Source organism: Boleophthalmus pectinirostris, unplaced genomic scaffold (assembly GCF_026225935.1).
Source record: "Boleophthalmus pectinirostris isolate CB_2022bp ecotype Guang Dong unplaced genomic scaffold, ASM2622593v1 HiC_scaffold_2826, whole genome shotgun sequence".
NCBI lineage: Eukaryota > Metazoa > Chordata > Actinopteri > Gobiiformes > Gobiidae > Boleophthalmus > Boleophthalmus pectinirostris.
In genome coordinates, this window is record NW_026571291.1 from 280,954 (window position 1) to 353,042 (window position 72,089).

The 72,089-nt window shown below is 41.7% G+C and overlaps 3 protein-coding genes across 3 annotated transcripts in view; 1 reads left to right on the plus strand and 2 right to left on the minus strand.

Annotated features, from left to right (window-relative positions):
• The window catches only part of snx4 (sorting nexin 4), a 42,879-nt gene extending 18,957 nt beyond the window's left edge, over positions 1–23,922 (minus strand). Inside the window, exons 1-11 of the mRNA XM_055159996.1 lie at positions 23,821–23,922; positions 22,081–22,205; positions 20,930–21,068; positions 19,850–19,999; positions 16,995–17,042; positions 16,445–16,500; positions 16,048–16,120; positions 9,837–9,898; positions 9,671–9,736; positions 9,125–9,214; positions 8,161–8,260 (exon numbers count right to left, since the gene is read on the minus strand). Of these exons, the coding sequence (XP_055015971.1) occupies positions 8,161–8,260; positions 9,125–9,214; positions 9,671–9,736; positions 9,837–9,898; positions 16,048–16,120; positions 16,445–16,500; positions 16,995–17,042; positions 19,850–19,999; positions 20,930–21,068; positions 22,081–22,205; positions 23,821–23,922 (1,011 nt within the window). The remainder of the gene's footprint in view (positions 1–8,160; positions 8,261–9,124; positions 9,215–9,670; positions 9,737–9,836; positions 9,899–16,047; positions 16,121–16,444; positions 16,501–16,994; positions 17,043–19,849; positions 20,000–20,929; positions 21,069–22,080; positions 22,206–23,820) is intronic.
• Positions 23,923–26,379: 2,457 nt separating this feature from the next.
• Positions 26,380–55,821, minus strand: pnpla3 (patatin-like phospholipase domain containing 3). The gene is made up of 9 exons (XM_055159997.1): positions 55,507–55,821; positions 50,958–51,190; positions 49,537–49,602; positions 43,684–43,893; positions 35,702–35,762; positions 33,808–33,990; positions 31,754–31,886; positions 30,690–30,791; positions 26,380–29,361 (listed from the first exon to the last, which is right to left on the minus strand). The coding sequence occupies exons 1-9, from the start codon at positions 55,691–55,693 to the stop codon at positions 29,127–29,129; spliced, it is 1,410 nt and encodes a 469-aa protein (XP_055015972.1). The 5' UTR covers positions 55,694–55,821; the 3' UTR covers positions 26,380–29,126.
• A 10,422-nt stretch (positions 55,822–66,243) lies between these two features.
• sult4a1 (sulfotransferase family 4A, member 1) overlaps positions 66,244–72,089 on the plus strand; it is a 17,602-nt gene continuing 11,756 nt past the window's right edge. The window contains exons 1-5 of the mRNA XM_020931458.2: positions 66,244–66,412; positions 66,977–67,107; positions 69,263–69,343; positions 69,432–69,558; positions 70,320–70,414. Coding sequence (XP_020787117.1) covers positions 66,244–66,412; positions 66,977–67,107; positions 69,263–69,343; positions 69,432–69,558; positions 70,320–70,414 — 603 coding nt within the window. The remainder of the gene's footprint in view (positions 66,413–66,976; positions 67,108–69,262; positions 69,344–69,431; positions 69,559–70,319; positions 70,415–72,089) is intronic.

Below are 72,089 nucleotides of genomic sequence, written 5' to 3' on the forward strand. Positions count from 1 at the left end.
CCTCTGACACTGTCTCCCTCAAGCCCCTTACATCAGAACACTCCATTATTTTATGGTAGTTACACAATGCACTAACGTTATAAAATTATATTGTTTTATATGGAAGAGATCTTTGGACTTATACTGACTGACCAAAACTGTCTTCACTTGTGACACACTAAGCTTCTCTGGCAGGTGAGAACAGTTTTATTTGAATTCTTAAACGTATGGCACTTTCAGTCATCTGTGGACATTAATGTTAACGTACATATTTTATGTGACAGTGTTCAGCACATCTCAAAGTGAGTTCTTTCTATTTTGTGTTAAAGTCTAGAATATCATTTTTGATTTGAATATTCAGTCACTGATATTTTTCCTCTCGGGTGTTCTGTACCTGGATCAGTTTTAATGCTGACGTATTTATTCTAAATTTAAAGTGCACTGTGTAACTTGTCTGCTGGAGGGTCCGTCACCTGCTTGTCTCCATTTTTCCAACTAACATAAATTTAATCCTAAATTAAAGGACATCTTAAAAAGTTAAAAAATCTACCAATGAGGCTTTAACAGATCTGTAGAGAGGTGAGCTGCTCACTAATGCACGTTTTAAAACGTATTTGTGAGTAAAACTTACAACTGTAATGAAATAAAAGCTGCAGGTTTGAATCTGATCCAGGCACTGCCCAGAGGATCGTTGTAGTTATGACGGAGCTCGATGGATTTATGTGGGTTGATGTAAACGAAAACTTTTTTTGAAAATTATGCTGAGTGCACAATGTTATTTTGGAAAACGGAGGGAGGGAAATATTCATTTCTCAACACTCGGCTCTGTGTAAACACAGCCTAAGTGTGTTTTAGAGAAATAAGCAGTCTGACCTGTCATATCCACTTTAAACATAACGCTGTTTCAGTCTCATGTGTGATTCTGCTGTGTGTCTGTAGGTGGCGCTGTAAAAACTCCAAATGGCTAAAGCCGAGACCAACTCCAGTGCACCTCAGAGCAGGTTTGTGTTTACAACAGAAGGCAGTAATGTCTCTTTTCTTCCTCATTATATGCAAATGTTACACTATTTTAAAACTAGGAGTATGTGGCCTAATTACCCTAAAGTGTAAAGTGCTCCAAAAATGTCTGTTTTCACCTCCCCCCATCACTGCCCCCAGCTCTGTACTTAATTATAATTATTCAAACATTCAGACACCATGTCATAAGTTTAAACACGTCACGTAGTCAATTTTCAATAAAAACACACTGCTCCAGTGAAATGCTCCTCTGAAGTTCAGTTTTTTGTTTCAGTTATTGATACTTTGCACCTGTTACTCAAGTTAGACTTTAATCTGAGTTTTATTTAAAACAATCTGACCATGAACAACTGACTTATCTGAACTGCAACAGGTGATCTGATCTGTGCTGTTAAACAAGTCCCTCTCAGAAAACGTTACAATCATGAACTAGCATTAGCATTAGCACTAGCGTTAGCATTAGCCAACAGTTTTTCAGTGAGTCACTCTCATCTTTTAGTTGAAAATCAAACTCCTAAACACAGGGCTGGACATCTGAACTCATGTTTTATGTCACTTTTAAAGAGAATCGTGTGACCAAATCATGTGTTTTTAGGGTTTAAATTTGCCACTTGACATCTGAAATAACTCTCCCTCCAATAGCAACCCCGACCTGTACAACCCCAGAGCCGCTCAGGTTTACAGGCCAGAGACATAGAATATGCAATAATAAGATCAGTTACTATCAGTTGTTTAAGTTAGTTACATTAAGTGTAATTTCAACCATCACAGCGTCACAGTCCAATGCCCCATCACCAAATCTTCAACCCAACAAACTCCACAAAGAATAAACATTCTTCATGAACAATTTATCCACAACGATCAAGAGAAGAAAGACTAAACGGAAACAATAAGCACACATTAGTCACACAAGAAACTAAACTCATGAAGAAAACAGGTGGCTTGTTGTTCCCTTTAAGTTTTGTTCTTTCTTCTCTTGATAGTTGTGGATAAATTGTTCATGAACAATGTTTATTCTTTGTGGAGTTTGTTGGTTAAACATTTGGTGATGGGACAGATTTATGAAGCTGCTGGAGAATACGACACACACACATTTTGTGTTGTTTACCAACATCGCAGCACTTCTAGCTGCTGTGATAAAGATCTATAGGCTGTGGCTTTGGAGCTGATGGAGGGAAACATGGAGCATTTGGGGGTCACAGGAAAAGGCGAGATGTGACTCCTGCAGGAGGCTGTATTTAAGACAACAGTAAATCTCTTTATGTGCACCACAACAGAAATTAAATCATATCAAGTTACACAGTCCTGACATGCTGCCTGAAGCTCACACACATCAGGACCAAAGGAGAGATATAAACTAGAGCCATATTAACAAACACAGATTAACCACCAGCACATTACTGACAGTTCCACAACTCACCGATGGGCACTGAGCACTGACACATTCACACATGATTGCACCACATCAAAACAAGCCTCTTTTTTCAGTTATGCAAAAATCAACAGAGCAAGCGAAAGGTCTTAATTTTTGTCTTTTTTGTTGGGAATCACCAAAATGTTTAAAATCTCTTAGATTCTGCATAATATGTCTCATGTAATTCATTTATATGCACTGGCCTAAGTACACTCTGTATTAGTTAAACTTTCTTGGATCTGCAGCTCACTGTCCTCTTCTTTTGTTCAGTTCCAGGAAAGAAAAACAGAACATGGAGTGTCCTCTTTCTTCTCCACCGAAACAGTCCAAGTGTTTTGAGCTTCATCAGTCAATCAGTGAATTCCTAAACCTTGGTGAAGATAAGAAAGAACAGCTGCTTCATAACATCAGTGAGTTACAGAAAATATTACAACAAGGACGAGAACTTGATGACAGGTCAAATACTGGGAACTTCATTTCGATAGCCATTTTAGCGACTGGAGCAGCGTTATCTGTGATCTCTGCCCAGATAACAGAAGGACTGAATGTGGCTATATTGGCCCTAGGAGCTACTGCCAGTATCATAGGAGCTGTTGGCAGTTACGGAGTAAATTCAATCTACAAAATAGAAAGCGAGAAGACAAGACAGAAATGGCTGGTAGAAGAAGGAGAGTTCAAACGGACAGTGACGCAACTGAAGAAAGATCTGAACAATGTGAGGAAAATCTGTGAGAAGCTGAGAAAAGAAGAGGAAGATGGAAATGAGAGAGAACACCTGTTTGATCTGGAACTTCAAATCCAAAAGTTCAAAGGTCAAATGAGCTCACTCCAAATGCTGTGTGATATCGGGGAGGCGTCCATAGACCAGATGCAGACAACTCTGAATGAACTTGACAATATCAGAACTGTTTTTGAACGTACTCGGACAAGACTGAATGATAATAAAAATACTGATCAGGTTCCAAAGTAAGAAACAAAACTGTTATGTTCTGTAAATCTTTGTCAAAAATCTGTAAAATAAAATAAAGAAAAAACTGAATTATTAAAATAATAAAAATTTGTTTATTTGGCACTTTGGCATACAGTGAATTGTGAGTCAAATCCAGACTGATATCTGTATTATTTAGAGTCTGGCCTTCTGGAGCAGACCCTGAAGCCGCCACCATTAAGAGTTTCAACCAAAGCCAGCCAACAATTTTGTACGCCAAATTAAGCTGCCAACTAATACAATTTGGCTGAGCCAGCTAGAATTATGTGCATCAAATAATAATTCTATCCATCTCATAGAGAGGTACATGAAAAATAACCAACAAACAAAATCAATCACAGTGCACAGCCAAGCGCAAAGTTTACAGAGCAGAATCTGAGCTGCAACACAACGTAACACACCGCCACAACCCGATCCAACAACATCAGCAAAACTACAATAAGAGGCTACGATCACAACATAAACACATCATAAACACATCAGGGCCGCTCTTACAACACACTATAAAACACTGGAGCAGCTCCGTCGCACTTACAAGCTCATTTATGCATTTATACAGCTGTGAGGCTCCGTCCTCAGATTTGCCAAACTAATGAAAACAAGCCTCTTACTTTCTCCAGAGGACTGAAGCGGAGTGCATCCTCTATCTGCTGTGCTTGGTTCTGCATTATTGTCCAATATGAAGAGATCAATCTAAGTCCCCGTCCAGTCAGGTCTGTGACACAAGGTCCGGGAGCCGAATGCACGAGCTGGTTTCTAAAACTAGCCTTAATCCCACTTCCCACTTAAATATGAACGTTACACCAGTCCATATTAGCAGCAGAGCACCAGGTGGATTCATGCCCTTTGTGCGCTATGCCCAGGTCAAACTTTTCTGCCCAGAAACGAGCAGCGAGCAGCAGCGAGCGAGTGCCCCGGGAGTGGGAGCCACGGGTTCTGGCTGCGGGTCTGTCCGCTGTTTTGAGTACCCTAGCTAGCTGCCATTAGCCAGTGTGTGAATCAAAATAAGAGCCGTAGGATATGTCCATACTGATGCTGCATATTGAGATCTTGTAATCAGTAGAATATAGACGATAGACTATAGGCATGAAATGACAACTTCAGCAATTTGTAGCCATGAACATTTTGGTGGCTGCAACAGCCATTTAGGCTTTGGCTGAGCTGGCAAGCCAGAGAATAATATAAACAGCCGGCCATTATTCTCAAAAAAACAGCTTCATGGTCTTCCATTCAGATTTGTTTATTCAGTGATGCAAGTGTAACAAAGAAGCTCATTGGCCACCCACTATTTGAATGCTTTTCAGTCCCTGTGATATTTTTCCCCCTTTCTTTTCCACCCGTAAGCAGCCATATTTGTTTTGAACACTTTGAAGTCTCAAAGCGAGTCACTTTATTCTAGACAGGAAACACCTGGCGTGAGATTCCTTGTTATTAGCTAGTTTTTTTTTAGCTTCACCACAGTCTTTGTGCTTTGAGATTGAAAATCTTTTGCGATTCTCCTCGTGTCTGTATTTTTTATCTTTTAAGACAATAAATCCTGTGTAGTGTGGCAGGGTTAAAGAGCTGTGGACTTGGGGAGCTTGCCCCTCCCTCTGACCCTGTCCCCCTCAGGCCCCTTCTCTGACCCCTGAGAGGAGGTTGAGGACCCCCCAGTTTTCTGACTGTTGTGTGCCCCTTTGATTAAGCAATGAGAAGTAATTTAGCAAGTTTCCTTACACCAGAATGCAATTATTATTATTTTATGGCAGTTATGCAATGAACCAATGTTATAAAACGATATTGTTTCATATGGAGCAGAGCTGTGGACTTTTATTGGCTGATATCATGAGACAGAAGATTGAAGCTTGCTTTGCTCATGTCCATTGTGTTAAACTCTAGAAGATTATTTTAATTTTAATCTTCACTCACAGATGTTTTTCCTCTCAGCTGTTCTCTATCTAGACACATTTTTAATTCTGAAATTCTCTTTATTCTAAACTAAAGTGCATTTGAGAGATTCACATATTTGTATAATGCCTCTTTTGTTTGGTGGTGAGGGACAGAATGTATAATATCACGACTCTCTTTGAACATACTCTGAAAAAACTAAACTATTAATATTCTGTATATAAAATTCTGAAATTTGGCACAAAAAATAGAACATGTTGGGACATTTAAAAAATGATATTGTAGCCCCAAACAGGAAGTCTACCATACTGGATCAAACAATGACAAAATGACAAAAGCACACAGCAGCCAGGACATCAGGACATCTCACACAGTTCTCATCACGCTTTTAATCTGGCCAGTGACACTAAACCCACATGCAATTAAAGATTAAATACCTTATACCAAATATAAAATACATTTTGAACATGAATTTGGGTATGGTCATGGTGAAAAAATTCATAGCAGACATGAATTTATGAAAAGAATCACTGGAGGCTTATTGGTGATGAGGCACAAAGCGACAAAATCACAGGAGTCAGAATTTGTCTCACTGGATTGAATGGAGTAGTAACATAATATACACTGATTTTGGTAGCAGTGAAGTAGGCGGGAATGAGTTAGGCTTTCCTCTATTATTTGACACCAGTCTTTTGCTATCTGTGCTATTTATTTAGAATTTATGATTATAATTTACAATTTCGGCTCTTTGTTCTAATATATTGTGATTTATGAGCTCCTGTGTCCAAATCATTTCTCTTGTGTTTTTATTTTCGTATTCTGCTCATGAATGATATGAGTTTTGTTTTGTAAATCTTTGTTGTAAAATAAAAGTAAATCAGCAGAATCAGAAAATGGAAATTGTAAATAAAAGTAAATAAGTAAAGTAATAAAAATAAGTAATAAAAATTGGTTTATTACTCTATTACTCTGCTCTATATCTACTTGGACTTCAGACTTTGAGGAGCACGCTGGTATGAAGTGATATGTTTTCTTTTATTTTTTCTCCTCGTAAGCGACCATATTTGCGTGTTCCTGATTGGCTCATCCACCTGTCAATCATTTGAAAATCTGCGCATTTGAAAAAACGAGGAGATTCACCGGTGACCAGACTCACAACGTCAGCAATTATTGGGGAAGCGTTTAAATTCATTTTGTACTTTTGTCACAAAATGTACCCCCAGCCTGATGTCACTGCCAAGTTCCTTTATTCGTGTATTAAACGCCCTCCCTGTTTCCTCGATGTGTGATTTATTGCAGGACACGCAGGGTATTTCGTGTATGACATTACATTTATCCTCTGGTTCCAATTCCTGTTTAAATCAGCTGACCAGACACGTCACAGCAAAATCACGAGACTCTGAGGAAGACGCTAGTGAGCAGTCGAAACTGTCAGGTATGAAAACAAACTCTTGGTCTGAAAAAAAGAACCTAATAACATAAATTATCGGAAGACCAAATGAACCTCATTGGACTACTGATATCACCTCGTCCCAGATTCATTCACGCTGGACCAAGGCGGCGGCTTTGTTAATGCGTTCGTTCCAATAAACAGCGATAGTCAATACAAATTCTGTCATTCTATATGTATGACCTGCAGTTAAGTCTGTAACAATAATCAATAAATCAATTAATCATACGATAACTTTTAATGAGCTTGATAACTTTTCCGGCCGCGATAAATTCTATTTGCAGCTTGTTTGTTTTCCTCGCTCTCAGAGACTGACTGTTAGAAGCTTCTGTCTCTCTCTGACTCCTCTCGTTTAACAATCGTAATGACGCTTGAACCAACGTGCGCTGTGTTTATCAGCACAGCGGATGCGCGTGCAGCCTGAGTGCAGAAAACGTCGCTGTCTGTGCGACGAACATGGAGCCGCAACACAAGCGCCGCCGTCAGAGTGACAAAACGGTTCATCGTAGTGTGACAAAACAGGTCACGATGCCGAATCAGCACTGGTGAGCGGGACATGTCTTAGCGGTCCACAGAACTAGCCTCGCCCCCAGGAGAACCCAAAATCCACTGAAATCCCACAAAACACCGACAGGATACCAGACAGAACAGAGTCTCCCTCATAGAGAAATAGGATCATGTGTCGCGGGTTAAAACGAACATTTCAATGACCAAAATGACGAGGCCACAGCAGCAGCCACAGAGAGACGAGACACAATATTCCAGTGTAAATCAGAGACTAAAATCACTTTTAAGGACAATTTTGTTATAGAGACTTAATAATCAATTGTATTTATTGTTTTGGTTGTGTTTGGTTCAACAATGTTTTATTCAAGTGGATTTTTGTGAACAAGTCGTCGCTGTAAACCAGACACATTAGACTGTGTTAACAAGTCTGTTTTATTTAGGCCTGTTGTTTGTGTTTGTCTTACACTTCCTGTGTTAAATGTTCTTTAGAAAGTCAAGTTTATTGATCATTGAGAAGATGTATTTGCATTTTTATTCCATGTTCATTATATTAGTTGAAATTGGTCTCAAAATGTCAATATTATTGTTTATCGCAATAAATTCTTGGTCAATTAATGGTCCAACAAAATCTGTTATCGTTATAGGCCTAGCCGCAGTATCGTGACGCCGGGAACATCGGTGCCTTTCAGTTAGAGGTATCGCTTTTCCGCTGGGAAAAATTAGCCACTGGGGAAAAGCAATAAGTTTTGAAAATAGAAGCATCGATGTTTCCCGGGGGAACATGTGGCAAGCGGTTTTCCCATGTCCATTTATAAACACAGTCTGTGTCTGGACCTGGACGAGTGAGGATCACACACACACACACACACAACACACACACACACACACACACACACACACACACTGTTGTTCATTTACCCCTGTGGCCAGCTCCTCTCTCTGCTGCCTCTTGGTGATCAGGTCCTGGGTGGACACCTCCAGCTCAAACTGTGTCAGCTCATGTTTCCTGCACACGGCTCTGAAAAACACAACACCTGCTTCAACACTGTTGCCATAGTAACAAAAGAGGGAGTATTATACTTCTGTGGGCTATTAATTGAAACACATGAACACATGTTTACATCATCATGTTCCTTTTATTGTTTTCAAAATGCTCTATTCACTCAAAACAACAGATTAACATGCTTTATAAGTTTGCAAACACAAACAAACACATTTTTAAACATGCATAGATGACTCGAAAAACATCTTCAGACGGGTTTTTGATACCTGGAGAGGTTTAGTCCTGGTTTAGACCTGGTTTAGTCCTGGTTTAGTCCTGGTTTAGACCTGGTTTAGACCTGGTTTAGTCCTGGGTTAGTCCTAATTAAGACCTGGTTTAGACCTGGTTTAGTTCTGATTTAGACCTGATTTAGACCTGGTTTAGACCTGGTTTAGTCCTGGGTTAGTCCTAATTTAGACCTGGTTTAGACCTGGTTTAGTCCTGGTTTAGACCTGGTTTAGTCCTGGTTTAGACCTGGTTTAGACCTGGTTTAGTCCTGGGTTAGTCCTAATTTAGACCTGGTTTAGACCTGGTTTAGTTCTGATTTAGACCTGGTTTAGACCTCTTTTAGTCCTGGTTTAGTCCTGGTTTAGACCTGGTTTAGTTCTGATTTAGACCTGATTTAGACCTGGTTTAGATCGGCTTTCATCCAGGTTTTTGATGCCTGGAGAGGTTTAGTCCTGGTTTATTCCTGATTTAGACCTGGTTTAGTCCTAGTATAGTCCTGTCATCTCTGGTTTAGTTCTGGTTTAGTCCTGGTTCAGTTCTGGTCTGGTTCTGGTCTAGTTCTGGTCTGGTTCTGGTCTGGTTCTGTTGTCGTGGTTCTGTTGCCGTGGTTACCTGAGGGCCTCGGCGTAGGACAGATATTCTTTGAGTTGGTCGGCGTAGTGCTCCTCCTCCTCCAGGATGTCGTCAATCGAAGCTGCAAACCTGAAAACACAAAACTTTATTAAACCAAAATTTATACAAACACCAAAAACAAAACACAAAAAAGTTTAAAAGTCCTTTAAGTCCATTTAGTCCAAGTTACTGACTGGTTTAGACCTGACTCCTGTTTAGTCCTTAGTCTGTTATTCTGTTTTAGTCCTGGTTTAGTCCTGGTTTATCAGTCCTGGTTTAGTCCTCTTTTAGCTGGTTTATCCCTCCTGTTTAGACTGGTTTAGTCTGGTTTAGTTTTAGTCCTGGTTTAGTCCTGTTTTAGCCCTGTTTTAGTTTAGTCCTAGTTTTAGTTTACCTGTTTTAGTTTAGTCCTGGTTTACCTGGTTTAGTCCTGGTTTAGTCCTGGTTTACTGGTTTAGTCCTGTTTAGTCCTGGTTTAGGTCCTGGTTTAGTCCTGGTTTAGACCTGGTTTAGTCCTGGTTTAGTCCTGTTTGTTTACTCACTCACGCGTCCATGTGGTGTCCTGCGCTCTGAAGTCCGTCTCCCATCTCTCTCTCGATGGCGCTCCACTCGCTGAAAACACAAAAACATCCTGAATTTTAAAAAAACAAAACTCTTTCTTCATTTATCCAACCACAACATCTGGGAGGGCATCTGACACATTTACACAAACCTGAAGACTCGTCCGTAGTTCCCGTGCACTTTGTAAACTCCGTAGAGCCGATCTGCCACTCTCTGAAAAGAAAGAAAGGAGAAAGTAATCTAAAGGTGCACTGCGGAACCTTTCTGATCCACGGTCGGGTCGTCAAAAGTATCGAAAATCAGAACGGAAAGAAAAGAAAGAGTGTTTTTTATTATGATGAGTATCACGTTTATCATCGAAACTTTGAAGGACAAACAAAAGCAAACAAAGCAACAACAAAAAAAAACTCTCACACTCAAAAAAGAACCAGCCTTTGCTACTGAAATTTAAGACATTTGTAAAAAAAAATAAGACTTGGACAACATCATTTAAGACGTTTTAAGGTCTTAATTTAGGAACATGAAATTTAAGACCTTTTTTAGACTTTTAAGACCCAACGGCTGCCCTGAGAAAGCGTCAAAACTGTCTTTTCGTGGACCGTGTACGAGCAAGTATTTGTATCTCTGCTGTTTCCTGTTGGTCTGTGGTTTGTTTAAACTGTTTTCCTCAACAGCGTCACATGACCGACTCACGAACCCAGAGAATCAGGAAAGAACGAGTCACAGTGACGTGTCCAATAGAGACTTTGCACCGTCACGTGTCGCCGTGGCAACAGTACCGCACACTATGTCACTGACTTCAGCAGCGTCGGAGAAACATGGGCAGGTTTTGTTGTGTATTTGGTTGTTCTAGACGCTCTGAAAGGAATAAAACGATTCGTTTCTTCACTGTTCCTCTGGAATTGACTCATCAGGATCAAACAAGGGAATTATTGAAAAAAAAAGACGTGAATTATGTCGAGAAACATAAACCACGAAGAGATTTCCTGTGACAAGACACACTCACGTCACTTTCATCAAGGTATTTGTTATTTAAATAGTTTCATAGTTTATTTAATGAGAGAAGCACATTTACTGAACTAAAATGTAAAAAGAAAACATTTGCAGTGTGAGTGGCAGTAGAAACTGTATGTTCCAGCACATATAAACATGTCACTCGTCGTAGGACCATGTTTTTTTTATTGTCTTGTTTATCCACAACTTTGTCTTCTTGAATTAATCTCTTTTTGTGAGTGGATCTTTTCTAACGTTCACGAGGATCTTTTTCATGGTCCGATTCTTTTCGAGGTTTCGTCTCACAGACTCTTTCGACTCGTGCGTCGTGTTGATCACAGGAGCTCAGTGTGGGTTGTCTCTTTCCAAACGCTCTTAAAGGACGATCGTTTTGACTGTTGACCGTGACACCCTCATCAGAAAAATGTCCAACATGAGAAAAGTGGAGCCGAGTGCAGGATTTTACAACAAAAAATGGACTTATTCCTGTTTACAGACAAGTTCATGTTAAAACATTGTGTTGAAATTGAATTTTTCTTAAAGTTGCAGGTTGTTCATAATTATATATATTATAATAAGAAAGAGTTCATCAATTAAAAAAGATTTCTGTAATAGATTTGCGTTTCTCTGCACAAATATTTGAACTTATTGTTATTTTTGGGGTTTATATGACATGAGTTTTCTGATCCGGACACTTTGGGATCAAAGTCGGTTGGATACGACCCCCGGACCAAAATGAGTTTGACACCCCTGCTTTAGTCCAGCGATCGGTCAGTGGTGTCCTTAGTCGTCCAACACTTTTATTTGTCACTTGTCATTTTATTTGGGAGAGAAATCATGAGTTTAGATCTGCTTAATAGTTTTTTGTTTTAACTTTCATGCAGGGTCATATACATGATCAGATCATAATAGTTTTGAATGTTGTGGCCACGCCCCTTTTTAATTGGCTAATTGATTGTGAGGACACGTCTTTAGTCGAGCAAGAACGTTTTTGTGGACCTATACTAGTACATTTAAGCTTTTGTAGTTTGTTGAATATTTAGTTTAACTCTTACCCCATGAAGACGACATTTGACGACCCTCCCTTGTTTCCTTAATGACGTCTTTTGACGCCTCTGCTGTATCACTAAAGACGTGATTTGACGACCATTACAAATGGCTCGGTTTTTCACATGGTCCCGGTCAAGCAGAAGTAAACAGCAAGGCAAAAAATTCAAGTTAATGCATCTGACATAAAAATGTATTCAACAGATACATATGTACTCTAGTTTATCAAACTGTTGACCTTTTTTCTGTATCATTTTTGGTTCTAAAGTTACATACATTTTAAACAGATCATGTTTAACAAAATTTTGTTCCCAAATTTCACAGACCTGCAAATCATGTAAATAAATGGATGTATTTCATCATATCTTGTGTTATTCCATCTTTGAACTGTTGATGAAGGACATGATTTAAAAAAAAAAAAAAAAGTATTTAAAATGAAAAAAATTTGCTTGGAAGGACTGACATATTTTATAGAGATAGTTTCCTATTATTAAAGTATTCGGAAGAAAAAAGCGACAAATGATGTAAAATCCTGCACCTTCTACTTGTTTGAACAATTTTCCCTCCGTTACTTTTCCCTCCGTTACCATGACCTTTCTTAATAAAAAATCTCATGAGTCAAAAAGTAAGAGGTTTTTCAACCTAATCTTGTACCATATGGTAGAAAACTATATGAAGCAAATATTCAAACCAGTTTGTTAAGGATATGTAAGTGAGAACCAAGAGTTATCACTGTTTGGATTTATTGCCCAAAAAAGTGCTGCATATTTCATTCCCTCCGTTACCGACATGAATTTTTTACATTTTTGAACGGCCAGGTCGCATTCAGCTGACCTACACGTTATCAACAAGCCACAAATGTACACAAACATTCTTCTCGTCATACGAAAATATTTAATGAACTCCGTGTCACTGAAGCGAAGCACATCGCAATCCAACCACTCTTGACTACGTCTCCACATCCACACGTTCCTTTCAACGCACAACAAGTAAGTTGTACATGTTCTGGCTCCGGTACAAGAGGAACTTTAAAATCTATTAAACTTTTTTTTTTTTTTTAAATAGAAATAATGTGGAATAATCACATACGAAAATATGTTTCCAAATACTATTCATAAAAAGATCCAGATCTTGGCAGGAGAACTCTCTTTGTGTGGTGTCGGTCATATTGTGAGGTTGGTCGTCTGCACAGAGAAAAGCACGTGGAGACGACAGACGCTTCAAACACCACAAAAATACATATTTAACCTTTAAAAACACTTTCAAATAAATCTGTGATATACTGGAATTCATATGTAACTAAGGCAACTATGGAATCACCTGACCTGACCTGATCACATGACAGCACCTGGCAACACCTGGCGTCACCTGGCAACACGTTCCACATTCTATTTCTACTTTATGACATCATAAAGCTTCACTTGTTCATTTATATAAGTGTAGCACAAGTTCCAGTGTAAAATCACTTCTATTCAGACTTCGACCGAGACACAGAGACTCACCACAGACAAACATGCCCAAAGACTGGTGCGATTACACTAGTGAGGACGACGAACTCCTGTACAGCCAGGAGTTCAACCTGATGGAGGCGTTGGGATTAACACCTACCAACCCACATCAGGCCTCTGGACCAGCAGAACAGGTGGTCCACACCTTTCAAAATCCTCAAGAGTTTCTAACTCTTGAGGAGTTAGAACGGGAGCAGCTTGGACCTCAACACCACCAGAGGTCCAAGGAGGACGAGGAGAAGGGCATGGCTTTAGTCATGTCTCGACTCCAGGCTGCCTCAGCTGCTCAGGCCAGAGCCAGAGAAGATCTGTTCATCCAACCAGATGAACTGAACAACCAGCCTCAGTCCCGAGATATTGAGGGACTGGAGAAACAGGTCGCTGACCTGACAGCGCTGTTGCAGCAACACGAAGACGATTCCTGCAGAAAATCAGCAGAGTGGAAAACGGAAAAGCAGAGACTCCAGCAGGACTCTGCTGATCTGAATTCTAAACTCCAGGAAAAAGTCTTTGGAAAATACTGCTCTGAGAGAACGCAACTCTCACCTGGAGCGTATTGTGGCCCAACTTGAAAAAGACAGGTCATCTCTGGAGCTCAGACACCAAAAGGAGGCTGAGCTGAAGGCCCAGAAGCTCCAGGAACTCGAGAACATGCAGACACAGGTCCAAAACATTGTGCAGACCCGTGAGAAGCTGCAGGACTGCCTGAGGAGGTCTCAGGAAGAGCACTCCATCCTCAAAAAAAGGTACGGGGCTCTGAAGAAGGATCTGATGCAGGAGGTGGAACAAAGGAGAAAAAACAACATTGCTGAGCTCCAGAAAGAAAATGCCACCATTCTGAAGTCCTGCCAAGAGCTAAGCTTAAGAGCGCTCCCTGCTGGAGAAGAAGTGCAGTGGACTAGAGGAGCTACTCAGGACCTCAGAGAAAGAGTGCTCCCTGCTAGAGACAAAGACCACTGCACTCCAACAGCAGGTCGAGCAGGACAAACTGAACAGAGACGACCTGCTCAATGAAAAGGCCGCCCTGTTGAGGACCTGCGATGAGCTAAAATTACAGCTCTCGGTGCAGGTCGAGACATGTGATGCGGTGCAGCTAAAACTGAGGAGGTGTGAGGAAAAGAACTTCCTGCTCATTGCAAATAACTGTGCTCTAGAGCAGGAAGTGAAAGAGGAAAAACATGGCAGAGCACAGTTAGAAAATGAGAAGGCCACCATGTTGAACACCAGTAAAGACCTCGAGGCAGAGCGCTCCCTGCTGGTGGACAGGTGCGGCGCACTGGACCACGCCCTGGCTACAACTCAGGAAGAGCTCTCCCTGCTGACTGTAAAGAACAGGGCTCTACACCAGCAGGTAGAGCAGGAACATCACATGAAGACTGCTTTAGAGGAAGAGAGAAAATAGCTCTGGTAAACACCCGTGAGAAGCTGAACACAGAGCTCTCCCTACTGCTCCAAAGATTCAGCGCCTTGGAGGAAAAGCAGAGGAGCACAGAAAGACAGCGCTCCCTGCTGGAGGAGGTGAGCACGGCGCTGGAGCAGGAGCTGGAGATGGAACGGAAGAAGAGAAAGAGGAGGTGGTACAGGAGGCTCCTGGGCATGTAGAGCCTCTCTCACCCCCCTCACTGTTCTGCACTTGAACAATAAAACATAACAAAAAAAAAACTTCATGTTGTATTTGTCTTTCTAAACTGTAGTAATAGTAATAGTAATAATATTAGTAAACAGACAGATGTATTGCATATATATTTTCAAACACATTCCCTTTTCCACATTTTGATTTAGGAATTTTTACATGTGCATTGATAAATACATGTATGTGGCTTGTAATCCTTTAGTCCACAGGTGTCAAACATAAGGCCCGGGGGCCAGATCTGGCCCCCCAAGACCTTTAATGTGGCCCTTGGCTGATTTTCTACAAAAATATTTGAATTATATTTTCTATTAAAATCTTGTTAATTTTCTGTGGTGTTTATCACAGCAGCGTCTCCAGTGTCTCTGTACGTGGCCCCTCCCACCAGAGCAGCACAAATGAAGACTTGTCTCTTTCCAAACGCTCTTAAAGGACGATCGTTTTGACTGTTGACCGTGACACCCTCATCAGAAAAATGTCCAACATGAGAAAAGTGGAGCCGAGTGCAGGATTTTTACAAGAAAAAATGACTTATTCCTGTTTACAAACAAGTTCATGTTAAAACATTGTGTTGAAATTGAATTTTTCTTAAAGTTTCAGGTTGTTCATAATATTATAATATTATAATAAGAAAGAGTTCATCAATTAAAAAAAGATTTCTGTAATAGATTTGTGTTTCTCTGCACAAATATTTGAACTTATTGTTATTTTTGGGGTTTATATGACATGAGTTTTCTGATCCGGACACTTTGGGATCAAAGTCGGTTGGATACGGACCCCCGGACAAAATGAGTTTGACTCTCCTGGTCTAGAAAAACCAAATACACAACAAAACCTGCCCATGTTTCTCAGACGCTGCTGAAGTCAATGACATAGCGTGCCCGGTGTCATGGGGGCCTAGGTACTGTTGCCATGGCGACACGTGGCGGTGCAAAGCCTCTATAAGGACGAGACTCGAGCTCCTACATCAGAGGATCAGAGTTTTCAGGAGTCACACAGTCCCCATCACATCTGGACCAACATGAACTCATGGAGCTGGAGGCACCAGATCGTTCAGACTCTGGAGATGTTTTCCATCGGATTAGTGTGAATAAACACTGCATCTGCTATGAAAACAACTCACATACACACTAGTGTGAACGGGGCCTTAGTGAACTACTGAACAAACCCAAGGAGACACTTACGGCTCGCGCTCGGAGCAGCTGAGACGTGTGGGACTGGAGCTCGTCGCTGTAGTGCTTCATCTCCACAAAACGCCTAAAAACAGAAACAAATGTAGAGAAAGAATCACTGCTGATACTTCACATCACGCTGGGGGTGTTCTACATTTATCTACGTGGTGAAATGTTCAGCTGTTACCACGGTGACGCACTGCATACATTAACAACATGTTCAACAGCACAGATCAGATCACCTGCTCTAGTTCAGATACGTCAGGTCTTTCTGTTCAGGTTGTGTTAAAACAAAACTCAGATTAAACTTGAGTGACAGAGTTTCAGACAGAGCAGTGCCTCCAGTTAGCAGTAGTCAACAGTTGATGACACAGTATCAGCAGCTTTAATGTCCTGTGATGTGACTCACTTGTCGGGGTTCCTGACCCTGAAGGTGGCGCTGAGAGCTCGGAGTCTGGAGTCGGCCTGGACACACACACGAGTGTCTGAGGGTCAGAACTCATTTAAACTGTTTCTGTGATCAGGGACGGGGATATTTTGGTTCCAGGATCATATCGGCCGATATTGATACTCAATACCAATATTTTTGTGCTCTGTTTTTTTTGAACAGACTAATAACAGACTAATGAGTAAAAATGTAAATAAAAGAGAGTTATATGGCTGTATGTGACACAAAAATGTGACTAATTATTTCATTTTCAGATGAAAACATTCTGTTATTATTTTTACAAAAGTGAAAAGTGAATTTCTGATCCATTAATTTAACTTAAAATACATTTTACAGTATATTAATTTTATAGTATATTTATCAGTATTGGCAAATATCGGTTATTGGCCACAGCAACAGATCGAATATCTGATATCAGCTCAAAAATAAATAAATAAATAAATAAATAATTTAAAAGATCTTATATCTGTCCGTCCCTAAATATAAATTGATAGAGTTAATGTGGACGTGCCTTGGCCTGAAATCCAGTGTCGTACACGGCCTCCTTCCACCCGACCTCCTGGAAAAACAAAACACATCAAATATACACAAAATATACAACATAAGATATACAACATACACAAAACACATCAAATATATAAAATACACAAAATATACAAAATACACAACATAAACAACATATACAACATACACTAAAATATACAAAATACACATTCAAATGTTTTGGTTTGTTATTTTTTTGTTTTATTCTGTGGCCTTAAAGCTGCACTGTGTCACTTTCTGCTGGAGGGTCCGTCACCTGTTTGTTTCTATGGAGACGTCACTGCTCTGTCTGGAATGTTCCACAGTGTGACTTTAAACAGCTCTACCTGGTCTAAACCAGGACTAAACCAGGTCTAAACCAGGTCTAAACCAGGACTAAACCAGGACTAAACCAGGACTAAACCAGGTCTAAACCACAACTAAACCAGGTCTAAACCAGGACTAAACCAGGACTAAACCAGGTCTAAACCAGGACTAAACCAGGTCTAAACCAGGACTAAACCAGGTCTAAACCAGGTCTAAACCAGGTCTAAACCACAACTAAACCAGGTCTAAACCAGGACCAGGACTAAACCAGGACTAAACCAGGACTAAACCAGGTCTAAACCAGGACTAAACCAGGTCTAAACCAGGTCTAAACCAGGACTAAACCAGGTCTAAACCAGGACTAAACCAGGTCTAAACTAGGTCTAAACCAGGTCTAAACCAGGTCTAAACCAGGTCTAAACCAGGACTAACCCAGGTCTAACCCAGGACTAAACCAGGACTAAACCAGGACTAACCCAGGTCTAAACCAGGACTAAACCAGGTCTAAACCAGGACTAACCCAGGACTAAACCAGGTCTAAACCAGGTCTAAACCAGGACTAACCCAGGACTAAACCAGGACTAAACCAGGTCTAAACCAGGACTAAACCAGGACTAACCCAGGACTAACCCAGGACTAAACCAGGTCTAACCCAGGTCTAAACCAGGACTAAACCAGGACTAAACCAGGACTAAACCAGGTCTAAACCAGGACTAAACCAGGACTAAACCAGGTCTAAACCAGGACTAAATCAAGTGCAGTTTTGTGAACAAGTCCTGGCCGTAAACCAGACACATTAGACTTGTCCTGTGTTAAGTCTGTTTCATTTAGGCCTGTTGTTTTTGTTTGTCTTGCAGTTCCTGTGTTAAATGTTCTTTAGAAAGTAAAGTTTAAAGTCTGTGCTGGCTTCACTCTCTGGTCGAGCCCCAAGCTCCTTACCTCCCTGATACTTTTAATGCATCACACCCAACTTTTTTTTTTAATGCATCACAAGTCAACCAGGGATGAATGTGGGTTCATGTGTGTGAATTGTGTGAGTATGTGTGCAGGCTTGTGTGTATGTGGATGTGCGTGCACATTCCTGTGCAGGCAGGTGTGTGCATGCATGTGTGCGTGTGAATGTATGCACATGTACATATATATCAGGGAGGGGGAGCATTCAGACCGGGAGGTGGTTCATTGGGGGGTGGGCCGGCCTGGTCGATGGGCGACCACATGCGGAGCCCTGGGGGTGGCCCCCGCACCCGCCTTGGGGGGCATGAGTGTGGCTTGGCCTGCTCCCACTTCAGTGGGGATCTGAGGCAAAATGCCAACACACACTTAAACAAATTTTCAATACTCAAATTAAATAGCAATAATACAGGTCAACATTAAATCATCCGCATAGCCTGTCTATCCCCCCGGCACACACACATACACACACACATACACACACACACACGCATATACACACACACAACACACAGACACACACACACACACAGACACGCATATACACACACACACACACACACACATACACACACACACGCACGCATATACACACACACACACACATACACACGCGTATGCACACACATACACACACACATACACACACACACACGCACGCATATACACACACACACGCACAGACACACACACACACACAGACACGCATATACACACACACACACACACAACACATACACACACACACGCACGCATATACACACACACACACACACAGACACGCATATACACACACACAGACACGCATATACACACACACACACACACACAGACAGCATATACACACACACAGACACGCATATACACATACACACACACACAGACACGCATACACACACACAGACACGCACACACACACACACACACAGACACGCACACACACACAGACACACACATAAGGTTCACACTGTCACCAACCCCTGTCATCTTTGTTCCTATTTGTATGTAATGTTCAGTCGTAATGTCTGTCTTGTATCTTGTATGTCGTTTGGTTCCTATTTGTTGTAATCTATGTAGTTTGCAAATAAAAATTATTATTAAAAAAAAAAAAAAAAAAAAAAAAAAAAAAAAGAAAGTAAAGTTTATTGATCATTGAGAGGATGTATTTGCATTTTTATTCCATGGTCGTTATAAAAGTTGAAATTGGTCTCAAAATGTCAATATTATCGTTTATCGCAATAAATTCTTGGTCAATGAATCGTCCAGCAAAATCTGTTATTCTCACATTACTTGGAGACAGGAACATTATTTTACAACAACAAATAGTAAAAAAAAAAAAAAAAAAAACGGGTAATAAACTTCTAATTAAGTAGCAATAAAAAACAGCAGGAGATTGTGAGACTGTGTGATCCTGGTCTGGTCCTGGTCTGGTCCTGGTCTAGTCCTGGTCTAGTCCTGGTCTAGGATTGTGAGACATAAATTATATAAATGTATGTACAGTAAATAAAACACAAGTGACAGAGAGAAAAGCGAGTCCGAGCTGGTGGTGGTCAGCGCGGCACAGACCTCGGTGAGGAAGTGGTGGAGGATCTGGTCGTTGGACAGAACCGGATGTGACGCGACTCGGAGCAGGAAGTTCTCGAGTCCGACGCGGCGCCGCTCCACGAAGTCTGGGTCCATGTTATCGGCCGAGAGCTTATGCCACACGAACTCCGCCTGAAACACACACAAGGTTTAGTCCTGGTTTAATCCTGGTTTAGTACCTGGTTTAGTACCTGGTTTAGTCCTGGTTCAGTCATGGTTTAGACCTGGTTTAGTCCTGGTTCAGTCCTGGTTCAGTCCTGGTTTATTTCTGGTTTAGTCCTGGTTTAATCCTGGTTTAGTACCTGGTTCAGTCCTGGTTTAGTCCTGGTTCAGTCCTGGTTTAGTCCTGGTTTAGTCATGGTTTAGACCTGGTTTAGTCCTGGTTCAGTCCTGGTTTATTTCTGGTTTATTTCTGGTTTAGTCCTGGTTTAGTCCTGGTTCAGTCCTGGTTTAGTCCTGGTTCAGTCCTGGTTTAGTCCTGGTTTAGTCATGGTTTAGACCTGGTTTAGTCCTGGTTCAGTCCTGGTTTATTTCTGGTTTATTTCTGGTTTAGTCCTGGTTTAGTCCTGGTTCAGTCCTGGTTTAGTCCTGGTTTAGTCCTGGTTCAGTCCTGGTTCAGTCCTGGTCTAGTCCTAGTCTAGTCCCGGTTTAGTCCCAGTTTCATCCCGGTTCAGTCCTGGTTCAGTCCTGGTTTAGTCCTGGTTTAGTCTCGGTTTCGTCCTGGTTTAGTCCTGGTTTAGTCCTGTTGTAGTCCAGGTTTAGTCCTGCTTTAGTTCTGGTTCAGTCCTGGTTAAGTCTCTGGTTCAGTCCTAGTTCAGTCCTGGTTCAGTCCTGGTCTAGTCCTGGTTCAGTCCTGGTTTCATCCTGGTTTAGTCCTGTTGTAGTCCCGGTCTAGTCCCAGTTTAGTCCTGTTCTAGTCCTGATTTAGTTCTGGTTTAGTCCTGTTCTAGTCCCGGTTCAGTCCTGTTGTAGTCACGATTTAGTCCTGGTTTAGTCCTGTTGTAGTCCCAGTCCAGTCCTGTTCTAGTCCTGGTCCAGTCCCGGTCCGGTCCTGGTTCTGACCCTCTTCTCGGGCAGGGGGGGCACTATGACGTAGGGGTATGTGACGAGCAGATAGTTCCGGAGCAGTTCAAACTCGCTGTACCTCCTCCACAGAGAGTCCGGGGCCGGGTTCCTGCCCTCGTTCACCGCGTCCATGGGCCTGAAACACACACACACACACACTTTTACACACACACACTTTTACACACACACACACACACACACACACCTGCGGGGGGCCGCTCACCGAAAAAACACAAGGAAAGGAAACTGTGGATTTATTTATTTACAAACAGATGAAACTTGTGACTCGTGAGTTTAATCTGACTTTTTACAGAAACTCTCTCACTTCTTTCTGCTGTTGTCCCAGAGAAATCCTCATTATTCAAAAAAAAAATAATTTAATTCTGAATAAAAATGACTTCTGCTTGAAAAAGTCCATGGAAACACTTAATTACAAATGAAAATGATTATTTGGAATTCGACTTAATTCTGAAGGAAGTGGGTGATTTATTCTGATTTTAATGATGAAATAGGCTTAGTCCAGTCTGGTCCTGGTCTAGTTCTGTCAAGTCTTTGTCTAGTCCTGGTCTGGTCCTGGTCCAGTCCCGATCCAGTCCTGGTCTAGTCCTGGCCTAGTCCTGCTTTAGTCTTGGTCTGGTCCTGGTCTGGTCCTGGTCTGTCACCTGGTCTCTATGAGGTGCACGGTGTAGTCCTCGCCCCTGTCCTGATTTAGTCCTGGTCTAGTTCTGCTTTACTCCTGCTTTAGTCCTGTTCTAGTTCTGCTTTACTCTTTAGTTCTGCTTTACTCCTGCTTTAGTCCTGTTCTAGTCCTGGTCTGGTCTGGGTCTGGCCCTGGTTCAGTCCTGGTTTAGTCCTGATTCAGTCCTGGTTTAGTACTTGATCTAGTCCTGGTTTAGTCCTGGTCCAGTCCTGATCTAGTCCTGTTTTAGTCCTGATCCAGTCCTGGTCTCTCACCTGGTCTCTATGAGGTACACAGAGTAGTTCTGGTCTCTATGAGGTACACAGAGTAGTTCTCGTCGATGTGCAGGTTCAGTCCTGGTCTAGTCCTGGTCTGGTCCTGGTCCTGGTCTAGTCCTGGTCTGGTCCTGGTCCTGGTCTAGTCCTGGTCTGGTCCTGGTCTAGTCCTGGTCCTGGTCCTGGTCTGTCACCTGGTCTCGATGAGGTACACGGTGTAGTTCTCGCCCATGTTCACTGCGTTTTTGCCGGTTCTTTTCTCGGCTTCTGCGACACAGATCTCCATCCGTCTGATCAGAGTCGACCCGTCCTCCACCATCTGAAACCAGACGCCAGGAAACGACATGAAGCACGACACGAGTCACGACCTGAGCCACGACGTAAGCCATGACCTGAACCACGACGTTAGCCATGACACGAGCCACGACCTGAACCACAACCTGAACCACAACCTGAGCCACGACCCGAACCATGACCTGAACCACGACCTGAACTGCGACCCGAACCGCGACCCAAACCGCGACCTGCATTGATATGTAAATGAGCTGTGTATAAGGTGTGAATGATCGACATTTACACATAAAATGAATTACCGCGGTGCACAGCATTTACGACTAAAGGCTAATAACGGTAGTTTCTTTAGTAGCTTGTAGTGATGAGTCGGTTGCGAACGAAGTGGCTCTTAGAAGCGAACGACGGGAGCCTGCTCCTTATTGGGAGCCGTGTTTTCTCTTTCTCTCACTTTTTTTCTCTTCACACCGCGTGCAGACTCGTGGGAGTTTGACAGCAGCAGCGTCTCAAAATGAAACTTTCACAAATCTGCGTGTGCATAGGATAAAAAAACGTACATATTTGTCTGTAGTTCAGCATAAAATAAATAAACCAGGACTAATCTTGGGCTCGAGAGACGGAGAGAGACAGAGACCGAGTCCCGACACTCAGTCCTGGTTCAGTTCTGGTTTAGTCCTGCTTGCAACAAAACAACCTGAAGAGCCGCTTGGGAGCCGAAAGAGCCAGCTGCTTTTAGTGAACCGAGCCAAAAGAGCCGGTTCTGTAAAAAGAACTGGAATACCCATCACTAGTGTGTAGAATGTGATGCAAAAATGCCATTAGTCCGACCATACTGTGTGTAAATATGACGTAAAGAAGCAGAATAACAATAAATGTTTTCTAAATAAACCCAATTTAAAATCCACTAGAGCCAAACCTAAGTTTTTTAAACAATTCAACATTTACAGTGAATTTTTACATCACTAAATATATCGGTGATTATATCGGCAGCTCCAACTCCTGTTTTATCGATATCATATCGGCCACAAAAAAAATAAAATAAAATAAAAAAATCCATATCGGTCGGACTCTAATAATAATAATAATAATAATCATAATAATTTTAAAAAAAATCCATATCGGTCGGACTCTAATTAATAATAATAATAATAATAAGTAAAAAATAAATAAATAAAAATCCTGCCGCTGAACCACGACACTGGCTCCATCTACTGGACAGAAAGTGTAACTGCGACAACCGAACACGCAACTATTAACACTAAAACGAGTTAAACCTTCGTGACATTCATAATTATATAAAATAAACGTTTCGAGATTCAAGACATTTTATTTACTCCACAAAAATACATTTATTCTCGACGTCACTGGGCGTATTTTCATGCCATATGTCATTAATATCACGTAAAATTAATAGAATAAAATGTTTCCCTTTGCTTCTTTGTCATTTATTTCGGGTTAAATTATGATCTTGTAGTTTTTAAACGTTTAAAAAGTGAAGAAAATGAGCTGTTGTCGTCGTTAGCGGAGACAGTTGTGATGCTAGCTCCGGCTTCCGCACGCGCCTCCGTCATGTTTACGTCGTGTTTTTATCGTGTTTTTGTCGTGTTTTTGTTCGTAAAGAGCGGGGCCGTGCAGAGTTTTACCGCCGTGCTCAGGCTGCCCGCTCCCTCCTCGCAGCTCGGCTCTGAATCCTCCTCATCTGTGGCCAAAGACTCCAGGTCTCTCCCATCCTCCTCCTCCGCCATCCTGCAGGAGACAGAGCGCATGCGCACAACCACCGACCTGCACCCACCTGCACCGACCCGGAGCGGACCTGGAGTGGACCTGGTTTAGTCCTGGATTAGTCCTGGTTTAGTCCTGGGTTAGACCTGGTTTAGTCCTGGTTTATTCCTGGTTTAGTCCTGGTTTAGTCCTGGTTTAGACTTGGTTTAGTCCTGGGTTAGACCTGGTTTAGTCCTGGGTTAGACCTGGTTTAGTCCTGGTTTAGTCCTGGTTTAGTCCTGGTTTAGTCCTGGTTTAGACCTGGTTTAGTCCTGGGTTAGACCTGGTTTAGTCCTGGTTTAGACCTGGTTTAGTCCTGGGTTAGACCTGGTTTAGTCCTGGTTTAGACCTGGTTTAGTCCTGGGTTAGAACTCGTTTAGTCCTGGTTTAGACCTGGTTTAGTCCTGGTTTAGACTTGGTTTAGACTTGGTTTAGTCCTGGGTTAGAACTCGTTTAGTCCTGGTTTAGACCCGGTTTAGTACTGGTTTAGTCCTGGGTTAGACCTGGTTTAGTCCTTGTCTAGACCTGGTTTAGTCCTGGTTTAGACCTGGTTTAGTCCTGGGTTAGACCTGGTTTAGTCCTGGTTTAGATCCATTTTAGACCTAGTTTATTCCTGATTTAAAACAGGTTTATTCCTGGGTTAGACCTGGTTTAGTCCTAGTTTAGTCCTGGTTTATTCCTGGATTAGACCTGGTTTAGTACTGGTTTAGTCCTGGGTTAGACCTGGTTTAGTCCTGGTTTAGTCCTGATTTAGTCCTGGTTTAGACCTGGTTTAGTACTGGTTTAGTCCTGGGTTAGACCTGGTTTAGTCCTGGTTTAGTCCTGGTTTAATTCTGTTTTAGACTTGTCCTGGTTTATTTCTGTTTTCGAGCCTTAAACCTGGTTTTAACCTGATTTTAGTCCTGGTTTAGTAAAATTAGAGTTATGGATTATCTATATTCTATAATCTATAGTGAATTATTTAATATTAAAATAAAAATAAACATTTAGATTCTTCAGTCCTGTGAAAACAGTATGAAGAGAAAATTTACACCACAGGAAATAAAACATTCATCTAATAAAAGTCAAAATGATAAACATGGATTTGTTTTTAATTAAAACTCCCAAAATGTTTCAAATCTCACAGTAATTACAAATATTTACAAAAAGTTCACAACAACATTTTCAAAAATATTTCTCAAAAACATTTGTCCAGATTAAACAAATAAACATAAACATTTACCGTAAAGTCATGGCATTAGTTTTGAATAATAATGAATCACAGGAAAACAGTGAGAATTATAAAATATACTTAAATAAGGTTTAAAAGTGTTTAAATGTCGGGGTAAAACTCGTCTGTGGGGCATTAAAGACGGGGGATTTACGTCTGTGGGGTTTTAACTGTAACACATCACATATTCAGATCAGCAAGTTCATTTTATCGTTTCTGGAAGTGTTCTAATCACTCCCCCTTCAGAGCGCTATCACAACACATCAGGTCTGTCCAGTCTCTGTGTGCAGTTTTGTGTCATGTTTTTTTTTTGTGTGTGTGTATTTATGGAGAATTTTTGTGTGGGAGCCGGGGGGGGACGTAGGCTTGTGGGCGGAGCCTCGTACTGCTAACTAGGGATGTAACAGTAACCGAAATATGGTGATATCGTATCGTCAAAGTTCTCATAATCATATCGTGGAGCATCACAATATATCGAATTACAAGTCTCTTTGCTTAAATGAAGAGTTATGGTGCAACAAAAGCTAAAAAGAGACAGAGGGAACTACATAGACCATGATCCTTTGCTCCATTTCAGTGCAGACGACAAGAAGAAATAACAGTTCTAACACTTTTAACTCTTAATTCTTTGGATTAAGTCTTGTCAAGGCATTTTAAGAGGAAAAAGAAGAATATTAATGGTTTTTGCTCATCCACAAACTATCACAATAAATAATGTAAATAATAAATATCGTGAGATGTATATTGTGAAAATATCGTACAGAGAGTTTGGCATATTTGGATAGACTTTGGACTTGAATATTGTTACACCCCAACTGTTAACCGTAAGGAAGGTTTGAATAGAGCCTGACAGAGATCACTGGATGACTCAAACATGCATGGTGGAAAGGTTAAAAAAAAAAAGTACATTTTGCACAATACCCCATCTTTAAAATAACAGAAATGTGAAAATAACAGAGGACTTGGTTTAGTCCTGGGTTAGACCTGGGTTAGTTCTGGTGTAGTTTTGCTTTAGACCTGGTTTAGACCTGGTTTAGTTCTGATTTAGACCTGGTTTAGTTCTGATTTAGACCTGGTTTAGACCTGGGTTAGTCTAAAAAAAGTACATTTTGCACAATACCCCGTCTTTAAAATAACAGAAATGTGAAAATAACAGAAGACTTGCTTTAGACCTGGGTTAGTCCTGGGTTAGTCCTGGTTTAGACCTGGTTTAGTTCTGGGTTAGTCCTAAAAAAGTACATTTTGCACAATACCCCGTCTTTAAAATAACAGAAATGTGAAAACAACAGAGGACAGAGACACTTCTCGGCTCCAGGGTTTGTAAAAAAAAACAAACCAAACTGTGATATTAGTATTTTATAAATAAACCGTGTAAAGCAGGAGTCTCCAACCTGTACCTCAGGAGCTTCCAGCAGCTCTCCACCCTCTTCAAACAGCTCCACAAACAATTTCTGAATATATATTGTGCTTAATAACTAAAGTCTGATTAAATGTATAATTTTGATGCCGAACTTCACTAAAGAACAGATAACGGTTTATGTTTTATAAGCTTCTAAGACTCGCCGTGGCTCTTGTACTTTCTAATTTTCTTGTGACTCTTGCGAAAATAAGCAGCTCTCTGTTATTTTTGTTTTGTAAAGTTCGCTCAGCAGAGGAAAAAGGCTGGAGAGTCCTGGCGTAAAGGCACTTGTGAGAGACAAAAACAGCAGCGGGCGACGAAATATTTGATGGGAAGTGTTTTTCGTTTGGACAGTGACGGCGTTTTTGGGGCTTAAAAACAAAAATCTGAAACCACCTTCCAGAGTGGAAAAGTTGAGTACAACACTGTCTGCCCAAGACGCAAAACTCTGGTCAGATGTGCTCAGGTCGTGTTCGAGTTTACGTCACCATCTAGACCAGGCATGTCCAAACTGTGGCCCGTGGGTCAAATGTGGCCCTCAGACAAATTTTTCTTGGCCCTCAGGCTTCCAGGTGAATTGGCCCAAATGAACTTGCATCAATTAAAAATAAATTTTTTAATGCAAGTTTTTTGAAAATCTACCTTGACAAAGCAAATATTTATTGTGTGGTTTTAAGGATTTTAGTGTGAATAAAAACTGACGGTTCATTCTAACGTGTTAAACATTAAATATATTATAATTATTCACTGTATTGAGCACCAGTCTGCGGCCCTCGATCGGCCCTCGATCGGCCTCTGCTTCGTCTGTGTTTAGATGTGTGGCCCTTGATGAAAATAGTTTGGAAACCCCTGACCTCCAGTCACCACCGAGTCTTTTGCGTCACCGTCTGCAGCAGATTTCCTCCTGAAAACACTCGTCTAAACGCGGAATAAAAAGTGAAGATGAGACTGTTCAGACCCTCATCGTATAAACGTAGACTTAAAGTCTGTTCATAAAGTATTAGTTCATCAGGTCCACAGTGGTGCAGTGGCCCCCTGACTCACAGTCACAGGGTCCTCGGTTCTATTGCACGTTCTCCCTGTGTCAAAGGTCCAGAGTCACAAAACAGGCACAATAATCCTGCAGATACAGGGACTAGTTGTGGTTCAAATCCTGGTCTAGTCCTGGTCTAGTCCTGGTCTAGTCCTGGTCTAGTCCTGGTTAAGGATGCATCAATACAAATACTGGTGTTGGAAATTGGCACAGTTACTGAAAAGTTTGCTACATCTAAATATCGGTTTAGTCGATATCCTGGTTGGACTTTGGATTTAATCAGACGATTAAATTCTGGTTTAGTCCTGGTTAAGTCCTGGTTTAGTCCTGATTTAGTCCTGGTTTAGTCCTGGTTAAGTCCTGGTTTAGTCCTAGTTTAGTCCTGGTTTAGTCCTGGTTTAGTCCTTGTTAAGTCCTGGTTTAGCTCTGGTTTAGTCCTGGTTTAGTCCTGGTTCAGTCCTGGTTTAGACCTGTTTTAGACCTGGTTTAGTCCTGTTTTAGTCCTGGTTCAGTCCTGGTTCAGTCCCGGTTTAGTCCTGACCAGGATCCTGGCTCAGATCTGGTCCTCTGCTCCTGAACCAGTTTAACCCAGAGTCGCAGGTCAGAGGACGTTTTCCAACAGCCGTTTGTGAAAAATACAAATAACAAACTCTGAATATGAATAAATCCTAAAAATATTTTTGGCTTTTCATCAAAACATTTTAAATAAACATTTTTTTACACTTTTTTTCCCTGTCACATAATAAATCTTCTGCTGTCGGAGTGTTTCAGTCCAAAACGTTTAGAGACGATTTAGAGACGCAGAAAACAAACTCCTGGAGCTTTAAGTCGTCTTCTAATGTTCCCTCCTCAAAAACACAACTAGAGCTGGGTTTTGTTTCTCTTCATTCAGAGCTCTCGAAAACTCTGAGCTCTATAAAACTCTGAGCTCTTTAAAACTCAAAGCTCTCGAAAACTATGAGCTCTCAAAAACTCTAAGCTCTTCGAAAACTCTAAGTTCTTTAAAAATCTAAGCTCTCTAAGACTCCGAGCTCTCAAAAACTCCGAACTCTTTAAAACTCTGAAGCTCTTTAAAACTCTGAGCTCTGGAAAACTCTAAGCTCTTTAAAAATCTAAGCTCTCTAAAACTCTGAACTCTCAAAAACTCTGAGCTCTTTAAAACTCAGAGCTCTACACGTTTTAAAGAACTTTATGAACTCATTTTGGTGCTTTGTATATTTTTTATATCCAGTTTCTCTTTTAAACTACAGACCGAAGAACATTCGAGTCTGAAATAAAGATTAAAACCAAATAAATACGGAGTTTAAAAACACAGTGGAGCACTTCCTGAGCGTCCTGTCGCCGGGTTCGTGCGTTAAACGTGTGCGAACGAAACGAAACACAACTCCAGGTCTGTTTGAGCCGAGGAAACGAAGTCAGAACAGAGAAAAAGTCAGATTTAGTCTTTTTAAAAACACTTTCCTCCTTTTTCCTTTTTGGCTTTGAGTTTTTTTGCTTTGAGTTTTTTTGCTTTTTTGTTTTGTTCCGGTGCTTTTTGTCCGTCCCGTCAGTCCGTCGCGGAGCTGGGGGGCGCCGCGTCGTCCTCGGAGCCCACGAAGAAGCAGACCTGCTGGGGGGAGGAGAGCGGCGCCGACGACGGGGACGTGGGCGTCTGGGGGATCTCCCAGTAGTTTCCGTGGAGATCCAGAGACGAGAGCGCCGGCAAAATGTCCAGGTCCAGGGGGCGCTCTTTCTCCGACGACAGAGGAGGGACGCTCAGGCACTTCCTCAGACCGGAGTCACTGCGCGAACACAAACACACAAACAAACACACACAAACACACAAACACACAAACACAAACACACACAAACACATTTATTAAAGTTTGTACAGAGGATTTTCCAAAGAAAGAGAAACACGGCGACAGTTTGTTCTTTTTCAAATATCACCTCCTCCTCAGCTCCCTCAGTACAAACTCGCTGAATTTACTGCCGTTGATCCACAGTTGATGGATTTTCTTTTATTTTTTTCACATGTTTTGTAAGTTTCACATTTTCTCCCCTCCGCGCTAAGTCACTCCCCCTTCAGAGCATTATCACAACTAACTAACTAACTAACTAACTAACTAACTAACCACTGCATTTCTAAAGCGCCTTTCAAAACACCCAAAGTGCTTTAAAGTTCATTTTTCATTCACTCAACTCAGTGGTGTAAACTACTACTGTAGCCACATCTGCCCTGGGACAGACTGACTGAAGCGAGGCTGCCAATCTGCACCACCACCACCATCACACACACTCCACTTTCACACTAGACAGTGTGGGTGAAGTGTCTTGCCTAAGGACACAATAACAGTTTTTTGTCACTGGTGCCTCCTGTGGAAACCAAGTCCAGACCTGGACTCTGAGACTCTGACGGGATCAGACTTTGACGAGTCGTTATCACCACCACTAACACCACCGACAAACTCCTGCACGTCACATCAGTTTTGTCCAGTCGCTGTGTTCAGTTTTGTAAGGAGGATTGGAGAGATCACTAGATGAATCAAACATGCATGTATGAGTCTGAAACCTCTTCACACAGGTTTTTTGATGAGGGAACAATGTTAGAACATGAAAGAAAGACACAAAAAAGGACATTTTTAAGCTTCATGATGTAGAGTTTGGGAACACACACACACACACACACACACACACACACACACACAGGGGTACAGGGGGCACCTGACACACACACACACACACACACAGGGGTACAGGGGAGCACCTGACACACACACACACACACACACAGGGGTACAGGGGGGCACCTGACACACACACACACACACACACACACAGGGGTACAGGGGGCACCTGACACACACACACACACACACACAGGGGTACAGGGGAGCACCTGACACACACACACACACACACACACACACAGGGGTACAGGGGGCACCTGACACACACACACACACACACACACACACAGGGGTACAGGGGGCACCTGACACACACACACACACACACACACAGGGGTACAGGGGGCACCTGACACACACACACACACACACACACAGGGGTACAGGGGGGCACCTGACACACACACACACACAGGGGTACAGGGGAGCACCTGACACACCTGCTCTGGGCGGGGCCTCCTCGGGCTTGTCTGTAAACGTCTCCTGCCATTCCAAAAATCCAGCGCACGTCGGCGGGAACGTCCGGGATCCACTCCACAAACCTGCAGCACAAACAGGATTAAGTTTGTCTTGTGTCTGTACAAATACAACATTTTACTGAAATAATGAAAAAACTAAACTCTGAACAGACTTTAAAGAGTGTGTCAGGTGTGACACACTGTGTGTTTATCACAGCAGCGTCTCCAGCGTCTCTGTACGTGGCCCCTCCCACCAGAGCAGCACAAATGAAGACTTGTCTCTTTCCAAACGCTCTTAAAGGACGATCGTTTTGACTGTTGACCGTGACACCCTCATCAGAAAAATGTCCAACATGAGAAAAGTGGAGCCGAGTGCAGGATTTTACAACAAAAATGGACTTATTCCTATTTACATACAAGTTCATGTTAAAACATTGTGTTGAAATTGTATTTTTCTTAAAGTTGCAGGTTGTTCATAATATTATAATATTATAATAAGAAAGAGTTCATCAATTACAAAAGATTTCTGTAATAGATTTGTGTTTCTCTGCACAAATATTTGAACTTATTGTTATTTTTGGGGTTTATATGACATGAGTTTTCTGATCCAGACACTTTGGGATCAAAGTTGGTTGGAACAAAATGAGTTTGACTCCCCTGGTTTAGAGATTTAAAACAGAAATCATCCAATCAACAGTGAAAACATGAACTACGTGAAAAGTTTAAACGTGAGAATCGAGCGAGGCTGGAGTCAGAGGAGCAGATCTGTGTTTCTGCTGTAAAGTTTCTCGTGTGCAGCTCTGTCCTCGTGTCCCTGCTGCTCCGTGTGTGTGTGTGAGTGTGTGTGAGTGTGTGTGTGTGATGTGTGTGTGTGTGTGTGTGTGTGTGTGAGTGTGTGTGTGTGTGTGTGTGTGTGTGTGTGTGTGTGTGTGTGAGTGTGTGTGTGTGTGTGTGTGTGTGTGTGTGTGTGTGCGTGTGTGTGTGTGTGTGTGTGTGTGTGTGTGTGTGTGTGTGTGTGTGTGTGTGTGAGTGTGACGGGCTCGTACCTCTGGGCGGCGGAGTAGGCCGACTGCACCGGGAGCGTGTAGGGCAGCAGCATGTAGGACGCCACACGCATCGGTAACATGCCCGTTACCGTGGAGACGAGTCCGGTTCTGTCCTGACACGCCTCACAGAAAACTGGACACACAGAAAGAGACAAAAGACGAAAATGTCACAAACTTGACCAAACTATGTCCCCGTGTGTCAGATGCCCTCCCGTCCTCCTAATGTGTGTCAGATGCCCTCCCGTCCTCCGTGCCCTCCCGTCCTCCTATGTGTGTCAGATGCCCTCCCGTCCTCCTAATGTGTATCAGATGCCCTCCCATCCTCCCCGTGTGTGTCAGATGCCCTCCCGTGCGTCAGTGCGTCAGATGCCCTCCCGTCCTCCCCGTGTGCGTCAGATGCCCTCCCGTGTGTCAGATGCGTCGGATGCCCTCCCGTCCTCCCCGTGTGCGTCAGATGCCCTCCCGTCCTCCCCGTGTGCGTCAGATGCCCTCCCGTCCTCCCCGTGTGTATCAGATGCCCTCCCGTCCTCCTAGTGTGTGTCAGATGCCCTCCCGTCCTCCCCGTGTGTGTCAGATGCCCTCCCGTCCTCCTAATGTGTGTCAGATGCCCTCCCGTCCTCCCCGTGTGCGTCAGATGCCCCCCGTCCTCCCCGTGTGTCAGATGCCCTCCCGTCCTCCTAATGTGTGTCAGATGCCCTCCTCCCCTAATGTGTGTCAGATGCCCTCCCGTCCTCTGCCCCGTGTGCGTCAGATGCCCTCCCGTCCTCCTAGTGTGTGTCAGATGCCCCTCCCGTCCTCCCCGTGTGCGTCAGATGCCCTCCCGTCCCCCTCCTGTGTGTGTCAGATGCCCTCCCGTCCTCCCGTGTGCGTCAGATGCCCTCCCGTCCTCCCTGTGTGCGTCAGATGCCCTCCCGTCCTCCCGTGTGTGTCAGATGCCCTCCGTCTCCTAATGTGTGTCAGATGCCCTCCCGTCCTCCCCGTGTGCGTCAGATGCCCTCCCGTCCTCCTAATGTGTGTCAGATGCCCTCCCGTCCTCCCCGTGCGTGTCAGATGCCCTCCGTCCTCCCTGTGTGCGTCAGATGCCCCTCCCGTCCTCCCCGTGCGTGTCAGATGCCCTCCCGTCCCCCTGTGTGCGTCAGATGCCCTCCCGTCCTCCTAATGTGTGTCAGATGCCCTCCCGTCCTCCTAATGTGTGTCAGATGCCCTCCCGTCCTCCCGTGTGCGTCAATGCCCTCCCGTCCTCCTGTGTGTCAGATGCCCTCCCGTCCTCCCCGTGTGCGTCAGATGCCCTCCCGTCCTCCTAATGTGTGTCAGATGCCCTCCCGTCCTCCCCGTGTCATGTGCGTCAGATGCCCTCCCGTCCTCCCCGTGTGCGTCAGATGCCCTCCCATCCTCCGTGTGTGTCAGATGCCCTCCCGTCCTCCTAATGTGTGTCAGATGCCCTCCCGTCCTCCCCGTGTGCGTCAGATGCCCTCCCGTCCTCCCCGTGTGTGTCAGATGCCCTCCCGTCCTCCCCGTGTGTGTCAGATGCCCTCCCGTCCTCCTAATGTGTGTCAGATGCCCTCCCGTCCTCCCCGTGTGTGTCAGATGCCCTCCCGTCCTCCCCGTGTGCGTCAGATGCCCTCCCGTCCTCCTGTGCGTCAGATGCCCTCCCGTCCTCCCCGTGTGCGTCAGATGCCCTCCCGTCCTCCCCGTGTGTGTCAGATGCCCTCCCGTCCTCCCCGTGTGTGTCAGATGCGTCAGATGCCCTCCCGTGCTGTCAGTGCGTCAGATGCCCTCCCGTCCTCCTAATGTGTATCAGATGCCCTCCCGTCCTCCCCGTGTGCGTCAGATGCCCTCCCGTGTGTCAGATGCGTCGGATGCCCTCCCGTCCCTCCCCGTGTGTGTCAGATGCCCTCCCGTGTGTCAGAGCGTCGGATGCCCTCCGTCCTCCCCGTGTGTGCGTCAGATGCCCTCCCGTCCTCCCCGTGTGCGTCAGATGCCCTCCCGTCCTCCTAGTGTGCGTCAGATGCCCTCCCGTGTGTCAGATGCGTCGGATGCCCTCCCGTCGTCACCTTTCTTGATGTTGCTGGGCAGGTTGAGTTTCTCGTCGAGCCACCAGTGCTGCTTCCCGAGGAGCCGGAGCCGCCGCAGGACCCACTCCCGGGTGCTCTCCGTCTGCGCGCAGCAGCAGCCCGGAGGAACGTCCGCCGCCGCCGCCGAGGGACCAGAGGACGGAGCAGCGGTCGTCAACAAGTCTGAGGAAAAAACACACGAGAAAACTGTGAAGAGACGGAGGAGAGACGGAGGAGGAGAGACAGGAGAGGAAAGACAGGAGAGACAGAAGAGGAAAGACAGAAGAGAGAGAGAGAGAAGAGAGACAGAAGAGGAGGGAGAGAAGAGAGAGAAGAGAGACAGAAGAGACAGAAGAAGAGAGACAGAAGAGGAGAGACAGAAGAGAGACAGAAGAAGAGACAGAAGAGAGAGAGAGAGAGACAGAAGAGACAGAAGAGAGAGAGAGAGAGAAGAGACAGAAGAAGAGACAGAAGAGAGAGAAGAGAGAGAGACAGAAGAGACAGAAGAAGAGAGACAGAAGATAGAGACAGAAGAGACAGAAGAGGAAAGACAGAAGAGAGAGAGACAGAAGAAGAGAGACAGAAGAGAGAGACAGAAGAGAGAGAGACAGAAGAAGAGAGACAGAGAAGAGACAGAGAGAGACAGAAGAGAGAGAGAAGAGAGAGACAGAAGAGAGACAGAGAGAGAGAGAGAAGAGAGACAGAAGAGAGAGAGAAGAGAGACAGAAGAGAGAGAGAGAGAGAGAGACAGAGAGGAGAGACAGAGAGACAGAAAGAGAGACAGAGAGAGAGAGAGAGAGAGAGAGAGAGACAGAAGAGAGAGACAGAAGAGAGACAGAGAGAGAGAGAGACAGAAGAGAGAGAGACAGAAGAGAGAGACAGAGAAGAGAGACAGAAGAGAGAGAGACAGAAGAGAGAGAGACAGAAGAGAGAGACAGAAGAGAGAGACAGAAGAGAGAGAGACAGAAGAGAGAGAAGAGAGAGAGAGACAGAAGAGGAGGGAGAGACAGAAGAAGAGAGACAGAAGAGAGACAGAAGAAGAGAGACAGAAGAGAGAGAGAGAGACAGAGAGAGACAGACAGAAGAAGAGAGACAGAAGAGAGAGAGAAGAGAGAGAGAGAGAGAAGAGAGAGAGACAGAAGAAGAGACAGAAGAGAGAGAGACAGACAGAAGAAGAGAGACAGAAGAGAGAGAGAGATGGAGAAGAAGAGAGAGAGGAAAGACAGAAAAGAGACAAAAGAAGAGAGACAGAAGAGAGATGGAGGAGGAGATAGAGAAGAAGAGAGACGGAGGAAGAGAGAGAGCGGAACAGACAGAGAAAGAGACGCAGAGGAGGAGAGAAAGAGGAAAGACAGAAAAGAGACAGAGGAGCAAAGGAGGGAAACAGAAGAACAGAGGAGGAGAGATAGAAGAGAAGAAACAGAAGAAAAGAGAGAAGAAGACAGGAGAAGACAGAGACAGAGACAGGGCAGACAGTGCAGCAGAGCAGACAGGTGCAGACAGGCAGCAGACAGCAGACAGCAGACAGGAGCAGACAGGAGCAGACAGGAGCAGACAGGAGCAGACAGGTGCAGACAGGAGCAGACAGGAGCAGACAGGAGCAGACAGGTGAGCAGACAGGAGCAGAGCAGACAGAGCAGGCAGCAGACAGGAGCAGACAGGAGCAGACAGGAGCAGGAGCAGTACAGGAGCAGACAGGTGCAGACAGGAGCAGACAGGAGCAGACAGGGAGCAGACAGGTGCAGACAGCAGGAGCAGACAGGAGCAGACAGGAGCAGACAGGAGCAGACAGGTGCAGACAGGAGCAGACAGGAGCAGACAGGAGCAGCAGACAGGTGCAGACAGGTGCAGACAGGAGCAGACAGGAGCAGACAGGAGCAGAAGAGGGACTCACTGTTCTCCTGGAGGAAGCGCAGAGCGTCTTTATATCCACTCTGACACATCTCAGCCATGATCTGGAACAGCAAGAAAAATACAAACTTTTACTTAAATAAACATCAAAATTTAAATTCTCAAAAACCCTGAAAACGGTCCGACTCTGACACCGACCCAGACCCGAGCCAAGACTTACACAAAACATGTCCCAGGAATCTCTAAACCAGGACTAAACTGAGACTAAACCAGGACTAAACTGAGACTAAACCAGGACTAAACTGAGACTAAACCAGGACTAAACTGAGACTAAACCAGGACTAAACCAGGACTAAACTGAGACTAAACCAGGACTAAACTGAGACTAAACCAGGACTAAACTGACTAAACCAGATACTAAACCAGGACTAAACTGAGACTAAACCAAGACTAAACTGACACTAAACCAGGACTAAACTGAGACTAAACCAGGACTAAACTGAGACTAAACCAAGACTAAACTGACACTAAACCAGGACTAAACTGAGACTAAACCAGGACTAAACTGAGACTAAACCAGGACTAAGCCAGGATTAAACCGGTCTCAGTCCCGGTCTCAGTCCCGGTCTCAGTCCCGGTCTCAGTCCCGGTCTCAGTCCCGGTCTCAGTCCCGGTCTCAGTCCCGGTCTCAGTCCCGGTCTCAGTCCTGATCACCCAACAGCCTGTCCCGACACTCCTGATTCATTTTTGGTTCAATCCCGGTCCAGTCCTGGTTCAGTCCTGGTTTAGTCCTGATTCAGTCCTGGTCCAGTCCTGGTTTAGTCGTGGTCTAGTCCTGGTTCAGTCCCGGTTCAGTCCCGGTTTAGTCCCGGTCCAGTCCTGGTCCAGTCCTGGTCCAGTCCTGGTCCAGTCCTGGTCCAGTCCCGGTTTAGTCCTGGTTCAGTCCCGGTCCAGTCCTGGTTTAGTCCTGGTTCAGTCCTGGTCTAGTCCTGGTCCAGTCCTGGTTTAGTCCGGTATCCGTTTTTTCCATTTTTCATTTAAACACAAAATCAAAAACTGAAAAAAACAAATCATTATCTGTTCTTTTCATTTTGGTTTTGGAGACAAATAATAAAGAAAATATTAGTTTTATCGTTTTCTTATTTTTGGTTTTATTTTGAAAAACAAATGAACGAACGACACACGGTTTGTCTCAGTTCAGAGTTTAAAAGTCTGGTCACTCTGCTCTCTCTCTCTCGCCGTTTAAATACTGATTTCACTCGGTTCTGGTCGTAGCAGCGTGTGTCCAGCAGGTGGCGTCGTCCTGTGGGAACGTCTCTGACTCACACTTACGTCACGGTCGGTTCCTTGAAAACACACGTGCGGTGAACGCGGGAGGGTAAAGTCCACCGTAACAACAACACGAGCCAGAGGTCAAAGTGCAACGACAGAGAACAGGAAACAACAACCAGAACTAAGAGTCGCACGAGTCCACGTTTAGAGTCTGTGAAGTCCGAGTTTAGACCACACAGAGTCCTGGTTTAGTTCCAGTTTGGACCTTGGCCTTGGACTGGGCCACGCAGAAACTGTTCTCAGGTCAGAACGGTGCCGGTTCCTGCACAAGCTCCACAAGGAACCAAAGATCTAATGGTGAACGAGAATCAGTGTGTCTGAAAAAACAACAGTTTTCTTCATTATTTGTCTCCAAAACCAAAATGAAAAAACAGATAAAGATTCATTTTTTCAGTTTTCGATTTTGTGTTTAAATGAAAAATGTCACGCCCCTGCCTGTGACCTGAGTCTTCCTTGTGTGGACGTGGGCGGAGTCTGCTGGGAGCACCTGCTTTCCATCTCCAATCAAGCCTGCAACAAAGGCCCAGCTCTCCTGCCAGACTCTGCCAGACTGTTTCGTCTACCTGATGGTGATTCTCCTATCGGCTCAGCTTTTGATTTTTCCTCGCTGGCTTTATGCTAACCTGCATTTTTTGTACTCCTAGTTCCCGCCTTTCAAGACTCCTGCATCCCGGCATCTGGCTCCACATCTCTCCACCACCTGACCTCCCTGGTTAATAAACCTTGTTACTTTTGCATTTTTGTTGTAGTTTTGAGTCCTTTTTGGGTCCACTCCAGTGTTACCTAACAAAAAATGGAAAAAACGGATAACGACCGTTAACTGTTTACGTGACTCTTGTGACTGCGATGTCAGACTTTTGCACCGCATACGGACTGAACCAGGACTGATCCAGGTCCGGGACCAGACCGGGACCAGACCGGGACCAGACCGGGACCAGACCGGGACCAGACCAGATCGGGACCAGATCTGGACCAAACTGGACTCAGGCTTCTGTCCGGACGCTGCACCACCTCAGAACCAGCCGTGGTTCTTGAGCGCGGAGGAACCGGATCAGCCCGTCCGGACCTGTAGTCCACAGAACATTCTCACTTTCACCAGCGCACAGACGATGACACGGAACCGCTCGGACCTCTGGTGTCGGTCTCAGTCCCGCTCTGGTCCCGGTCTGGTCCCGGACCTGGATCAGTCCTGGTTCAGTCCGTATGCGGTGTAAAAGTCCAACATCACAGTCACAGAAGTCACGTAAACGGTCGTTATCCGTTTTTTCTATTCTTCATTTAAACACAAAATCGAAAACTGAAAAAACGAATCTTTATCCATTTTTTTCATTTTGGTTTTGGAGACAAATAATGGAGAAAACTGTTGGTTTTTCGTTTTCATATTTTTGGTTTTATATTGAAAAACGAATGAACGGAAGACACACAGATTGACGAGCCTGAGTTCAACTGTTTAAGTGAAACCATCATGATCACACATGAAGCACAGAGACAGAAGAATTAACACTAAATAAAAACAAGGCCAAACAAAAACCATCGACACCAGCGAGTGTTTGGGCTCATACTGATCATTATTTATCTAAACTAGGGACGGGCATTGGATAAAATTTTCTTAATCGATCGTCGGAAGAATTAACGATCGATTATCGATTAATCATTAACGTTTTTATATTAAAATGATCATCATTATTATTACTATCTGCACTAATCTGCATAAATAAATTCAACTTTACGACATATAAACATAACGACTCTAGATCCACATCAGCTGTTTGACATTATAATGTGTTTAATTCAGTTTTGTTCAAATCTCACAGAAACAAAACTTAAAACCACATCACTAATTTACATAAACTAAGTGAAGATAAAACTCCAGCTCTTGTGTCGCTGATGTGGTTCAACTTGTGTTGGATTAAAAGACATGACTCAGGTGAATACAGGTCAGTGTGACCAGATTTGTGTTTGTCAAAACCAGGACAGCGTACGGGGGGAGGGGGGCGGGGCCTCGTCATCCACATTGAGCGACTCTCACCTGGAAAAACTTTTTCCCACTGGACACAGAAACATATGTGCTGCTTTATCCACTGTGCACATGGACTCACACTTGTCCCAACGCAACGGAAAGTGTGGAATTTCTTCTACAAATCCTGGTTAAATCCACATTTGTGCTTCGGTTCGTTACAGACTGACCCACTGTTTGTGTCTCGCTCCTTCTGATGCAGAGACACATGTACACACCTGTTTGGTCACGACACACACACATACATTCAGTTTGTCCATTAAAATGAATGTAATCGATGAAATTCTTAATGATCAATTATCGATTAATCGACTAATCATGCCCATCCCTAATCTAAACCAAACTCTGCTACAACATCTGAAACAGAAGGCAGCAGCGACGTCCAATCCAGAGCTGGAACTTCACCGGTCGAACATTTATTCAGTAAATATTTGTTCTCTTCCTCTGACACGACTCAATCTTCTGTCTCCTGATTCTCCTCCATGTTCCACACACACGTTTCTTTCTCTTTGTTTATTTTCCCGCGTGTGACCCTGGACCTGCTCACCTCCACCGCGTCGTCACGGGCTTCAGAGAAAACACACGTTTTACTTGGTTCTCGTTGGGAACTAACTTTTCGGTTCCTGAAAGCTCAGATTTTCAGTCAGTTTGAAATCAGGTACAGAACCAGAACCAGAACCAGAACCAGAACCAGCACGATTCTGTCGACCTGAAAACACTCTCAGTTTAAGGATTTGTTCCGATTCAGTCCTGGTTTAGTCCTGGTTTAGTCCTGGTTTAGACCTGGTTTAGTTCTGGTTTAGTCCTGGTTTAGTCCTGGTTTAGTTCTGGTTTAGTTCTGGTTTAGTCCTGGTTTAGTTCTGGTTTAGTCCTGGTTTAGTCCTGGTTTAGACCTGGTTTAGACCTGGTTTAGTTCTGGTTTAGACCTGGTTTAGTCCTGGTTTAGACCTGGTTTAGTCCTGGTTTAGACCTGGTTTAGTTCTGGTTTAGACCTGGTTTAGACCTGGTTTAGTCCTGGTTTAGACCTGGTTTAGTCCTGGTTTAGACCTGGTTTAGTTCTGGTTTAGACCTGGTTTAGTCCTGGTTTAGTTCTGGTTAGTCCTGGTTTAGTCCTGGTTTAGTCCTGGTTTAGACCTGGTTTAGACCTGGTTTAGTCCTGGTTTAGTCCTGTTTAGTCCTGGTTTAGACCTGGTTTCTGGTTTAGACCTGGTTTAGTCCTGGTTTAGACCTGGTTTAGTTTCTGGTTTAGACCTGGTTTAGTCCTGGTTTAGTTCTGGTTTAGACCTGGTTTAGTTTAGACCTGGTTTAGTTCTGGTTTAGTCCTGGTTTTAGTCCTGGTTTAGCCTGGTTTAGTTCTGGTTTAGACCTGGTTTAGTCCTGGTTTAGTCCTGTTTAGTCTGGTTTAGACCTGGTTTAGACCTGGTTTAGTCCTGGTTTAGTCCTGGTTTAGACCTGGTTTAGTCCTGGTTTAGTCTGGTTTAGTTCTGGTTTAGTCCTTTTAGTCCTGGTTTAGTCCTGGTTTAGTCTTGGTTTAGACCTGGTTTAGTCCTGGTTTAGTCCTGGTTTAGTCCTGGTTTAGACCTGGTTTAGTCCTGGTTTAGTCCTGGTTTAGTCCTGGTTTAGACCTGGTTTAGTCCTGGTTTAGTCTGGTTTAGTCCTGGTTTAGTCCTGGTTTAGTCCTGGTTTAGTCCTGGTTTAGACCTGGTTTAGTCCTGGTTTAGTTCCTGGTTTAGACCTGGTTTAGTCCTGGTTTAGTCCTGGTTTAGACCTGGTTTAGTCCTGGTTTAGTTCTGGTTTAGTCCTGGTTTAGTCCTGGTTTAGTTCCTGGTTTAGACCTGGTTTAGTCCTGGTTTAGTCCTGGTTTAGTCCTGGTTTAGTCCTGGTTTAGACCTGGTTTAGTCCTGGTTTAGTCCTGGTTTAGTCCTGGTTAGTCCTGGTTTAGTCCTGGTTTAGTCCTGGTTTAGTTCTGGTTTAGACCTGGTTTAGTCCTGGTTTAGACCTGGTTTAGTCCTGGTTTAGTTCCTGGTTTAGACCTGGTTTAGTCCTGGTTTAGTTCTGGTTTAGTCCTGGTTTCAGTCCTGGTTTAGACCTGGTTTAGTTCTGTGTATTTCAAATGTGAACTTCCCTGAAGTATTTTTACAGCGTGACCTTTGCCCTTTGACCTCTGCGTGTGGGGCGACCCCTGTGGAACGCCGTCGTCTGATTGGCCGCAGAGTTAAGCCGCGTCCGCGTGTTTTCTAACGTAAACAGATTAGAACGACACTGTGCCGTTGGGCAAGACACTTGAGCAACTACGTCTTGAGTCCATGAACCACACACAAGTACATACAAGTACACACAAGTACATACAAGTACACACAAGTACACACAAGTACAAGTACACAAGTACAAGTACACAAGTACAAGTACAAGTACAAGTACACAAGTACACACAAGTACACACAAGTACATACAAGTACACACAAGTACACACAAGTACATACAAGTACACAAGTACAAGTACAAGTACACAAGTACACACACAAGTACACACAAGTACATACAAGTACAAGTACAGTACAAGTACACACAAGTACAAGTACACAAGTACATACAAGTACACACAAGTACACACAAGTACACACACAAGTACACACAAGTACACACACAAGTACACACAAGTACATACAAGTACACACACAAGTACACATACAAGTACACACAAGTACACACAAGTACACACAAGTACATACAAGTACACACAAGTACATACAAGTACACACAAGTACACACAAGTACACACAAGTACACACACAAGTACAAGTACATACAAGTACACACAAGTACACACACAAGTACACACACAAGTACACACACAAGTACACACACAAGTACACACAAGTACACACAAGTACACACACACAAGTACACACACACAAGTACACACACAAGTACACACACAAGTACACACACAAGTACACACACAAGTACACACACAAGTACACACACAAGTACACACACAAGTACACACACAAGTACACACAAGTACACACACAAGTACACACAAGTACACACACACACAAGTACACACACAAGTACACACACACACAAGTACACACACAAGTACACACAAGTACACACACAAGTACACACAAGTACACACACAAGTACACACAAGTACATACAAGTACACACAAGTACACACACAAGTACACACAAGTACACACACACACACAAGTACACACACAAGTACACATACAAGTACACACACAAGTACACACACAAGTACACACAAGTACACACACAAGTACACACAAGTACACACACAAGTACAAGTACACACAAGTACACACAAGTACACACAAGTACACACACAAGTACACACAAGTACACACAAGTACACACAAGTACACACACAAGTACACACAAGTACACACACACACACAAGTACACACACAAGTACACACAAGTACAAGTACACACAAGTACACACAAGTACACACACAAGTACACACAAGTACACACAAGTACACACACAAGTACACACAAGTACACACACAAGTACACACACAAGTACACACAAGTACACACAAGTACACACACAAGTACACACAAGTACACACACAAGTACACACAAGTACACACACAAGTACACACAAGTACACACAAGTACACACACAAGTACACACAAGTACACACACAAGTACACACACAAGTGCACACAAGTACACACACAAGTACACACACAAGTACACACAAGTACACATACAAGTACACACACAAGTACACACACAAGTACACACCAGTACACACAAGTACATACAAGTACACACAAGTACATACAAGTACACACAAGTACACACATGGAGGAGGAGGAGGAGTAGTAGTGGTGTCTGTAGTAGTAGTAGTAGTACTTGTAATGGTATCTGTTGTAGTAGTAGCAGTAGTAGTGGAAGCAGAAATAGTATCTGTAGTAGTAGTAGTACTAGTAGTAGTATTTGCAGTAGTAGTAGTAGTAGTAGTATTTGTAGTAGTATTTGCAGTAGTAGTAGTAGTAGTATTTGCAGTAGTAGTTGTATTTGTTGTTGTTGTTGTAGTGGTAGTAGTAGTATTTGCAGTAGTAGTAGTAGTAGTAGTAGTAGTAGTAGTAGTAGTAGTAGTATTTGCAGTAGTAGTAGTAGTAGTATTTGTAGTAGTATTTGTAGTACCTTTGGCTCTGGGGGGAACAGAGCTTTGCTGAGTCTGTACATGTTCCCCAGGTTCATCTGGATGCTGGTGTTGTAGTAGTTGTATTTGTTGTTGTTGTTGTAGTGGTAGTAGTAGTATTTGCAGTAGTAGTAGTAGTAGTATTTGTAGTAGTATTTGTAGTACCTTAGGCTCTGGGGGGAACAGAGCTTTGCTGAGTCTGTACATGTTCCCCAGGTTCATCTGGATGCTGGTGTTGTAGTAGTTGTATTTGTTGTTGTTGTTGTAGTGGTAGTAGTAGTATTTGCAGTAGTAGTAGTAGTAGTATTTGTAGTAGTATTTGTAGTACCTTTGGCTCTGGGGGGAACAGAGCTTTGCTGAGTCTGTACATGTTCCCCAGGTTCATCTGGATGCTGGTGTTGTAGTAGTTGTATTTGTTGTTGTTGTTGTAGTGGTAGTAGTAGTATTTGCAGTAGTAGTAGTAGTAGTATTTGTAGTAGTATTTGTAGTACCTTTGGCTCTGGGGGAAACAGAGCTTTGCTGAGTCTGTACATGTTCCCCAGGTTCATCTGGATGCTGGTGTTGGTGAAGCGGAGTTCGTGGAAGCTGGAGGACCCGTCTCGGGGGCAGATGTCGCTCTCTCCAGAGAACGGGGAGATGGTGATGGTGTTCTTCAACTCAGACTGCGGCAGGTTATCACTGATGCCCCCGTCCACGTACCTCTGCAGGGACCGACAGGGACCGACAGGGACCGACAGGTGAGGGAGAGACACAAGGCACAAAATATTAGGTCTGTATTTCATTAAATAAACCAAAGATCAAAGCTCCAAACTCTCTCTAGATGTTTTCAGGTCTGAACGGTGTCGGTTCCTGCACCAGTTCCTCTGGAACCAAAGTTCTCACTGGTGAACGACTCGTATACAAACCATTTACATGAACCCATGACACGTCATCGACAGAGGGAGTGGATTTACCACCAAATAAAAACAAGGCCACATGAAAACAGACGTCACAGGAGGAAAACAACAATCATGGATCAAATGATCAACACCAGTGAGAGTTTGTATTTATACAAGTCATTATTATTTATGTACCAAACTCTGACACAACATGGATCTGCTGTGGAGACGACGACAGCGACGCACAATACAAAAACTCGACTTGAAACTTTTCATTTCATACGTGATAGTTTCATTTGTTCTTTGTTTATTTTCTCGTGTGTGACCTGGATGAACCTGCTGACGTCTCTGTGTCGTCACAGTTCACTTAGAAAAAACAAGTTTTACTCGGTTCCTGTTGGGAACCAACTTTTCAGTTCCCAAACGCTCTGATTTCCAGCGTGAACATGAGTCGGTTCAAGATTAGGTGAGGGAACCTGCACTGGCACGATTCTCTGTCGGCCTGAAAACGTCTTCTGTGTATCAGACCCTAAACTGCACTCACAGACTCCACCTGCAGGGGGCGCTCAAAAAGTCCCTGGAAACAGTGTATTTATATAAAGAGTTTAATCTTAATCTGACTTTTTATCAGGAGATACCAAAAAATCTCAAATCTTCAGATCACTCTCTTCTTTCTGCTGTTGTCTCATTCAAACTCTGATCGTCTAAAGAACAGGATTAGTCTGGAGTGACCAGAATTTAAAAATAAAAAACTGTGAAATCCCTGGTTCATGGTGGTTGGTAATAATAAAACTGGTAAACAAGTGCGTAATTCAAGAAAACTGCTCTGCACTTAACGTGAGTCAGTTTAGTCACATTTTCTTTGAGTTATAGTTGTTTTTAAGCAGATTTTCTGTATTTTACCAAAACAAATGGGACAAAAAAATAAAAAATAGGGACATTTCTTTTATAAAACTGAGACAAATCAGTGGTTTTGTATAAAAAACTGGGACTGTTCCGGGGAAATATGGACGTCTTTTCACACTAGATTAGTCAGTCTGAAACACATTTTGGTCGAGCTGAATCATTTTAAAGTCTGAATATTTCCCATGTGTTTTTTTCCTGTACAGAGAGATTTTTTGAGCAGCTTTTTATGTCAAAATGAAGTATAAAAGTGTGACTCTTCTGTGTAAAAACTGAATCGTTAAACTTAATCTGTAAATGAACTTTGTCCTTCCTCTGATGAAGTCCACAGGAAAAAAGTATCGATCCTCCAAACTCAAACTCAACCGATAATCCATACAGGAAAAACAACATCGCAACACGGAGGTTTAGACCTGGGTCAGTCCTGGTTTAGTCCTGGTTCAGTCCTGGTTTAGACCTGGTTCAGTCCTGGTTCAGTCCTGGTTTAGTCCTGGTTTAGTCCTGGTTCAGTCCTGGTTTAGTCCTGGTTTAGTCCTGGTTTAGTCCTGGTTTAGTTCTTATTTAACAAAACCGTCTATTTTCAAACTGACCTAAATCGTGTGACCCAGTTGTTTTCAGATCCAGGATTAATCCAGATTATTTATTCAGTCTCATCAAACCAAATTCAAAGCAGCAGCAGCAGTAGTAGCAGTAGTAGTAGTAGTAGTAGTAGTAGTAGTAGTAGTAGTAGTAGTAGTAGTAGTAGTAGTAGTAGACTATATCAGGTCTATTCTTGGACTTGAGAGAGGGAAACCCTGAAACACGTGTGTCCACAAAGTTCGATTGAGCCACAGCTGCACTGAGCCTCGTGTGTGAACCTCCAGCTGCGGTCACCCCACAGTCTACAGGGGCGCAGCTTCAGACCCGTCCCCACAAACAGTCCTGGTTTAGTCCTGGTTTAGTCCTGGTTTAGTCCTGGTTTAGTCCTGGTTTAGTCCTGGTTTAGTCCTGGTTTAGACCTGGTTTAGTCCTGGTTGTGCAGGTCCAGAGTCCAGAGCGTCACATGTGCTCAGATAAAACCTGATCCTGACCACACAGAAAAATAAAACACGATAAAACCAACGACGTCTCCACGGAAACAATCAGGAACATCAGTCAGGAGCATCACTTTATCATTTTACACCACCATAATAAAAACCATCAGAATAATAAAAATAAAAATAACTGTGTCATTTGGTTTTCAAAATAAAACCAAAAATAAGAAAAAAAAAAAATATAAATAATATATATATATATATATATATATATATATATATATATATATATATTTTTTTTTTTTTTTTTTTTTTTTTTTTTTTCATTATTTGTCTCCAACACCAAAATGAAAAAAAATAAAAAAAATAAAAGATAATGATTTTTTTTTTATTTATTTATTTTTTTCAGTTTTTAATTTTGTGTTTACATGAAAAATTTAAAAAACAGATAATGGACTGAACTAGGACTAAACCAGGTCTAAACCAGGACTAAACCAGGTCTAAACCAGGACTAAACCAGGACTAAACCAGGTCTAAACCAGGACTAAACCAGGACTAAACCAGGACTAAACCAGGACTAAACCAGGTCTAAACCAGGACTAAACCAGGACTAAACCAGGTCTAAACCAGGACTAAACCAGGACTAAACCAGAACTAAACCAGAACTAAACCAGGACTAAACCAGGTCTAAACCAGGATTAAACCAGGTCAAAACCAGAACTAAACCAGGTCTAAAACAGGACTAAACCAGGTCTAAACTAGGTCTAAACCAGGTCTAAACCAGGTCTAAACCAGGACTAAATTAGAACTGAACCAGGTCTGAACCAGGACTAAATCAGAACTGAACCAGATCTAAACCAGGAGAAAATGGGACTTTTTATTTGAAAATGAAAACCTGTGTAAAAACGACTTTCTCGTTCCGATCCTGGTTTTCGTTTGGTTTTCGTTTGGATTTTCGTTTGGATTTCGTTTGGATTTCATTTGGATTTTGTTTGGTTTTCGTTTGGTTTTCCTTTGGTTTTTGTTTGGATTTCGTTTGGTTTCGTTTGGTTTTCGTTTGGTTTTCGTTTGGATTTCGTTTGGTTTTCGTTTGGTTTTCGTTTGGTTTTCGTTTGTTTTTTCATTTGGATTTCGTTTGAATTTCGTTTGGATTTCGTTTGGTTTTGGTTTGGTTTTCGTTTGGATTGTTTTTCGTTTGGTTTTTCGTTTGGTTTTTTCGTTTGGTTTTCGTTTGGATTTCGTTTGGTTTTTGTTTGTTTTTCGTTTGGATTTCGTTTGGTTTTCGTTTGGTTTTCGTGTCAGGTTTTGGATTCGGCCCTGGCCCCTGCTCTCCCTTTTATCGCGTGGGACTTTCACATTTGTTTTGCGGAGCCTCGTGAGACCGAGCTCAGAGTCCACGGAGCTGATATCTTCTGTTTATTTCAGACTAAAGGGACACACAGATAACACCAGGACCACGGCTAAAGATCCACTCTGTCACTTTTCCACAGGAGGGGCCTACTCGTCTCCATGGAGATGTTACTGCTTTTGCTTCGCCCAAAATCCAAATCTTCTTTAACCGCCAAAATCTGATCTTACAAGACCTAAAACCAACAAAAAAGCAGCAACTAATAAGTAAAAAATGTTAAAATAAATAGAAGAATGTTCCACAGTTTTCCACAGTTTTTGTGACACTTGTTTTGCTTCCACACATGGATTTATATTAAAGTATTTGACCAATCACGTTTCAGCATCATCTGTTGCCGGGCAGAGTCAAAGTCACAGAAGTCTAAATGTTGCTTCAACCAATCAGATTTTGAGTTGGTGTCGCCGGATTCAGAGCCGTGATTGGACAGAAAGAACCAGGACTAAACCAGGACTAAACCAGGACTAAACCAGGACTAAACCAGGTCTAAACCAGAACTAAAACGAGGATTAAACCAGGATTAAACCAGTACTAAACCAGGATTAAACCAGGTCTAAACCAGGACTAAACCAGGACTATACCAGGACTAAACCAGGACTAAACCAGAACTAAACCAGGACTAAACCAGGTCTAAATCAGGACTAAACCAGGACTAAATCTGGACTAAACCAGAATTAAACCAGGACTACACCAGGACTAAACCAGGTCTAAACCAGGTCTAAACCAGGTCTAAACCAGAACTAAACCACATCTAAACCAGGACTAAACCAGGACTAAACCAGGACTAAACCAGGTCTAAACCAGGACTTTTCTTGGACTTTAGAGACAGAACCCCAAGCCCGTGGAGCAGGGTGTCCGCAAAGTTTGGTCGAGCGTTTGCCCCTCGAGGTGGAGCTCTGTGCTGTTCTTTTTGCCCAAGGTCACCCGACGGTCTATACGGGCACACCTCCGGACCCGGGCTCACACTCAGTCCTGATGTAGTTCTGGTCTAGTCCTGGTTTAGATCTGTTTTAGTCCTGGTCCGTCATGTCGCAGGTCACTATAGGATGATTCCTGTTGTTCAACGGATTTTTGGAGTAATCAAAAAACATGATGTAGGATGTATGTTTAATGCCGTACTGTGGAACATTTCAGCCAAAGCAGCGGTTTTAGATCTTAGATGTTTAGATGTTTAGATCACCGTGTTCCTTTTACTGTTTTATACGTGTGAGTCTTTGCTCTCGGTGCTAAGTCGCTCCCCCTTCAGAGCACTACCACGACACACTCGGCTAATGAAACTCCCGCACGTCGCGTCAGGTTTGTCCAGTCGCTGTGTGCAGTTTTGTCTCATGTTTTTGTTTTAACAGAGAATTGTGGAGCGGGAGCCTGGGTGACAGGTTTGTGCAGTAACACAGTATTACAGTATCCCACGATATCAAAAAGTATCACTGGTATCAGTTTCATTACCGTCATAAAAAAAAAAAATCAGCAGCACAGGACCTAATATAATATTATCATTTATTGATACCTTAATTAGTTTGCTCAGCACAAATAAATGTGGTTGTATTTTCAATTTAATTCTATCATGATTTAAAACTAACAGTGTTTAAAATGTTTCTTTTAACTGTGCGGGGAGACGACGTTCGATTAGTTTCCGTTTTCACGTGACGCTCATAAGAGACCGAAATAAGACGACAAGTCCGACCACAAGAGAGTTGGTCCCAAAAAAAAATAAAAATACTAGTACTTCTACAATTTGGCATTCATGCATATTTTTGAAGAGAGAAAATAAAATACAGTGTTTTACAATTTACAGTAACAGTGTAACCAAACAAAAATACACTACCTACTGTGAGTAGTACAGTAGTTTTACAGTAGTAGTTTTACAGTTACAGTAGTTTTACAGTAGTTACAGTAGTTTTACAGTAGTTTTTGTGTAGTTACAGTAGTTACAGTTTTACAGTAGTTTTTGTGTAGTTACAGTAGTTTTACAGTAGTCTTTGTGTAGTTACAGTAGTTTTACAGTAGTGAGAGTGTAGTTACAGTAGTCTTTGTGTAGTTACAGTAGTTTTACAGTAGTGACAGTGTAGTTACAGTAGTTTTACAGTAGTTTTTGTGTAGTTACAGTAGTTTTACAGTAGTGAGAGTAAAAACAGAGTCACGTACCACTCCTCTGAATGAAGGGGGGATGAGGCCGCAGTAGATGGGGATGAAACAGCTGCAGACCAGAGCCTGAGACAGACAACAGGGTCAGATTAAACAGTATCACAGTGTTTGTCTAGTTTACTTTAAAGCCCCACTGCGGAACTTTAGCACAAGATGTTTTTTATCGCATGAAAATACACAGACAGATGCAGCTGACGTGCCATCTCCAGAAAGTTACAAAGTGATGCTTTAAATATTTGTCTTACTTTTGGCTGCTAGTTTAGCTTTGCTTTGGCTCAGTGTGACCTGTATGACCTGTAGGTGTCTCTGTATGACCTGTAGGTGTCTCTGTATGACCTGTAGGTGTCTCAGTGTGACCAGTGTGACCAGTGTGACCAGTGAGACCAGAGTGACCAGTGTGACCTGTAGGTGTCTCTGTATGACCTGTAGGTGTCTCAGTGTGACCAGTGTGACCAGTGTGACCAGTGTGACCAGTGTGACCAGTGTGACCTGTATGACCTGCAGGTGTCTCTGTATGACCTGTAGGTGTCTCAGTGTGACCAGTGTGACCAGTGTGACCAGTGTGACCTGTAGGTGTCTCAGTGTGACCAGTAGTGTGACCTGTAGGTGTCTCAGTGTGACCAGTGTGACCAGTGTGACCTGTAGGTGTCTCAGTGTGACCAGTGTGACCTGTGTGACCTGTATGACCTGTATGACCTGTGTGATCTGTCTGACCTGTGGGGGGCTCTGTATGACCTGTAGGTGTCTCTGTATGACCTGCAGGTGTCTCAGCGTCACCTGTATGACCTGTATGACCTGTATGACCTGTAGGTGTCTCTGTATGACCTGTAGGTGTCTCTGTATGACCTGTAGGTGTCTCTGTATGACCTGTATGACCTGTATGACCCGTATGACCTGTAGGTGTCTCTGTATGACCTGTAGGTGTCTCTGTATGACCTGTAGGTGTCTCTGACCTGTATGACCTGTATGACCTGTATGACTGTATGTCTGTATGACCTGTATGACCTGTAGGTGTCTCTGTATGACCTGTAGGTGTCTCTGTATGACCTGTAGGTGTCTCTGTATGACCTGTAGGTGTCTCTGTATGACCTGCAGGTGTCTCTGTATGACCTGTAGTGTCTCTGTATGACCTGTAGGTGTCTCTGTATGACCTGTATGTCTCTGTATGACCTGTAGTGTCTCTGTATGACCTGTAGGTGTCTCTGTATGACCTGTAGGTGTCTCTGTATGACCTGTATGACCTGTAGGTGTCTCTGTATGACCTGTAGGTGTCTCTGTATGACCTGCAGGTGTCTCTGTATGACCTGTATGACCCCTATGACCTGTAGGTGTCTCTGTATGACCTGTAGGTGTCTCTGTATGACCTGTATGACCTGTGTCTGTATGACCTGTATGACCTGCAGGCGTGTCAGGCGTCTCACCTGTATGAGCTCGTCCTTGGAGCTGAAGTGGGACACGAGCACGTTCTCTCCGTCGGAGACTCTGGTCAGGGACACGCAGAGGCGGCCGGACGCCTGGAGGTGGGCGTCTGCGGGCAGGTCCCGGCTCAGCCCGGAGCGGAGAACCTTCACCAGGTTGAAGGCCGGGTGCAGAGGGCCCAGGTTCCTCCGGCGAGCCTCTTTAGCCACGTCTATCACATCCTCACAACACTTAGCTGCAAAAACACACACAGAACACACACACACAAGTACGTCACACGCTTGTTTCTATGGAGACGACACCTGGAATGTTCCACAGTGTGACTTTAAACAGCTCAACTTTACATTTATTCAATCACAGGAGATTTTAACGCCCAAAAATACCTCGAAAAACAGACAAAGAATACTCCCTACAACATGTAACAGATAATACTCCCTACAACTGTACAACAACTCACCCTCATGTAACAGATAATACTCCCTACAACTGTACAACAACTCACCCTCATGTAAAAGATAATACTCCCTACAACTGTACAACAACTCACCCTCATGTAACAGATAATACTCCCTACAACTGTACAACTCACATTTATGTAACTGATAATACTCCCTACAACTGTACAACAACTCACCTTCATGTAACAGATAATACTCCCTACAACTGTACAACAACTCACCCTCATGTAACAGATAATACTCCCTACAACTGTACAACAACTCACATTTATGTAACTGATAATACTCCCTACAACTGTACAACAACTCACCCTCATGTAACAGATAATACTCCCTACAACTGTACAACAACTCACATTTATGTAACAGATAATACTCCCTACAACTGTACAACAACTCACCCTTATGCAACAGATAATACTCCCTACAACTGTACAACTCACCCTCATGTAACAGATAATACTCCCTACAACTGTACAACAACTCACCCTCATGTAACAGATAATACTCCCTACAACTGTACAACAACTCACCCTCATGCAACAGATAATACTCCCTACAACTGTATTGTTATGTAATATTTGTGTAATATTTGTGTAATATTTGTGTAATATTTGTGTAACGTTTTAGAGGCGGCTCAGTAGAACAGGACGTAAACAGGGGTGAGTTTTGTGCGATAATTCCGTATAAAAGTGGATTCTGTTCCGGAGCGTCTCGTGTGTTTGTTTCTTTATCTTTGTGAAGTAAAAACAGACGCTTCATTCAGTCGTTTATCTGTGACCTTTGACAACAACACACACTGACACACACACTGACACACACTAAAACACACACTGACACACACACTGACACACACACTGACACACAGACTAAAACACACAAGACAGAAGCTACAGAAGCAGGACAGAGGTTTTTAAACCAGAGTCACACACGAAAACTCAAACCTGATTCTGATTCTGATTCCACCGTGAAAATAAAATAAAAATCTCTTTCTTCAGACAAAATCCTGTGATTTTCCACTTTAGATGGAAGAATTTTATTTTCTGTTTTCTGTATATTTGTGTCTAAACCAGGACTAAACCAGGTCTAAACTAAACCAGGTCTAAACTAAACCAGGACTAAACCAGGTCTAAACTAAACCAGGACTAAACCAGGACTAAACCAGGACTCAACCAGGACTACACCAGGAATACCAGGTCTAAACCAGGACTAAACCAGGTCTAAACTAAACCAGGACTAAACCAGGTCTAAACTAAACCAGGACTAAACCAGGACTCAACCAGGACTACACCAGGACTAAACCAGGACTAAACCAGGTCTAAACCAGGACTAAACCAGGTCTAAACTAAACCAGGACTAAACCAGGACTAAACTAAACCAGGTCTAAACCAGGACTAAACCAGGACTCAACCAGGACTACACCAGGACTAAACCAGGACTAAACCAGGTCTAAACTAAACCAGGACTAAAACAGGACTAAACTAAACCAGGACTAAACTAGGACTGACCCAGGACTAAACCAGGTCTAAACAAGGACTAAACCAGGACTAAACCAGGACTAGACCAGGACTAGAAACCAGGACTGAACCAGGACTAAACCAGGACTAGACCAGGTCCAAACCAGGTCTAAACTAGGACTAGACCAGGACTAGACCAGGTCCAAACCAGGTCTAAACCAGGACTAAACCAGGACTAGACCAGGACTAGACCAGGTCAAACCAGGTCTAAACCAGGACTAAACCAGGTCTAAACCAGGACTATACCAGGACTAAACCAGGACTAAACCAGGACTAAACCAGGACTAAACCAGGACTAAACCAGGACTAGACCAGGACTAGACCAGGACTAAACCAGGACTAGACCAGGACTAAACCAGGTCTAAACCAGGACTAAACCAGGACTAAAGCAGGACTAGACCAGGACTAAACCAGGTCTAAACCAGGTCTAAACCAGGACTAGACCAGGACTAAACCAGGACTAAACCAGGACTAGACCAGGACTAGAGCAGGACTAAACCAGGACTAAACCAGGACTAAACCAGGACTAGACCAGGACTAGACCAGGACTAGACCAGGACTAAACCAGGACTAGAGCAGGACTAGAGCAGGACTAGACCAGGACTAAACCAGGTCTAAACCAGGGTTCTACTCTGTCTAGAAAATGGGACTTTTACTATTTACATCAAATTATTAAACGTTTTATTGTCTAAAAATCAGAAAATGCGCTGTTAGCATGCTAGTTCTTGTTAAGCAAATCTCCTAAAAGTTGTGAGAAGTTCGTGTAAACTCAGCTCTGAACGCACGACGGTAAAAAATCAAGTACGGCGCCTTTAAAGATGCACCGCGCAACTTTCCCGCTCGTCTCCATGGAGATGTCAGTGCTCTGGAATGTTCCGCAGTACGACATTAAACACGTCTAATCCAGCGTTTACACATCAGGGGCGTTTGTGTCGCTCAAAAATACAACAATTCTTCTTTTTAATCGGACTTAGACGGAACATTCTGGACAAGACAAGGCACTGACATCTCCATGGAGACGAGCAGGTGCAGGACACACTCTCTCTATGTCTCTGTCTCTTGGAAAAGTTCCGCAGTGCAGCTTTAAGCCACCGCAGGAAAAGTGAAATCCAAAACTAGAGAGACGTTCTGAAGGCGCGCTGAGTTTGAGGACATTATGTTCCGTTTGTTGAGGAGGAGGAGGATCTGAGGTGTGGGCATGACACTTTTCACCGTGTACAACAGAAAAAAGACAAAACTAACGAGGAATTCATCACATTTTAGTCAAGATTTAATTTTTTTTTACATTTTCGGTGTTAAATGTCGCACAAAACTGACTCGTGTGAGCTTTAAATCGTGTTCTAAAGTTAAAATTCCTTCTCAAAAACAGAGCTGAAGTTGTTTTGTTTCATTCACAAGTGTTTAAATAACTTTTTATATTAGTCTGTTAAAGTCAAAACGCTCTGTTCCACCTCGTGATGTCATGAAGTGGTAGTTTTGAAGTTAACAGCTTGTTTTTTTTACCTTTAATTCAGAAAAAATTAGCAGTGTTTTTTTCAGTCTGAGAGAAGAAAAAGACACAACTCCAGCTCTGTTTTTGAGGCGTAATATTTGATTTTGTTGACGCTTTTATCGACTCGAGACAAATCAGAACGACGGTGACCAGATTTTCAATAAATAAAACTGTAAATAAAAGTGAGAAAAGAGCGTGGAACTTTGCGGTGGAGTCTCGTGTCAGTGTCAGTCATGATCTGAGGAACTTCTGACACTGCATTTTTTTTATTTTTTTGTTTTGTGGTCATTCGCAAACACAGATTTATATATTTTGGCAGAAAAAAAAGACAATTTATGCTCCTGATTACTGTTGTCGGGGATCAAATGAGTCAAAAATTGAGATAGTCCTGCTTTAGACCTGTTGTAGTCCTGGTTTAGTTTGTCAAAAATATGGACATCTGGGACATTTCTTGTATAAAACTGGGATAAATCTGCTAGGACAGAGGACACAGGACTCAAAACTGGGACTGTAACAACTAGAATTTCCTAAAATGCAAGAAAAATACAAAATCTGAGGATGAACCAACATGAGGAAGTCACAGTTCCAGACCTACAAACAACAACGACACTGCCAATTTAAGTGTTTTTATGCATTCCCAGCTCCTTAACTAAGAATATTTTCTGTTTTAACTCAATTAACTATTACACTATGCATTTGTGACACTTTTATAACAAGTTTGCCATACTTTTTGCATTAATTTTTGCATTTTTAGTTGGAAAACCTCTCAAAAATTGTGAAATTGAGTTGTTTTGTTTCTCTTGCACGTGTGTGAGTAACCCTTTAGTACTATTATTATTATTACTAGTCTGTGTACATTTGCAAAGCTGCACCTCGTGACGTCATGAAGCTTGCATTTTCATAACAAATTACTTTTTACGTTACAGTTTTACGTCATTATTTTGTTTTTAAACTTTGTAAGATATAGTTTTGTTATTACAGCTCGTTATTACGCGTTTATTAGCACGACACTGACTGTTAATAATTAGTTTAGAATGTGTAATAATGCAGTTTTAGAGCCGGAGGTTTCAGCGGGGCGTCTTACCGATGCACGCCCGGCTCGCGAGCACAGAGGCGGTCAGGGCTCCGGCCGAGGCCCCGTAGATCTTGGTGGCTCCATGGACCAGGTACGGCGCTTTCTCCAGCAAACAGCTCGCTACGCCGATGTGGTAGATCCCCAGGAAGCCGCAGCCGGCGAAGGACAGGTTCCAGCCGCCGTTAAGGTCGAACATGGCGGGTCATGCCTCGGGTCCGGACGGCGGGGAGGAGCGGGAGAGCGCGGCCGGGAGAGGAGCTCGGAGGCCCGGGCAGAGAGGAGCGCGGAGGCCCGGGCAGAGAGGAGCGGAGAGAAGCTGCGGCGGTGACGGCGCGGCGGCAGAGCGGAGCCGCCGGAGCTTTAAGAGGCGCGGACAGAGAAGGGGGAGGAGCCACGAGACGCCTTCACGGACACACGGACAAAAACATTACACGGAAATGTTTATATTATTCTCTTATGACCTTAGTTACTCTGTTCAGCTATAAATTAACCCTTAATTAAGTAAGTACATAAGTAACTAAGTACATAAGTAAGTAAATACTTAAGTAAGTGAGTAAGTAAATAAGTAAGTAAGTAAATAAGTAAGTAAGTAACTAAGTACAGTAAGTAAGTAAGTAAATAAGTAATTTATTTATTTTATTTGAGACAGGGACAGTGCACAACTTTGACATTAACCTTAACAGGAGAGATGTTTGTACAGGTTGTAGCTCCTGTCGTCTCTGAGCAGATTTATTGATTGATTTGTATTTAACTGACCTTGACTATCAACTGTTCTTCCTGGAGACCGGGAGCATGTTTTTTGGGTTAATGGGGAAACCGGAGGAAACTCATCCAGACACAGGGAGAAACATGCAAACTCCACACAGAAAGGCCCGGGCGACCTGGGGATCAAACCCAGAACCTTCTTGTAGTGAGGCATGAGTGCTAAACACTCAGCCACCGTGCCACATAAGTAAGTAAATAAGTGAGTAAATAAGTAAGTAAATAAGTAAGTAAATAAGTGAGTAAATAAGTAAGTAAATAAGTAAGTAAATAAGTGAGTAAATAAGTAAGTAAATAAGTAAGTAAATAAGTAAGTAAATAAGTGAGTAAATAAGTGAGTAAATAAGTGAGTAAATAAGTGAGTAAATAAGTAAATAAGTAAGTAAGTAAATAAGTAAGTAAATAAGTGAGTAAATAATAAGTAAATAAGTGAGTAAATAAGTGAGTAAATAAGTGAGTAAATAAGTAAGTAAATAAGTGAGTAAATAAGTAAGTAATAAGTAAGTAAATAAGTGAGTAAATAAGTGAGTAGGTGAGTAGGTATGTAAATATGTTGTCTGCACGTGTAAGTCGTTCACTGTATAAAAGCTCGTTGTGTTAGATTAGAAGAGCAGGGGGTGGGATTAAATTTAAATTTAAATTTTTTTTCTTCCCTCCTGTTTGGGCAAATGTTTTGTTGTGGTTATTTCTGATTTATATGTAAGTTTCTTATTTGCCCAAAATAAATAAGAATCAAAAAAGTAAGTATTTTCAAGTTTTACGTAATGAACATTTACAAGAACACAGGAATTACACAGTCAAATAAAAACTTGTGTAAAACATCGTGTCTTGAGCTGTTTTTTAAAATAGTCTGTGCAGATCTGGGCATCGTGCAGCTTCGGGGCCACGTACGGAAATTTGATCGACTCTGAACAGCCCTTTAAAATCATGTTGAATTAAATTAAATTAACATTTTATAATTTTCCCTCATGCCTGGACTAAAGGTGACCAGACTTAACCCATCCCATCAGACCTCAGAAGCTCCGCAGGTCCGGGTCTGGTCAGGACTTGGATGGGAAACCAGTGGGAATTCCAGGAGCCACAGTGGGACGCCAGTGGAAAATAGAAAACTGTTGTTGTGTCCTTAGGCAAGACACTTCAGTAGCTCAGTTGGTAGAACATTCGCCCACTGGTCTGAAGGTTGGCGGTTAGAATCCAGCTCTCAAAATAAACATCGCGGGTTGAGCGTCAGATCCACTGACCCACAGGTTGTCGGTGTGATTCCAGCTCCAACAGATGAACACTGTCGTTGTGTCCTTGGGCAAGACACTTAACCCACCTCCCCCACAGTGTCTGCGTACACTGGGGTGTGAATGGTGAGTGGTTTCTTGTTGTAAAGGTCTTTTAGAGTCTTGAAGGTGGAAAAGCGCTGTAGAAAAATGTGACTATTTAATATTTCACATTCTGCAGAATTAAGTTCAGTATTTTGGCCTCCACAGTGAAAAAAAATTGCCCCCCCCCCAGGACCACAGCCTGAAAGCACAGCCATGTTTTAAATCAGGTCTTTGGGACCATCGAGACGCCCTGACCTGAGGACCTGAGGTGTGACCTGAGGTGTGGGGCACTTAAGGACCTTGATAAAAAAGACACTGGCACCACTGTAAAATTTTAAAGAAACAAAACCTATTTAATTTTGTACATTGTGCTGTAAAATCACAAATCACATTGTAAATATAAACATGTACATATCACGTACTTTGTTACGAAATATCCAGAAGATGAATTCACAGATGTTGAATCTGGTATTTTCAGTTATTCACTAAACTCAAGAACTCAATGTATTACAACATCTTTTTGCAGTTAAACAATATTAATTAACACACAAACAACTTTTCAAATACACAGAAAACTTCTCAAACTGTTATTTCTTACTGTCCACAAGTAGCTCCAGCGTCCGTGAAGGCAGCAGGAGCTTCTCTGATTCTGATTGGTCAAAGTTCATGTCCGTCAAATACCTTTCAACTTTCGGACCAATGAGAAGGCTCGGGGGCGTGTCCGAGCCCCGCCCCTCACACACATGTAAACACAGCAGTGACTTTAGCCCCACTTCTGCTCCTCAGAACATACTGTCCTCTCCACCTTCTGACATCATCAAGTGAACAGCTCCTTTTACCTTGAGTTCAGCAGATTTTGGCTTTGAGAGAAGAAAAAAAAAAAACACACAGCTCCAGGTGCGTTTGTGTCGAGGAAACTGCATTAGAAAGAAGTTCAGAAAATCACGTGACATGAGCAGTTTTAAAAGTTTGACGTGTTTATTTATGCATTTATTGAAATCAAGTAAGTTAAAAAAAAGTAACATAACTACTGCAATTTCTAGAAGATGAACCAAAATGAGGAAGTTGAGTCACACACTGCAAAAAACTAAATCTAGTCAAGTTAAAATGACATGAATTAAAAAAGTTTGATCATGATTTGAGTCAATTTCACTTGACGAGTAAAATTTTCTGCCAGTGGAATAAAACTTTTCTACTTAAAATATGAAAATACATGTTGCTGCACTTAAAACAAGAAAAACAGCAACTTTTTGCTCTTAAAATAAAAAACTGTTGATAAATAATTGTTGTTTGAATTAAGAAAAACACACTCATATGTCTCTTTTTTTTAAAATCTGTCAATGTCTTTTTTTTTTTTTTTAATCTGTCACTGTGTATTTATCTGTCTTTGTATTATTGACTTTTTTTCATTTGTTATTATTATTCTAATATTTAATTATTGCTATTATTATTAATCTATTTTATTTTAGTAGGATTATTATTTAGTTTTTTTGTTTGGTTTTGTTTTTTCTTGGGGTTGTTTTTAGAAAAAAATTGCACAAATATGATGTTTGGTTTACATACTTTGTAATTTGCTATTGAAATTTATAAATAAAATTGTAAAAAAAGAAAAAAAAAGAAAAGAAAAACACTTGTTCCATTGGTCGATCATTTTACTTCAAGTTGAATCGACTCAAATAAAGTTAAATGGTTTTATTTTAAGTCATTTTAACTTATCTATCTATCATATATATACATATATATATAGATTTTTTTTTTCCAGTGCAGAACCAGAACTATAAATGACAACATCATGTGTCCATGTGAGTGTTTTTATGTAATTATCAACTCCCCGAGCTGCAGAAGCTGCACTAGCACTGACTCAGGATCAGCTGCAGGTGTTCAGGGACAGAGTTCAGAACAGAGACATTTTAGGATTTCAGGTTTGAACCATCGACCCAAACGAGAGAGAATCACATGAGACTCGTTCTGTTTTGTGATTGGAGAATCGTCTGGAGCCATAACGACAGAAATAAACAGGCCACAGTGTCCAACGTTCATCCACAAACCCAAAGGTCAAAGGTTTGAATCCTGCTCTGCCAAACTCACAACTGGGACACACCTGGACTCTGGGGTCTGGGGTCAATAAAAGAGTGAAAAGAGCAAAGAGTGAAACTTAGTAGATTCATAATGTAGATTCATAATGTAGATTCATAATGTAGATTCATAATGTAGGTTCATAATGTAGGTTCATAATGTAGGTTCATAATGTAGATTCATAATGTAGATTCATAATGTAGGTTCATAATGTAGATTCATAATGTAGGTTCATAATGTAGGTTCATAATGTAGATTCATAATGTAGATTCATAATGTAGATTCATAATGTAGATTCATAATGTAGATTCATAATGTAGGTTCATAATGTAGATTCATAATGTAGGTTCATAATGTAGGTTCATAATGTAGGTTCATAATGTAGATTCATAATGTAGGTTCATAATGTAGATTCATAATGTAGGTTCATAATGTAGGTTCATAATGTAGATTCATAATGTAGGTTCATAATGTAGATTCATAATGTAGATTCATAATGTATTCATAATGTAGGTTCATAATGTAGATTCATAATGTAGGTTCATAATGTAGATTCATAATGTGTTCATAATAGGTTTCATAATGTAAGGTTCATAATGTAGATTCATAATGTAGATTCATAATGTAGGTTCATAATGTAGATTCATAATGTAGATTCATAATGTAGGTTCATAATGTAGATTCATAATGTATTCATAATGTTCATAATTCATAATGTAGGTTCATAATGTAGATTCATAATGTAGATTCATAATATTCATAGGTTCATAATGTAAATTCATAATGTAGGTTCATAATGTAGTAATGTAGATTCATAATGTAGATTCATAATGTAGGTTCATAATGTAGATTCATAATGTAGGTTCATAATGTAGATTCATAATGTAGGTTCATAATGTAGATTCATAATGTAGATTCATAATGTAGGTTCATAATGTAGATTCATAATGTAGATTCATAATGTAAATTCATAATGTAAGATTCATAATGTAGATTCATAATGTAGGTCATAATGTAGATTCATAATGTAGATTCATAATGTAGATTCATAATGTAATTCATAATGTAGATTCATAATGTAGGTTCATAATGTTCATAATGTAGTTCATAATGTAGATTCATAATGTAGGTTCATAATGTAGATTCATAATGTAGGTTCATAATGTAGATTCATAATGTAGGTTCATAATGTAGATTCATAATGTAGATTCATAATGTAGATTCATAATGTAGGTTCATAATGTAGATTCATAATGTAGATTCATAATGTAGGTTCATAATGTAGATTCATAATGTAGGTTCATAATGTAGATTCATAATGTAGATTCATAATGTAGGTTCATAATGTAGATTCATAATGTAGATTCATAATGTAGGTTCATAAATAATGTAGATTCATAATGTAGGTTCATAATGTAGATTCATAATGTAGGTTCATAATGTATTCATAATGTAGATTCATAATGTAGATTCATAATGTAGATTCATAATGTAGATTCATAATGTAGATTCATAATGTAGATTCATAATGTAGATTCATAATGTATTTAATGTAGGTTTCATAATGTAATTCATAATGTAGATTCATAATGTAGATTCATAATGTAGATTCATAATGTAGGTTCATAATGTAGATTCATAATGTAGATTCATAATGTAGGTTCATAATGTAGATTCATAATGTAGGTCATAATGTAGATTCATAATGTAGATTCATAATGTAGGTTCATAATGTAGATTCATATGTAGATTCATAATGTAGGTTCATAATGTAAGATTCATAATGTAAGGTTCATAATGTAGATTCATAATGTAGGTTCATAATGTAAATTCATAATGTAGATTCATAATGTAGATTCATAATGTAGAGATTCATAATGTAGATTCATAATGTAGATTCATAATGTAGGTTCATAATGTAGTTCATAATGTAGGTTCATAATGTAGATTCATAATGTAGATTCATAATGTAAAATTCATAATGTAGATTCATAATGTAGATTCATAATGTAGGTTCATAATGTAGGTTCATAATGTAAATTCATAATGTAGATTCATAATGTAATGTAGATTCATAATGTAGGTTCATAATGTAGATTCATAATGTAGATTCATAATGTAGATTCATAATGTAGATTCATAATGTAGGTTCATAATGTAGGTTCATAATGTAGATTCATAATGTAGGTTCATAATGTAGATTCATAATGTAGGTTCATAATGTAGATTCATAATGTAGATTCATAATGTAGATTCATAATGTAGATTCATAATGTAGGTTCATAATGTAGATTCATAATGTAGATTCATAATGTAGATTCATAATGTAGATTCATAATGTAGATTCATAATGTAGATTCATAATGTAGGTTCATAATGTAGGTTCATAATGTAGATTCATAATGTAGATTCATAATGTAGATTCATAATGTAGGTTTCATAATGTAGATTCATAATGTAGGTTTCATAATGTAGATTCATAATGTAGGTTCATAATGTAGATTTCATAATGTAGGTTCATAATGTAGATTCATAATGTAATGTTCATAATGTAGATTCATAATGTAGATTCATAATGTAGGTTCATAATGTAGATTCATAATGTAGGTTCATAATGTTAGATTCATAATGTAGGTTTCATAATGTAGATTCATAATGTAGATTCATAATGTAGGTTCATAATGTAGATTCATAATGTAGGTTCATAATGTAGATTCATAATGTAGGTTCATAATGTAGTTCATAATGTAGATTCATAATGTAGATTCATAATGTAGATTCATAATGTAGATTCATAATGTAGATTCATAATGTAGGTTCATAATGTAGGTTCATAATGTTCATAATGTAGATTCATAATGTAGGTTCATAATGTAATGTAGATTCATAATGTAGATTCATAATGTAGATTCATAATGTAGGTTCATAATGTAGGTTCATAATGTAGATTCATAATGTAGATTCATAATGTAGGTTCATAATGTAAATTCATAATGTAGATTCTAATGTAGATTCATAATGTAGGTTCATAATGATTCATAATGTAGGTTCATAATGTAGATTCATAATGTAGATTCATAATGTAGATTCATAATGTAGGTTCATAATGTAGATTCATAATGTAGATTCATAATGTAGGTTCATAATGTAAGATTCATAATGTAGATTCATAATGTAGATTCATAATGTAGTTCATAATGTAGATTCATAATGTAGGTTCATAATGTAGATTCATAATTAGATTCATAATGTAGATTCATAATGTAGGTTCATAATGTAGATTCATAATGTAGATTCATAATGTAGGTTCATAATGTAAATTCATAATGTAGATTCATAATGTAGATTCATAATGTAGGTTCATAATGTAATTCATAATGTAGGTTTCATAATGTAAATTCATAATGTAGGTTCATAATGTAGATTCATAATGTAGATTCATAATGTAGATTCATAATGTAGATTCATAATGTAGGTTCATAATGTAGGTTCATAATGTAGATTCATAATGTAGATTCATAATGTAGATTCATAATGTAGATTCATAATGTAGATTCATAATGTAGGTTCATAATGTAGATTCATAATGTAGATTCATAATGTAGGTTCATAATGTAGATTCATAATGTAGATTCATAATGTAGATTCATAATGTAGGTTCATAATGTAGGTTCATAATGTAGATTCATAATGTAGATTCATAATGTAGGTTCATAATGTAGATTCATAATGTAGATTCATAATGTGTTCATAATGTAGATTCATAATGTAGATTCATAATGTAGGTTCATAATGTAGATTCATAATGTAGTTCATAATGTAGATTCATAATGTAGATTCATAATGTAGGTTCATAATGTAGATTCATAATGTAGATTCATAATTCATAATGTAGTTCATAATGTATTCATAATGTAGATTCATAATGTAGATTCATAATGTAGATTCATAATGTAGGTTCATAATGTAGATTCATAATGTAGATTCATAATGTAGATTCATAATGTAGATTCATAATGTAGATTCATAATCTGTGGTCACAGAGTTTTTATTTAATGTAATGAAGTTTTGTAAATGAGGGAGCATCAGTCTAAACAGAGACTCCCAGACTTCCTTCACCCCAGACACTTCCTCCAGCTCCTCCAGGGGGACCTCGAGGTGTTCCCAGGCCAGTCCAGAGACATAGTCCCTCCAGTGTGTCCTGGTCCTCCTATTTAGGCCAGATTCAGTCCTGGTTTAGTCCTGGTCTAGTCTTGGTTTAGTCCTGGTTAAGTTTTGGTTTAGTCCTGGTTCAGTCCTGGTTTAGTCCTGGTTTAGTCCTGGTTTAGTCCTGGTTTAGTTCTGGTTTAGTCTTGGTTTAGTCTTGGTTTAGTCCTGGTTTAGTTCTGGTTTAGTCCTGGTTTAGTCTTGGTTTAGTCCTGGTTTAGTCCTGGTTTAGTTCTGGTTTAGTCTTGGTTTAGTCTGGTTTAGTCCTGGTTTAGTCCTGGTTTAGTCCTGGTTTAGTCCTGGTTTAGACCTGGTTTAGTCCTGGTTTAGACCTGGTTTAGTTCTGGTTTAGTCTTGGTTTAGTCTTGGTTTAGTCCTGGTTTAGTCCTGGTTTAGTCCTGGTTTAGTCTTGGTTTAGTCCTGGTTTAGTTCTGGTTTAGTCTTGGTTTAGTCTTGGTTTAGTCCTGGTTTAGTCCTGGTTTAGTTCTGGTTTAGTCTTGGTTTAGTCTTGGTTTAGTCCTGATTTAGTCCTGGTTTAGTCCTGGTTTAGTTTAGTCTTGGTTTAGTCTTGGTTTAGTCCTGATTTAGTCCTGGTTTAGTCTGGTTTAGTTTTCTGGTTTAGTCTTGGTTTAGTTTAGTCTTGGTTTAGTTCTGGTTTAGTCCTGGTTTAGTTCTGGTTTAGTCTTGGTTTAGTCTTGGTTTAGTCTTGGTTTAGTCCTGATTTAGTCCTGGTTTAGTTCTGGTTTAGTCTTGGTTTAGTCTTGGTTTAGTCCTGATTTAGTCCTGGTTTAGTTCTGGTTTAGTCTTGGTTTAGTCTTGGTTTAGTTCTGGTTTAGTCCTGGTTTAGTCTTGGTTTAGTCTTGGTTTAGTCCTGGTTTAGTTCTGGTTTAGTTCTGGTTTAGTCTTGGTTTAGTCTTTGGTTCAGTCCTTGTTTAGTCTGGTTTAGTCCTGGTTTAGTTCTGGTTTAGTCTTTGGTTTAGTCTTGGTTTAGTCTTGGTTTAGTCCTGGTTTAGTCTTGGTTTAGTCCTGGTTTAGTTCTGGTTTAGTTCTGGTTTAGTCTTGGTTTAGTCTTGGTTTAGTCCTTGGTTTAGTCTTGGTTTTAGTCTTGGTTTAGTCCTGATTTAGTCCTGGTTTAGTCCTGGTTTAGTTCCTCCTCCCGTTGGGACATGAACACCTCCTGAGGGACACGTCCAGGAGACATCAGACCAGACGTCCTCCCCTCAGACGCTCCTCTCCACGTGGAGGAGCAGCGGCTCTACTCCGAGCTCCTCCTGCGTGACTGAGCTCCTCACTCTGTCTCGAAGGGAGACGCTTGTGTCTCTTGTATCGTGGATCTGGTCCTTCGGGTCATGACCAGAGGTGATGAGGTGAGACTGAGACTGACACTAAATCCAGAGCAAGACAATAAACATCATTTATAAATAGTCACGGTTTTATTTACCAAGAACAATGAAACTGAAACTGTTCTTACAGAGTGGAAAGAAAAGAAAAGAACATTGTACTAAATTTGGATGTAAATTGTATTTTTTGTTTTCTGCTCTTGTACAGTTAAAGTGAATCGACATTAGCAGAAAGACAAGGAAACACAAACTAATGTCTTTTTTTTTTTTTTTTTGGATGGATGGAATTTATTCAGTGCTTTTTTTTTTTTCTCTCCTGGTCCTGGTCTAGTTTTGGTTCAGTCCTGGTTTAGTCTAGTCCTGGTTTAGTCCTGGTCTAGTCCTGGTTTCCTTTAGTCCCTGGTTTAGTCCTGGTTTAGTCCTGGTTTAGTTCTAGTTTAGTCCTGATTTAGTCCTGGTTTTAGTTCTAGTTCAGTCCTAGTTTAGTCCTGGTTCAGTCCTAGGTTAGTCCTGGTTTAGTTCTCGTTTAGTCCTGGTTTAGTTCTCGTTTAGTCCTGGTTTAGACCTCGTTCAGTCCTGATTTAGTCCTCATCTAGTTCTGGTTTAGTCCTGATTTAGTCCTGGTCTAGACCTGGTTTAGTTCTCGTTTAGTCCTGGTTTAGTCCTGGTTTGGTCCTGTTTTAGTCCTGATCACGTTTTTATTTTTATTTTATTTTATCTTTTGTTTTTATTTGACGTGCTCGCGCTCGTCCTTGCGTCACGTTCACCTTCCCTCCCGGTCGCGCGCGCTCCGGTCCTGATGCTGCTTCTCTCGTGAGCGCGCGTCCCATTACATCACCTCCGCGCGCTCTGATTGGCCGCCTCCTCCTCCTCCCCCTCCCCCTCCCGCGTCCCGCTCCGCGCCAACGCCGACGCTCGCGCTTCCTCCTCCCGCAGTCCCGAACCGGTGTGACCCGCAGTCCCGAACCGGTGTGACCCGCAGTCCCGCAGTCCCGACCCGGTGGACCCGCGGTGTTCGTGAGCCGGTAGAGCCGCTGCGGGCCGCGGACATGGCGGAGAGCGAGGCCGGCACGCCGAGCACCCCCATCGAGTACGAGAGCCGATACTTCGACTTCGAGGGGGTCCGGCTCCCGCCCTTCTGCCGCGGGAAGATGGACGAGATCCGGAGCTTCGGCCTCAGGAGCAGCGACATCTGGATCGTCACGTACCCAAAGTCCGGTACGTGCGTGCGTGCGTGCGTGCGCGAGGGAGTCTCAGCTCCAGCGTCAAAACAGAAAAACTTACGCAACGGTTGAGTGATGGATTTAGTCCTGGTTTAGTCCTGATTTAGTCCTGGTTTAGTCCTGGTTCAGTCCTGGTTTAGTCCTGGTTTAGTTTAGTCCTGGTTTAGTCCTGGTTTAGTCCTGGTTTTCAGTCCTGGTTTAGTCCTGGTTTAGTCCTGGTTTAGTCCTGGTTTAGTCCTTGGTTTAGTCCTGGTTTAGTCCTGGTTTAGTCCTGGTTTAGTCCTGGTTTAGTCCTGGTTTAGTCCTGGTTTAGTCCTGGTTTAGTCCTGGTTTAGTCCTGGTTTAGTCCTGGTTCAGTCCTGGTTTAGTCCTGATCTGGTTTAGTCCTGGAGGGTAGAGGAGTTCATTTCCACTGTACCCAGTCTGGCGCTGCCTCGTGTCTCGGGGTCTTGTTCTGGAGTGAGGGGAGGACGGAGCGTGAGATTGACAGGTGGACAGGTGGACAGGTGCAGGAGGTGTCGTGGTTGTGGGAGGGCATCTGACTCTTCTGTGTCTGTAGGCACCAGTCTGCTGCAGGAGGTGGTGTATCTGGTGAGTCAGGGAGCAGATCCAGACGAGATCGGACTCATGAACATCGACGAGCAGCTCCCAGTGTTAGAATATCCCCAACCCGGACTCGACATCATCCAGGTGAGTCCAGGTCCAGGGTTTAGTCCTGGTTTAGACCTGGTTTAGACCTGGTTTAGTCCTGGTTTAGTCTTAGTTTAGTCCTGGTTTAGTCTTAGTTTTGTCCTGGTTCAGTCCTGGTTATTTATTTATTATTTATTTACTTATTTCATTCATAAAGCATAAAAAGACATCAACAGTGTCACAACATCAGACACACAAAAAATGAATGAAAAGGAGCAGAAAGAAGAAAAAATCTTATGTTCTCTGCCCCCCTTTTCCCTTTTTCAAGACAAAACATCAACACTGATCATCACGAAACATTCCAAATCAGTTCAGGCACAATTATTGATCAATTGTAAACAGTAAATCTTCATTATTATACACAACAGCTTAGTTTTCTCTTTCATACAGACACAGTGCATTTGATTTTATGTATTTTTTAAATGTCGTCATTGTACTTGATTCTTTTGTTTCTTTGTCAAGACTCTTCCATAAGTTCACTTCTTTCACAGCGACACTTCGCTCCATAACCTCGGTTCTGAATCTGGGTTTTTTAAAAACATGTAGGTTCCTTTTAAATTGTTGTGATTTGTTCTCATCTCATTCATTCATTCATTTATTTGTTTGTTTGAGTCAGGTACAACAAAATTCAAAAACAATAACAAAAATATTGAAATGTACATGAACATATTTGGGACCTGGTGCTCAGAAGGAGCAGGATGAAGTTTAAAAACTTATATAGATTCCTACCCAACTGTTTTACATTATTCTTTTTAAATTTTAATCACCTTTGGAGTGCTAACCTGTCATTTGCAATATATATATATATAAAAAAAAAAAAAATTTTACCTTTTTTCTCTCTCAGATTTCTGAAGTTCTGCGCACTGCACTTTTTCTGACTGAGATGTCCGGTATCTGTTGTAACCAGTTTGGGGGTTACAGCCCCGAGTGTCCGATCACCACAGGCACCATGATGCACCTTCCATATATATATATATATATATATATATATATATATATATATATAGTTACATACATGTGCAAGTACACACACATATGTACATACAAACATACATATACAGATCATAAATATCCAGTACATATACTCAATATAAATGTTTACACACACATGTATAACAACATATACACACATGCAGAAACATTTCTGTTTGTAGTCGTACAAACTAATAATAATGTTAATCTAGGCACAAAGTTTATCATTTATGATCATATAAAATAAACTCCAATGAGAATGAAAAATGTAAGGATTTTTTGTTTTCATTTATGGTCGTACATCTCAAACAGACTTTGAATATTTTCAGGTAATACTTTGCACTTTGCTTTACACATGACTTTGAGGAGACTTAAGTCGACAATATCCTGCATTTTCAACACTTTAAGTTGAACAAATATTGGGTTGGATGTCTGTTTATAATGACTGTTGGTGGTAATTCTCAAGGCCCTGTTTTGTAAAATAAATAAAGTCTGTAGGTGAGTTTTACATGTTGACCCCCAAATTTCCACACAGTGCATCAGATCTGGTACAATTACAGAGTTATACAAAGTTAATAATGCTGTACTATTTAGTGAGAACTTTACTTTATGCAGAACAGCAATGGCTTTGGAAATGTTGCCTTTTGTGTAATTTATGAGACAAACTCCAGTTTAGACCTTCATCAATCATAACTCCTAAAAATTTGGTTTCATTAACTCTTTGAATCTGTATCCATCTATTTCTAATGTTATGTTGTCTTTTTTCTTTTTATCATTAAATAAAATGAAAGGTATTTTTTTTAACATTCAGAATCAATCCATTTAAATCAAACTAATATTTTACTTTTCTTAGCTCTTTGTTAACTTTACTTGTGACGTCTTTTATGTCTTTTCCAGAGTAAAATAATGTTCTATCATCAGCAAATAGAATTTTCCCAAACTCAGAAACTTTAACAAAATCATTCATGTATAATATAAATAATTTGGGCCCAAGAATCGAGCCTTGAGGCACACCTCATTTGATATCATACCTTTCTGACTCCGTGTTGTTGAGTTGTACATATTGTTTTCTGTTTTCTAAATTAAGTCCTGGTTAACCCAGGTCCTGTTTCAGTCCTGGTTCAGTCCTGGTTTAGACCTGGTTTAGACCTGGTTCAGTTCTGGTTCTTGTGTTTGTTTTCAGGAGTTGACTTCTCCTCGTCTGATCAAGAGTCACCTGCCGTATCGTTTCCTCCCCACGGCCATGCACCAGGGAGAGGGCAAGGTGAGGACCAGGACCAGGACCGGGACTGGACCAGACCAGGACTAAACCAGGACTAGACCAGGACCGGGTTGACCTGTGTTGTCCTCAGGTGATCTACATGGCTCGTAACCCCAAAGACCTGGTGGTGTCGTATTACCAGTTCCACCGCTCGCTCCGGACCATGAGCTACAGAGGAACCTTCCAGGAGTTCTGCCGACGCTTCATGAACGACAAACGTAAGTCCAGGATTTAGTTCTGGTTTAGACCTGGTTCAGTCCTGGTTTAGTGCTGGTCTAGTTCTTCTTTAATCCTTTTTTAGTCTTTAGTCCTTCTTTAGTTCTTGTTTAGTCCTTTTTTTAGTCCTTCGTTAGTCCTTCTTTAGACCTGGTCTAGTCCTTCTTTAGTTCTAGTCTAGTCTTTCTTTAGTCCTGATTTGGTCTTGCTTTAGTCCTGGTCCAGTCCCAGTCTGTTCCCGGTCCCGGTCTAGTCCTGTTTTAGTCCTGGTCCAGTCCTGGTCCCGGTCTGGTCTGGCCCTAGTCCATTCCTGGTCCTGGTCTAGTCTTGGTCTGGTCCCGGTCTGGTCTAATCCTGTTTTAGTCCTGGTCCAGTCCTGGTCCCGGTCTGGTCTAGACCTGTTTTAGTCCTGGTCCAGTCCTGGTCCCAGTCTGGCCCTAGTCTATTCCTGGTCTGGTCCCGGTCTGGTCTAGTCCCGGTCTGGTCTAGTCTTGTTTTAGTCCTGGTCTAGTCCCGGTCTGGTCTAGTCCCGGTCTGTTCTGGTCCTGGTCTAGTCCTAGTCTGGTACGGTCTGGTCTCGTCCTGGTCTAGTCCCAGTCTAGTCCTGGTCCAGTCTAGTCCAGTCCTGGTCCTGGTCCTGGTCCTGGTCTGGTCCTGGTCCTGGTCTAGTCCTGGTCCTGGTGTGGTCCTGGTCCTGGTCTAGACCCGGTCCTGGTGTGGTCCTGGTCCTGGTCTAGTCCCAGTCTTTCTCTGTGTGTTTCAGTGGGTTATGGTTCGTGGTTCGATCATGTGCAGGAGTTCTGGGAGCATCGTTCAGACTCAAACGTCCTGTTCCTCAAATACGAAGACATGTACAAGGTAAAAACCTCCCACAATGCACCGCTCTGCCCCGCCCCGCCCCACACGCCCCCCACACCCCCACGCTAACATGACGCACTGCTCTGTCTCAACATCTGTCACACACTCCAGTCTGACCAAAACAAACACAAACACGACCTGACCAAAGAACCAAACAATCTGACCAAAGAACCAATAATCTGACCAAAGAACCAATAATCTGACAAAAAAAAAAAAAAAAATCTGACTAAAGAACCAACAACTGACCAAAGAACCAAAAATCTGACCAAAGAACCAAAAAAATCTGACCAAAAAACACAAAAATCTGACCAAAGAACCAAAAAATCTGACCAAAGAATCAAAATCTGACCAAAAAAACCCAAACAAAATCTGACTAAAGAACCAATAACTGACCAAAAGAACCAAAAAATCTGACCAAAAAAACAAAAATCTGACCAAAGAACCAAAAAGCTGACCAAAAGAACCAAAAATGTGACCAAAGAACCAAAAAATCTGAACAAAAGAACCAAAAATCTGACAAACCCCCCCCCAAAATCTGACTAAAGATCCAAAAATCTGACCAAAAAAACAAAAACTAAAATCTCACTGAAGAACCAAAAAATCTGATCAAAGAACCAAAAATCTGATTAAAGAACCAAAAAATCTGACCAAAAGAACCAAAAAGTGGACCAAAAAAACAAAAATCTGACTAAAGAACCAAAAAAATCTGACCAAAAACCCCCCAAAAATCTGATTAAAAGAATCAAAAATGTGACCAAAAGAACCAAAAAATCTGAATAAAGAACCAAAATCTGACCAAAGAACCCCAGAAATGTTTCCAAAAGAACCAAAAATCTGAGCAAAGAACCCAAAATGTTTCCAAAGAACCAAAAATCTGCCCAAAGAACTGAAAATCTGACCAAAGAACGAACTTATCTGAACTACACTGAGTCACTTTCACCTTTTAGTGTAAAATCAAACTCCTGAACACGACCACAAACTCTCGACCTGATCACAGGAAAAGGAAATGTGCTCTTTAAATCACTTTTGTGTTTTTTCTTGAGTTTTCGGGACCATCTTTAAACTTTTTTGACATGACTTTTTTGAAATACGTCGACGTTACGATTCTCCGTCCAACTGGTTCAGAGTATTTAAGTCTTTCATCACTAAAATGCTAAATTCCGTGTCTGTATTTTGGACGAACGTGAACTGAACGTAACTTTTGCACTGCCTGATGAACGAACCGTGACAAAGAACGTTTATTGTGGAGTCTGTGAAGACACAAGACACAAAAGTCTGGTCATGTGTGCTCAGGTCGTGTGCAGCAGATTTCCTCCTGAAAACTCTCGTCTAAATGCAGAATAAAAAGTGAAGACGCGACGACACTTTTGCGTTTTCTGTTCAGACCCTCATCATATAAATGTCGCCTTAATTATGTTAAATCAGGACCAAATTTTCTCAGTGTTTAAGGTCAAAAACTCGTGTAACCACACAGTAAAGAGCTTGTAATATTTAGCAGAAAAACTTTCCATTTCATTCATGTAGAAAATGAACTTTCCAACACAGCTCAGATACTCAAACTGGGAAACTGTGAGTGTGTATACATGCACATCAGTAACCCGGTTATTAGCCATATCCCGGTTCTGTCAGTATTCGTGTTACTGTGTTTACATGCGCACTGAGAAACCGGGACACT

What these genes read in the sequence shown, in the direction of transcription:
- pnpla3 (XM_055159997.1), bottom strand. Translation starts at nt 55,693, where the DNA reads ATGTTCGACCTTAACGGCGGCTGGAACCTGTCCTTCGCCGGCTGCGGC. An exon ending in CGCGAGCCGGGCGTGCATCG is followed by an intron (nt 51,191 to 55,506) that starts GTAAGACGCCCC and finishes GTGTTTTTGCAG; the next exon opens with CTAAGTGTTGTGAGGATGTG. An exon ending in GCGCTTCCTCCAGGAGAACA is followed by an intron (nt 33,991 to 35,701) that starts GTGAGTCCCTCT and finishes TTTTTTCCTCAG; the next exon opens with ACTTGTTGACGACCGCTGCT.